The 57500-nt window shown below is 42.5% G+C and overlaps 2 protein-coding genes across 2 annotated transcripts in view; both read right to left on the bottom strand.

The window, feature by feature from the left end:
• The window catches only part of gabbr1a (gamma-aminobutyric acid (GABA) B receptor, 1a), a 33652-nt gene extending 22172 nt beyond the window's left edge, over nt 1-11480 (bottom strand). The window contains exons 1-6 of the mRNA XM_080471323.1: nt 11399-11480; nt 11260-11324; nt 8942-9080; nt 8316-8501; nt 5222-5239; nt 1-47 (exon numbers count right to left, since the gene is read on the bottom strand). The exon at nt 1-47 is cut by the window's left edge and continues 114 nt beyond it. Coding sequence (XP_080327449.1) covers nt 1-47; nt 5222-5239; nt 8316-8501; nt 8942-9080; nt 11260-11324; nt 11399-11477 — 534 coding nt within the window. The 5' untranslated portion in view covers nt 11478-11480. The remainder of the gene's footprint in view (nt 48-5221; nt 5240-8315; nt 8502-8941; nt 9081-11259; nt 11325-11398) is intronic.
• Nucleotides 11481-18352: 6872 nt separating this feature from the next.
• LOC308115122 (SH3 domain-binding protein 5-like) lies at nt 18353-25776 on the bottom strand. The gene is given in 7 exon segments (XM_080472471.1): nt 18353-20058; nt 20365-20538; nt 20916-21080; nt 21476-21513; nt 21516-21603; nt 22092-22154; nt 25449-25776. Coding segments are annotated over 7 exon segments (1224 nt in total). The 5' UTR covers nt 25665-25776; the 3' UTR covers nt 18353-19578.
• Between the last annotated feature and the right edge of the window lie 31724 nt (nt 25777-57500).

Below are 57500 nucleotides of genomic sequence, written 5' to 3'. Positions count from 1 at the left end.
GCCGCCGCTCATCGGGAACAGCGCTCCGATGTACAGCTTCTTCTTGCCTGAGGTCGGCCGCGGCCAGGAGAGGAGCAGGAGGACCAGGAGGGTGAGAGACGGCGGGAGGAGCGCTGCACGGCGGCGGCAGCGGCTCCCGCACGGCGCCGGAACCGGCACCGGCTCCGGCATGGTGCGTCCGGCGGCTGCGCTCCCGCACGGCACCGGCTCCGGCTCCGGCTCCGGCTCCGGCATGGTGCGGAACCCCCGCGGAGCTGCGGAGGAGTCAACTCAACACGTGTCCGGCAGCAGTGAGTGTGGATCTAGTTCCTCCTGGACTCGGTACCGAGCGGCTGCGTGGAGCGGATCTCAGGGAGCCGCGCGCCGCGGATGCCGAGCCGCGCGCCTCCGGAGGCACATCAGTCAACTTTCAACCCGCAACTCATCCCCGAGCGGCTTCACGCAGATTCACGCGGCTTCACGCAGATTCGTGCAGATTTATGCAACCAGCGCAGATAAAAATAAAACCAAACTAAAAAAACAAAAACCGATTTGATGGTGAAAATCGCTCCGCGCGTCACGACTTTTACGCACGGAGAAGTCGGAGGCGCGAGTCGCGGCAGAAAATAGAAAAACAAAGAAAACGCAGACTGAAGGTTCGAGGCGGGAGCTGCTGCTACATCTCCCCGCGTTACCGCCACCGAGCTCCCGGTAAATACAACGACTCTACACCGGAGGAGCAGCGCGAGAGCTCTGCGTCTGATCCACTGCAGCACCAGCTGGAGGAGTGGGGAGGGGGGGTGGGGGGTGGGGGGGGTAGAGAGAGAGAGAGAGAGATATAGAGAGAGAGAGAGAGAGAGAGAGAGAGAGAGAGAGAGAGAGAGAGAGAGAGAGAGGGAGGGAGGAGAGAGGAAGGGAGGAGAGAGGGAGGGAGGAGAGAGGAAGGGGGGTAAACTCCCCCTCCCAAGATTTCTAACCAGTTGCTCTTTAAACTTTTCTCTCCCTCTGCTCACTGAAGCTTCTTCCGGTTTTAATCTGACAGGTTGTGTTGATTCAATAAGACACAATCACTTCTTCCTTCATCGACCAACATTTGACTCGATTTGATTCTTTGACTCCGATGTGAGTTGATTTGACTCAATTTGACTCAATTAGGCACAATTTGACTCGATTTGACTCAATCTGAGTTGATTGGACTCGATTTGATACTTTGACCCGATGTGAGTCGATTGGACTCGATTTGACTCCGATGTGACTGGATTGGACTTGAAAATCATTCTGTTACTCCGATGTGATTTGATGTGAGTCAATTGGACGCGATTTGACTTGATGCGAGTCGATTTGATTTGGATGTGAGTCGATTTGATTTGGATGTGAGTCGATTTGATTTGGATGTGAGTCGATTTGACTTGATGTGAGTCGATTGGGCTCGATTTGATTCGATATGATTCGATTTGAGTCGATTGGACTCGATTTGATTCGATGCGAGTCGATTTGATTTGATGTGAGTTGATTGGACTCGATGTGAGTCGATTGGACTCGATTTGATTTGATTGGACTCGATTTGACTCGATTTGACTCGGATGTGAGTCGTGGTTCAGGAATTTGAGAACGGTTCAACAGCTCCAGCAGGAATCACTGAATCGCCCTTTCACACATTAAACAACATCCCAAATGTTCATTCACACACATTAACACATTTCAAACGTCACATCATATTGTTGACAGTAAAATCTTTAAATATTCACCTTCAAGAACAATATTTTGACGATATAAAACGTGAAATTTTTTTAGGTGATTCTATGAATTCAACTTGTTTCTTTGGTTAATTTCCGTTAGTTTCAGACACTTCCACTGATCCACAGGAAGCACACTGGACCAAACCATTGTGCATTTCACACTTTTAACTAAGTACAATGTAGTCAGAGTACTAGTATTTCTACTCAAGTACATATGTTGAGTATTCTTTCCACCTCTGTTTATGGTTCACGTCACATTGTGTTCCGTCGTTTCGTGTTTGAGCTAAAGAACAATCACGTCAGATACGTACTGCGGGGAATGAACCGCCTCAGTGTTTCTCTTGTTTTATATAAAACTGGTCGAATACAGGATCCGACACGTCGGCTCACGTCACCAAACTGGAAAACCGTGACTGTGCAGGACTGAACGACGGGGTCAAAGGTCGAACTGGGTTAAAAAAACAACAACTATCTCATACAGAAGAGAAATGTGACGCAGCTCAGGAGCTCCAGAGGACGGGCATTAGCATTAGCCTTAGCCTTAGCATTAGCCTTAGCATTAGCATTAGCATTAGCGGGTTGAAGTGCCGACTCCAGATCAGTTTGTTTTGTCGTCCAGGTGGAAGGAGTCCACCTGGACTACTGCAGCTCTCGTTTCCTCAACAATCCACCATTATTCTGCCAATATTGTTATTCCAGATTATCTTCTTCCTCTAACATCAGATTATAGAGCATCTTCCTCTTCTAACATCAGATTATAGAGCATAGTCCTCCCCTAACGTCCAGATTATAGAGCATATTCTGTCTCTAACATCAGATTAAAGAGCATCTTCCTCCTCTAACGTCAGATTAGAGCATCTTCCTCTGACATCCAGATTATAGAGCATCTTCCCCTCTAACAGATTATAGAGCATCTTCCTCCTGGTTCGGCTGCAGGTGGTTTGTAATAAGTTGTTCAACAGGAAGGTTTAGCATTTCACTCCTTCAGGGAGAAAAGGTGAATCTGTCTTCCTCCTCCTCCTCCTCTTCCTCCTCCTCCTCGTTGTTGCAGCTCTAATTCTCTAATTGTGCCGTAATGTTGCTGGTGACTTGCTGCGTACGGGTTGTAGGAGCGGCCATTGTTCCTGCAGACTGAATTAAAAAGCTTCTGTAGTTCTGCTGAGGAACCGACGGTTATATAACCTGCTTCATTACCCAGATCTCATTATGGGATGTTAGCTTCTTGTAGCGGCGAGCCGCCTCACTGCTGCTAACAAGCTCTTACAGACGACCCCCCCCCCCCCCCCCCCCCCGCCCTTCCCCTGCCCCCCCACCCCGTGACCCCTCCAACGCAGTGCATCAATTATTCAGCTCTGATCTTTATCTGCTGTTTTCCTCCGTTAGCTTAGCGGCGCGGCGCCGGGGCCACACAGAGTCGAGTTAACAACCCCCGCGGTGGCAAATGCCACACTGCTGGTGGTGGTGATGGTGGTGGGGGGGGTATTACAAAAAGCTGAGTGGCTGTAATGCCTCGGCCGTGTTTGTGGCGTCCCTCAGGGTAACGTCCTAGTTTCCTCCGCCGTGTTAGCGTCTCATCAGTTCACTAGTGGCTACGCGGCGCCTCCTGGACCGTCATGAACTTCTACGACAGCAAGTTTGACTTCGCTGTCCACCGAGGTCGAGGTGACGACGACTCTGGCGCTCTGGAAGAACATCAACACCTTCTAGGACGTCGTCTACGAACGCCGATGCTGATTGTTGAAGCTAAATACACAGGTGGATTGTGGGTAATTCAATTAGTCTCTCTCTCTCTCTCTCTCTTTTAACGCCTTCGGCAGCTCGAGACAAACACCACGAGCCAGGATATTCTTCATCATCATCATCATCATCAAACAGTAGACGAAGCACCAGCATCATATAATCTGTGCAGCAGCAGCGAGGAGCTCTGCAGGCAGGAGAGACGAGCTGCAGAGCGACAGACTCAGAGCAGCGGTGAGATCAACAGGAGAAGGAGAGAAACCCTGCGTATGTTTATCTCGCCGGCGGCACAAGGCGGCGAGCGGCGGCTCACAGATTGATGTTCTCGCCCGGAGAGAATGAACTGAGGCCCAGATGGAAAAGTCCAAAAACCACCCAGATTCTGGGAAACTTGTTCAAAACCTCTCTGGTGCCTCGTTCAGCTCTTCGGCCTCTTTCTGATGGTGAAACGCCGCCGCCGCCGCCACCGCCACCGCCACCGCCGCACCGCCACCGCCACCGCCACCGCCACCGCCACCGCCACCGAGGGGTCAGCGAAGGGTCAGACCACCAGCAGCAAATACACCTTCAAGTATCCATGGATACGTGCAAAACTCCTGACTGATCATATCAGTTCCAAATATCTTCACTGAAAACGAGATTAAAACACAAACTAAAATAAAATAATAACATGGAATTAAAATAAAGAGCTGTTTCTAATGTTTTGGTCGATTGAGGTTTTAACTGTTGTGGGAGAAGCACCTATTGCACGCACACACACACGAACAGAGGCGCAGCGTGGAGCACGAGCTGGGTATTAACCTTTGTCCTGCTGAGGAGGAGGAAGAGGAGGAAGAAGAAGAGGAGGGTGGTGGTGCTCATGGAACAGCAACTGAAGAAGCAGAAGCAGGTGGGCTCTCACACACACACAACCCCCCCCCCCCCCCCCCCACACACACACACACGCACGCACCTCTGCTTCCCCCTGCTGGCCACATCTCTGCACTGCATCTCATTGGACGAGGTCTGCAGATCTAAAACCTTTGAGAAATCTTCATTTCAATCTGAGAGGAGCTTCAGCCGAACACTTTGAGTGATGTTGAAGCGAGGAAAAAAACCCCGCAAAGAATTACTGAATAAATTATTCAAGTTGCTGTAAGAAATGAGGATGAATTCCAACACTGCCCCCTAGTGGCAGAACCTTGATTTTCTCTTAAATAAATCCAAAAAATGAGAAAAGTCGCTGCTGTCATGAAGAAATATTCTGTCTTTATCATTTTGAATTCTCATATTTTGATAACCTAAATGTTTCCGGGACCACAAACAGAAAAAAGTTCCACATTAATTTTGACATCACCGTTCTCACTTCAGGTTTCAAATATCTACTTTTAGAAATGTGCCAGAAAATAAAGTCAGGAAATGATTATAAAAAGTTTATTTCTGATCTTTTTTATTTCTATCTGTTTATTTTAATAACAGAGGTGGAGTAATACTTTACTTGAGTATAAAATAATAATGAAGACTAGTTTTAAAACACTATAGCATAGCTTGTTGCCATGGTTACAGCAGCCTCAATACCTAAATACATCTTGAAATTGATTTAAATAAGAAATGTGATTACTTGAGTGAGAATCAGAGAGTACTCAGATTTATGTGAAAGTACTGGAGAAAAGTTACTCTGAGGGTGTGTGTGTGTGTGTGTGTGTGTGTGTGTGTGTGTGTGTGTGTGTGTGTGTGTGTGTGTGTGTGTGTGTGTGTGTGTGTGTGTGTGTGTGTGTTTTTCTTACCTGTGTAGTTCCTGTCGTCTGGTCAGAGGCACAAAAGAAAAAGAAAAGAAGTCAAACAGTGATGCAGTTCTGAGAGAGTCCAGCAGGGGGCAGCACAACAGTTCTGATGAGTTCTGGAACAGTTTGGTGACGTGGTGAGGGTCAGAAACTGATCTCAGCTGATCCTCGTGAAACTCAACATTTGCTTTATTTATTTTTATTTTAACATTTTTATTAATACATTTTTCTTTTTTCCCGCCTCCAATAATATCTCCTCCTTCCTCTCTGTCCATACCACCGTTGCCATGGCAACGTCAGCGGTCTCCATGACGACTCTCGGGCTGTTTCACTGATTTAGTTTCATCTCTTTTGTTCTCCATGAAACTCTGAATGCTCGAGGACAGTGAACGCACCATCTGCTGCTCCCAACCTTCGGAAACTTTTCAGACACAAACGAGCCGGACAGTCTGCAGTCGTCATAGTAACGCTGATCTCTTCAGGTTTTCTATTTCCTCTTTATTCTACTTTATTATCTTCATGGATTCAAATGGAACATTCAGTCACGGAAATGAGTTGTTAGAAGCAGTATTGTTATTGTTACTAGTTTTATTACTAGTGGTAGTATGAATACAATTAGTAGTATTATTACTAGTATCATTACTATTAGCAGTAGTATTACCATTAGCATCATTAGCATTATCATCAGTGGCGGCTGGTGATGAATAGCTGAGGTGGGGCTCTTCATGATAATAACTTTATTCACATACAGGACATTTTTTTTAGGTTGAGAGAGCCCCCTAGTGGTGAAACTATATAGTTATTTTAAACAGCTAGTGAATACACAGCCCCCTAGTGGTGAAACTGTATAGTTCTTTTAAACAGCTAGTGAATATAGAGCCCCCTAGTGGTGAAACTGTAACGTTCTTTTAAACAGCTAGTGAATATAGAGCCCCCTAGTGGTGAAACTTTATAGTTCTTTTAAACAGCTAGTGAATAGAGAGCCCCCTAGTGGTGAAATAGTATAGTTCTTTTAAACAGCTAGTGAATAGAGAGCCCCCTAGTGGTGTAATAGTATAGTTCTTTTAAACAGCTAGTGAATAGAGAGCCCCCTAGTGGTGAAATAGTATAGTTCTTTTAAACAGCTAGTGAATAGAGAGCCCCCTAGTGGTGAAATAGTATAGTTCTTTTAAACAGCTCGTGAATAGAGAGCCCCCTAGTGGTGAAACTGTATAGTTCTTTTAAACAGCTAGTGAATATAGAGCCCCCTAGTGGTGTAACAGTATAGTTCTTTTAAACAGCTAGTGAATAGAGAGCCTTATTAAGACTCTTTTATTAACATATTTGAAAACAAAAACAAGCAGAAGCTTCATTAGTCCCTTCTAGAAAATGAATGTGTTTTGTTGCTGGTTTACTTGAAATGATAGTTAGTGTGAGTTTAGAGAAAACAAAAGGTTTATCAGGTATATTGTCAAACAACATCAATTCATCTTTCAAAGGATTTTAGAATGTTTTGAAAGAAACTTTAAAAAGACTTAATAAACCTTTTTTATTTAACATTTATAAACATTAACAAACCTTGACACATTTGCAAAATTCTGAACACATTTCTGTTTGTGTGAATTTAAAAAAAACTATACTGGAGAACGTTGAACCTGACCTGCAGCTTTTCAGTCAGAATTTCTTCTATCAAACGAGTAAATTAGAAGAGATGTGACGGAGTTAATAATCAGAGAATCACCGCTTGTTGACTTCATCTCAACGTCTCGTAGAAACACACGAGAACAAACCAGAACTGAATTTAAGCCAATCACAGAGCAGCTCTGAGATTTAAATGTTTGATTTCATTTCAGTCGCTCATAATGATCATTACTATTTATTAATGTATTTAATTACAATTCTTTCTGCTTTTTGCTTCCAGTGGGCGGCGCCATGGCGCCCTCTACTGGCCAGCCACCACTTCTGACCCTCATTATTATTAGTAGTATTATAATAAGTTATAACTATGAATCCGCTCTGAACGCAAGAATCACTGTTCGAAGTTATTTGATCTAAATTAATGTGATTACATCAATGAATAGAATCATTTTAGTGGGTTGTGATTAATGTAGTTAGTACAGCTATCGTTGATCCATTGATTGGTTAACTGATCAATCATTAATTGATTCATTGATCGATTATTGATTGATCATTTTCCTTCAGTCCAGATTTGCATTTGTAACAAATTCTTTAATTTGATTTGAATCAATTAGTACTGAAAATGAATCCTAATGATTATTATTAACATTCTAATTTGTATTAGAATTGTAACCCTACAATTCTTATTTTTTCTTTTCAGTATTGCATCTTATTCTTTCATCTTATTGATCTATTTAGTGTTGGACAGATCCGGTGTTTAATATATTTAGTGTTGAACAGTAATGGTCCAGTGTTTAATGTATTTTAATGTATTTTAATGTGTTTAGTGAACAGAATCAATCCAGTTTGATGGAGACTAAACACGTCTCTGCTCGTCTCATTCTGGACTCTTCACATTTTTTTCTGCCAACAGCTGACCGCTCTGGATCTCTCCTCTGATTGGCTGGATCATTAGTTGCCTAGCAACCGGCTGCCACAGTTGGGACAGCAGGTGTTTGCGATTATGGTCTGTAAACCTCCTGTTCCATGTTTCTGCTGCACATCTCATCACATCAATAATCTCCACTACTGGTCAATTGTTATTTCACTGATAAATCATCAGTGTGGAGCAGAACTACGATCCAGTACCAGAGGCAGTGAAACAGCCCCTGTAGCTAAAGGCAGAACAATGTCTTCCAGTACCAGAGGCAGCGTGGAACAGAACTACACTCTAGTACAGAGGCAGAGTGGAGCAGAACTCCGATCCAGTACCATAGGCAGTGTGGAGAAAACCTGCGTTCCAGTACCAGAGACAGTGTAGAGAGGAACTATGATCCAGTACCATAGGCAGCGTGGAGGAAAACATTGTTCCAGTACCAGAGGCAGTGTGGAGAGGAACTATGACCCAGTACCATAGGCAATGTGGAGGAAAACTGTGTTCAGTACCAGAGGCAGTGTAGAGAGGAACTATGATCCAGTACCAGAGGCAGCAGATACTCACACAGGCAGGTGGGTTTGGGGGCATCCCACTTGCCCAGCTTGGTGCAGTGGCTGATGTTCCTGCCCTCCAGGATGAAGCCGGCGTGGCAGCTGTAATGGAGGACGCTTCCTTCCACCGGCGGTCCGGGAGGCTTCGCCGTCACCCGCCCGTTCTCCAGGGACGTCCAGACCCGCGGACACAGCAGCACTGCAAGCACAGACACCACCGCATGTAGTTCAGAGCACAGACATCACCGCATGTAGCTCAGAGCACAGACACAAAAAAATCAATAAACAGATAAAATGAATTAGTATTTGATAAATAAAATATTTGACAGTTTCACAGTGAAGTAACAATCCTGAATAAGAAGCTGAATCGTTCTGGTCAACAGAACAACTCAGGATTTATTGTCCCACCCACTATAGCCTCTGTTAGCGTTAGCATTACCACAGGTGCTGTCTGTAGCTGCTGTTAGCATTAGCATTAGCACAGCTGCTGTCCGTCTGCCTCACCCATTATAGCCTCTTTAGCATCTACATCTAGACACTCCTGAAGTGTTGGGAATTGTGAATTAATAAAAGTTTCTGAAGGACAGAAGGAGGAGGAGGAGGAGTGATGATGAAAAAAGAAAAAGAGGACTGTCTTACAGCATCTGCTGTGTTGCATCATGTCCGTCCAGGTTCCGTTTGGTAAACATTTTCTGACCTTCGGCCCGACGATCACACGGTTCCCTCTGCAGATGTACTCGATCTCATAATCCACCGGCAGGATCTGAACACTCCGGATCTACGAGGAGGAGGAGGAGGAGGAGGAGGAGGAGGAGGAGGATGAAGAGGAGGAGGAGGAGAACAAGGATGAGGCCGATGATACATATATATTTATAGGCCGTTTCTCAATTCCAAGTATGTAAGTACATACTGGCATACTTCCGAGTACGTACTATCAAGGATGTTTGGACTTTTGGAATTTCTTGCCAAATGCATTATGGGTAATTTGGCTACTCAAGTCCACACAAGTTCAGTCTTGATAGATCCTTGATAATGTACTCCGCGTACTTCATGCATACTCTGCGAGACCTGCCATACTTTGAATTGGATCAGTACTTGGTCTCCAACTGATGACGTTTCATGAGTATGCCAGAACGCAAGTAGAGACGAGTAGAGACGAGTAGAGACGAGTAGAGACGAGTACGCATGTCGAGAAGCAGCCGGTCTTTGTCATGAAGATCTAAACTGAGTTTAGGTGCTTCCTGGTTCCTCCAGACGTTTCTGCAGCTTCACAAGAATCCAGATCTTATATGGACTCACATGGTCTGTAGAAGGTCTCACTGTAGACCTCCGAGATGGGATGATCTCCAGGCACAAACCTGTAGAAGGTCCAGAGAACTTCCTGCTGCTCTGAAGGTCCCAGTTAGCTCAGTGGAAGAAGTTCAGAACCAGCAGGACTCTTCTGGACCCAGACGTATAAACTGAGCCACCGGGAGAGAAGGACCTCGGTCAGGGACCTGAAGAACCTGAGGGTTCCTCTGTCGGAGCTACAGAACTCCTCTATGGAGAGACGTGACCCTTCCAGAAGGAATCCACCAAAGCCTGGTTGGTCCAGTGAAAGACTCCGGGCAGCTCGTCTAGAGATTCACAAAAACCACCTGGTGGAGGCAGCATCATGCAGCACCAGGACAATACATCCCTATGGTGAAGCATGGTGGAGGCAGCATCATGCTTCACCAGGACAATACATCCCTATGTTACAGCATGGTGGAAGCAGCATCATGCAGCACCAGGACAATACATCCCTATGTTGAAGCATGGTGGACGCAGCATCATGCAGCACCAGGACAATACATCCCTATGGTGAAGCATGGTGGAGGCAGCATCATGCATCACCAGGACAATACATCCCTATGGTGAAACATGGTGGAGGCAGCATCATGCTTCACCAGGACAATACATCCCTATGGTGAAGCATGGTGGAGGCAGCATCATGCAGCACCAGGACAATACATCCCTATGTTGAAGCATGGTGGAGGCAGCATCATGCAGCACCAGGACAATACATCCCTATGGTGAAGCATGGTGGAGGCAGCATCATGCAGCACCAGGACAATACATCCCTATGTTGAAACATGGTGGAGGCAGCATCATGCAGCACCAGGACAATACATCCCTATGTTGAAGCATGGTGGAGGCAGCATCATGCAGCACCAGGACAATACATCCCTATGGTGAAGCATGGTGGAGGCAGCATCATGCAGCACCAGGACAATACATCCCTATGTTGAAGCATGGTGGAGGCAGCATCATGCAGCACCAGGACAATACATCCGTATGGTGAAGCATGGTGGAGGCAGCATCATGCTTCACCAGGACAATACATCCGTATGGTGAAGCATGGTGGAGGCAGCATCATGCTTCACCAGGACAATACATCCATATGGTGAAGCATGGTATCCATGGACTCTAAACTGTCCAGAGAGGAGGGACGAGGCCTGGAGGGTAACTCTTGGTACCTCCTGGGTCAAAGGTCATGGGTGTTAAACCTTCAATAAGGGTCAGCATCTCCTGTGGCTCAGGCACCACCCCTTTTCCTCCAGCAACCAATCAGTGCAGAGCACAGCTGGGTGCCAGTGATTAGCTGAGAGCAGGCTAATTGACAGGTCAAAATCATGTAGCCATATAGCATTAGCATGACTGAGCCAGGCACAGCGGCTCAAACAGGGAGCATTAGCATTAGCATTAGCATTATCAATTAGCATTGCTTGATCATTGTGATGAAGCTTTAGAGTCACTAAAGTGAAACTAATTTCATTATATCTGCATGAAAGCAGTAGGTTGTCTATCAATCAAAATGTTAGCGGTTCAATTCCCATCTGTTTATGTGTGAAACACTGAACCTCCGCTCCCCCCCCCCCCCCCCCCCCCCCCTCCGCCCCCCCGCCCTCAGGTGATGTGCCCTCCGGAGGTCGAACCTGCTCCTGGGTAAGGCCTCGGTAGCGGATCCCTCCGTCCCTCGGAGGCCGGATGATGGCGCATCCTGACGAGAAGAGCAGCAGGATTAGATTACAGAGATTTTCTGAGTCACGGTTGAGCACCTCAGACAGAAATTACCTCCCGTCGATGAATTATGGATCGGAACGACGAGGGAGGGCAGAGCGTGAAGGACGACGAGGAACAGGAGTCGCTCCATCACTGGCCTGGAAGAGAAGAGCCACAAAGATCAGAGCGAGACGGAGATCAGTCTAATCCACGTTTCTTCACCTTCAGATCAAAACAGCCACAGATTACACATCTGAACATTCACAGCTCCAATGCAGCGTCGCTTGCGCAGATCTACTGGTCATGTGACAAGACTCAGTACTCTGATGTCCTGCATGTATACAAATGAATTAATCCCGTTTCTTTTGGTGTCTTGCATTGGAGCTCGGCGTTAACGCGGCGTTAACACCACATCCATGGTGTCAGCACGGCGTCAGCACGGCGTCAGCACGGCGTCTACACAACGTCAACACAGCGTCAGCATGACGCCAACATGGCGTCAACAGGGCATCAACATGGTGTCAACATGTCAGCATGGCGTCAACACAGCATTAACATGGCATCAACATGGTGCTAACACAACATCCATGGCATCAACACGACGTCAGCATGGCGTTAACACGATCAGCACGGTGTCAGCATAGCTTCTACACAACGTCAACACATCAGCATGGCGTCAACACGGCATTAACATGGCGTCAAAACGGCGTCAACACAGCATCAACGCGACGTCACCATGACGTCATCAACACAGCATCAACACGGCGTTAAACACGTGAACACCAGATGAACGATGTCAGACGTGACACGCTAAGATGCTAAGACTGGTTTGCACCATGTTAGCATGTGGAGTTGGTCTGCAGTAATCTGGAGTAGATTACCAGATTACCAATGAGCAGAATCACATCTTTCCCAATAAAAGTCAAAGCAACAGAAGAAAACAGATGTAAAAGGGGCTATGCTAATTAGCATACCCAAAGTCAAAAGAACAACAAATCCCATGAGCCTTAGAGCCTGCAGCGCTGGGACACACACACACACACACACACACACACACACACACACACACACACACACACACACACACACACACACACACACACACACACACACACTATATATATATAGCAGCTCATTTGCAGCTCTGAATAATAAATGTCAATTTATGAGGCCGTCACATAAACATAAACACTCATACACTCATGCCTAATAATGCAGGGAGCATGTGTGTGTGTGTGTGTGCGTGTGTGTGTGTGTGTGTGTGTGTGTGTGTGTGTATGTGTGTGTGTGTGTGTGTAGACAGATGGTAGCGAGGCTCGTAAAGACAGACAAACTCTGCTGGATACTTCATTAGCATCATCCAGTGTATTTTTAGAGTTCACTGATAACAAGCATGCAGGAGGTAGCTGCTCTGTGTGTGTGTGTGTGTGTGTGTGTGTGTGTGTGTGTGTGTGTGTGTGTGTGTGTGTGTGTGTGTGTGTGTGTGTGTGTGTGTGTCCTGAGTGCGGAGCCCAGCAGGACTCATTAATACCAGCGATCGCACACTGAGCGAGCTAGCGGCTAACTTTAAAACCAAACTGGAACGTCTTCAAACACGAAGCTTTTCTTTCCGCTTCCGTCCAACGATGGAAAAAAAACGACAAAGACTGCTCATGAAGCAATAAGACGATGGTTGAAGCACCGAGCAGCTACTCTGAGACAGACTCACTGTCTCAAGGAATAAACGACTCCTTGCGCCAGGCTAACGGTTTTCATTGACCTCCAGTCTTTGTGCTACGCTAGGCTAACACGCTATCAAAGGTACGATGTTTCCAGATCGTGAGAAAACATCCATCCCATCTTCTGTTCGCCAGGTCAGTCATTTTGAAGACATGTTCTATTACGAGAATTCAAAATGACTGTTAGCTGGGTAGCAGCAGCAGGTGGTTTAGCCTTGTAATACCACGTTCGACCACAAGATGGTGCAGTTTGTCACCGGAAATCCTGCTTTGTTCTCAGAAACCAGCAGGACAAAAGGGGCATTACATCAATCCTACATACTGCTCGTTTAAGTCTCAGGCCCCGCCCACACGACAGCACCGTTTCATGTAACCATGGTTTTTTTGTCCGATTATTCGACGTTTTAGGAGTTTGAAAAAAACATTTTTAAATTTTTTTTTTAAACGAGTTCCAGAATTTCCGGATTTCCAGAGTTCCGTAATTAGAAAACTCCGCCTCGGCTTTGACGTGTGGACAGACAAGACGCACATTAGCTGAAAACGATGATGTCAAGGCCCCGCCTCTCGACCTATAACCCCGCCTCCCTCTCCGTGATGTCACTGAACACCAACATGGCGGACTACCTGCTCCAGGTGGCGCTGCAAGAGCTGCTGATGCTCGTCACTTTAATAAGGACACATGATGGATTTGTCCAATAGTAGGATTTTTTTTTCATGTTCTGTCTTCTTTATCTTTGGTGCATTTCTTTGGCTGCGTTACAGCTCCACCTATAGGCCTGGCATGTGTACTACATCGTTTTGAGTAATTTTTCTGGCGCCGTGTGGACGGGAAGTAGTAGTCTCCACTGAGTTCCAGCCTTTGTGCTAAATCCTGACCCGTCTCCGTATTAAAGGTACAAATATTTCAAATATTTGCTTGAAGTACGAACAAATGACCAAAGATGAAGTAAAACCAGTTAGATGATGAATGTTATTGTGCTCCAGTGTACCAACGTCTACCACCAGGTGGTGCAGTGAGTCATGCCGTGACTTTTCAAAACCGTCCTGTTTTAACAAACTTCATGTTATCAACATAAAATGTTTAAAGAAGACATCCCTTTTAGCCTGAATTAAAACCCGACTATTGATAGTACATTGTGTATTTACATATCATCACATTAATGTGTTTGTTCACATTATAACTTTTGAAGGAATTCCAAAAGAAATCTATGTATATTTTTTAAGTTAGCTTGCCGTTAAATTAACACATAAAGTTCATTAAAGTGACGTTCTGATTGTTGTTTGGTTTATTTCACGTTACCTCAGAAGTGAAAACTAACTCTGAGGTAATGCCACTGTTTCTTCCTCTCTTGTTCGATTCTGTTAATCTGACTCACTACACCCACTGCTGGTGGAAAGTGGTATTACAAAGCTCGTCACATTTCAGTTAATTTTTCATTCTTTAAGAAAATCTTACTTTTGATACAGAGGGCTAGCCTAGCGTAGCACTAAGACTTTAGTCTTTAGTCTTAGTGCTACGCTAGGCTAGCCCTCTGTATCAAAAGTAAACTGGTCAATGTAAACTGTTAGCTTGAACTGAAGAAAAAAAAAATTATGTCATGACAAGTTTGCCCAATAGGTGGCAGCAGTGAGCCCTGCTCATAATTCTGAACACGTGAGAACATGTTTCCTAACATGGCTCTATACACGTTAGTAAAGTGGTTTTACTGGGCTGGGTGACTTCAGGCTAGCAGGCCAGCAAGCTAGTCAGCCAGCGGGCTAACAGGCTAGTTGGCCAACGGGCTAACAGTCTAGTCGGCCAGCAGGCTAACAGGCTAGTCGGCCAATGGGCTAACAGGCTAGTCGGCAAACGGGCTAACAGGCTAGTTGGCCAGCGGGCTAACAGGCTAGATGGCCAGCGGGCTAACAGGCTAGTCGGCCAGCAGGCTAACAGGCTAGTTGGCCAGCGGGCTAACAGGCTAGTCGGCCAGCAGGCTAACAGGCTAGTCGACCAACGGGCTAACAGGCTAGTTGGCCAGTGGGCTAACAGGATAGTTGGCCAGCGGGCTAGCATGCTAATCTGTAAAACATTCCACAAACAGTTCTGGATAGAAAATGTGACTTATTGTAACTGCGATATCAAGATCTAGATTTAGCCTAGCTTAGCATGAAGACCAGGAGTCAATAATGACGGCGACTATGAGCCAGGAACATCTCACAGACGTCAAGATATTTTCTAAATGTGCAGTAACGATACGGGTGTAATGACACGTGTGTCCATTAGGTGGCAGAAGTATCGCAAAGCGTTGTCACTTGTCACCGATTCAGAACTACAAACGACAGCTGGAGACACTCATTGCGCCCCCTATTGGCTCAAACCACTGCACCCCCTGCTGGAACAAACCACTGCACCTCCTGCTGGAACAAACCACTGCACCCCCTGATGGAACAAACCACTGCACCCCCTGCTGGAACAAAGTGAAGTTGCAGGCCCGAGCTGCCGAGCTGGTTCGCTGGTAGCGTTCTAGTTCTCTGAAACATAAAGAACTGTAACTTTAAGAATAAATAAATCTCTCATGTTAAACTATTTATGGAGAATCTGAAGGTTTGGTCGACAAGAAAAACTGACAGGGGCAGAACAGACAGTGGGGCAGAACAGATGGGGGTAGAACAGACGGTAGGGCAGAACAGGCAGTAGGGCAGAACAGATGGGGGTAGAACAGACAGTGGGGCAGAACAGACAGAGGGCAGAACAGATGGGGGCAGAACAGACAGAGGGCAGAACAGACAGTAGGGCAGAACAGACAGTAGGGCACAACAGACAGTGGGGCAGAACAGATGGGGGCAGAACAGACAGAGGGAAGAACAGATGGAGGCAGAACAGACAGTAGGGCACAACAGATGGGGGCAGAACAGACAGTGGGGGCAGAACAGATGGGGGCAGAACAGACAGAGGGCAGAACAGATGGGGGCAGAACAGACAGTAGGGCACAACAGATGGGGCAGAACAGACAGAGGGCAGAACAGATGGGCACAGAACAGACAGTGGGGCAGAACAGACAGAGGGCAGAACAGATGGAGGCAGAACAGACAGTGGGGCAGAACAGATGGGGGCAGAACAGACAGTGGGGCAGAACAGATGGGGGCAGAACAGACAGAGGGCAGAACAGATGGGGGCAGAACAGACAGTGGGGCAGAACAGATGGGGGCAGAACAGATGGGGGCAGAACAGACAGTGGGACAGAATGGACAATGGGGCAGAAGAGACGGTGGGGCAGAATGGACAGAGGGCTGAACAGATGGGGGCAGAATAAGAGGATCTGGGGCATCAGCACCATGGACAGAGAATCACAGATCCACCTGGAAAGGCTCGTGCACGAGCACACTCAAGTGTCCTCTTCCGTGTGTGTGTGTGTGTGTGTGTGTGTGTGTGTGTGTGTGTGTGTGTGTGTGTGTGTGTGTCAGATGCTGCATTTCGCGCACGGCTGAGCGTGAACCCGCAGAGGTGCGCGGGTCACGCAGGCGCCACCAGCCGCCCGTCCGCCGCGTCCCGGGGAGAGAGAGCGGGGAGAGAGACCCCCTCGGCCCGGGGAGCGGCGGCTCGGTGACGGCCTCCAAACAGGCCGTCACCGAGCCGCCGCTCAGGCGGAGGAACGGAGCCGGAGGCTGCGTGCGCGCAGAGCAGCCGCTCAGTCCTCACGGAGAGGAAGACCAGAGAAAAACAGGATGAACTGAACCGTCCGGAGCCGCACGAGCAGGTACTCACTGTGTGTGTGTGTGTGTGTGTGTGTGAGTGTGTCCGCGGCTCGGTTCAGGTCCAAATCCGCATCCTCCGCCGCTGGACGCAAAGATGGCTGAGCGGCTCCGGCAGGACTCGGGACCAGGACTCGAGATGGAAGACCAGGACTCGAGATGGAGGACCAGGACTCGGGATGGTGGACCAGGACTCAGCTCCGGCAGAACGCGGCTCCGGCAGGTCCCGTTTCAGACCGATCTGCTCCGCATCACCGCGGCGGAGGAGCAAAACACACATCCAGAGGAGCAGCGGATCCTGGAGCCTCCTCCCTCCCTCCCTCCCTCCTTCCCTTAACCTCCCCCCGCCCCCCTCCGCTACAATCTTCAGCTCATTCACGACGTCATGATGGAGACGCACCGTGCGTAACAGGCCCTCTCTCACGCATCCTCCTCCTGCTTCTCCTCTTCACCCCCCCCCCCCCCCCCTTCCTCCTCCTCCTCCTCCTCCTCCTCCTCCTCCTCAGCTGCAGCGTGAATGCTCAGATGAAAAGATTTCAGGTCCTGGGTTTTTATTTTTTTTAATTCCCACTCGCGGGTCATCTCGCGACATGACGACAGAACGCGGCAGCAGGCGACAGGACGGAGGATTAACCCGAGATTATAACCCGAGATTAAAACCCGAATCTCTAAAGCTCTGCTAAATCCAGAAGGCACAGATCTACAACACTGCTCTTCCTCCTCCAGGAAAAAATATTAAAAATCACGAGAAACAAATATCAATCAAATCAAATATCGTTTACAAAAATCTGTTTAAACTACAAAAGAGAAAAAAAAGAAAAATGCTAAAAAAAAAAAAAATCTGAATAAAATAAATAAAAAGGTTAAATAAATGAGTGAAAATATGAAAATTTCTGGTAAAAAAATCAGATCTACAAGAATTTGTATTATGAAACCAAAATTAAAATCCTGGAATAATTTAAAGAGATCAAAAAGGAAAAAGGTTTTAAGTCTGTTTAGTGTAAACTTCAGACTCAAATAATGAAAAAACAAAAACTGAAAGAAAATAAAAGTTTCATTGTCACAGAAAAAAAACAATTAAATAATTTCTAAGAAATTAAAAACGAGTTGAAGCAGCAAGAAGGATTTTATTAAATTATCAGAATCACACACACACACACACACACACACACACACACACACACACACACACACACACACACACACACACACACACACACACACACACACACACACACACACACACACACACACACACACATCCAGCTTTTTAAAACATTTTAAAATCAAAATACTGTATTGTGAAAATTTTAATTAAATCTTAAATTGTGTAACATCAAGATGTCAGATTTTAATTTTAATTTAACACTTCAGTTCTCAGAATAAAAAGTCAGTTATATTAAAAAAATAAATAAAATTTTTCAAATAATTTGAATAAAACAACACAATCTGAATCAAACCGCAGGAAACTAAATAAAAAAAATAACAAATAATCACAACGTGTTAAAGAAGTTTAAATTAAATAAAAACATGTCGAGAACAAAGTGAAAAGAGTAAACGGAGATAAAGTCAAGATTTCAACATTTATTTGACTATTATGTGAGAATTTCACAGAAAATTCCACATTTGGAGCCTAAAATCAGAAAAAAGTAAATCAATGAGAATATTTTGATATAAAGTCAAAAATCTGATCAAATCTGAAGCAAAAAGTCCAAATGAAACTTAAATAAAATAAGAAGCAGGTTCATATAATATTAATGAAGTTTAAATATGATAATTCAAGTTTTTAAAAAAAAGTTTTAAAATAGAGACTTTTGACAGAATTCCTTAAAAAAAAAAAACCAAAAAAAAAAAAAAATCAGTCAGTTCAAAACTACTTGAGGACAAAAAGCTAAACATCTTCACAAAATCAGGCGGAATTTTTTCTTCTAAATAGTGAACAAAAAATTTTAAAGTTAACAATAATACAACTTCAGACAAAAACAAATATGTGACAAAGACTTTGAATTTATGAAGAAAACAGAACAATTTAAACTCAAAGTTAAATATGTTGCAGGAAAAAAGTTGATTTGAAACATTTTGGCAAAACCATGAAAAAAATTATTAAAAAAACTAAACTAAAACGTTGTGAACTTGTGAAATGATTTGAATGTGATGAAGAATTGCGGAAAGCAAAAGTGAAGAATTAAACTTTTCCAGCTGGAATCTGACAGTGGGGGTGGGGGTGGGGGTGGGTGAAGGCACAGGACAGGCGTGAAGTGGGTGGGATGGGAGGAGCCGCTCCACCGGCCCACTGTTCGAGTCTCTCCAGAGGGAACATTCAAGAATCCCAGGCGCCCTGAAAGCAGCAAGGTTCCGTCATCTTTTCCCCACATAGGCCAGGAAAAGGAGGGGGCGGGGCTTAGCAAGCAAAGCTGTCCAATCACTTACTTGCTGCTCCTTCATGCTGGGGGAGCAGTGAGTACCCACAATGCATCAGTGCATTCAGGAAGAGCCAATCAGAGATGAGGCGGCGGAGCTTCTGTAGTGTTCAGTTTACATTATTTACATTAGAGCGTGAGCGTGTGTGTGTGTGTGTGTGTGTGTGTGTGTGTGTGTGTGTGTGTGTGTGTGTGTGTGTGTGTTAGATAACGAAGGGGAGGGTCAGATACTTTAAATGTGGGGGGGGGGGGGTCAGTCAGATAGTGTAGTTTGTGACACCCAGTGACACAGGTGTGACAGTCCTGGGGGGTCAGATGGTTTGGGGAGGGGGGGGGGGGGGGGTTGTGTGTCAGACAGTCCTGGGGGGTCCCCCCCCTCCCCTCACAGGCTGAAGCTGCGGTGGTGGGTCTTACAGAACTGCTGCTGGCGTTCTCTGGCGGCAGACTCGGGCAGCTTGTCTCTCTTGAAGGCGCCGCCCCCCCGCTCGCCCTCGTCCCCCGTCACGCTGCCCACATCACTCAGGTCGCCCAGGTGCTCCACCGAGTCGTACTTCTCCAGGTCGGAGGCGATGGTCTGCAGGCTGAACACGGACAGAGAGTCCGACCCCGCCCGCTCCCGCTCCTTGTACCGCTCTACTAGCTCCGCCCCTCCGCAGGCCCCGCCTCCCCCGTCCCGGACCTCCACGTCCGCCTCGGCTCCCACCGGCGGGCTACGTCCCCCGCAGCCCCCCTGGGCCGGGCCCACCCCCCTCTGGGCGTGGATCTGCTCGCTGATCTGCTCCAAGTTCCTCAGAGCCACCGAGTAACGAGTCTTCACCCGAGAGACCTGCTGCTCCAGGAGGAGCACCTGGGACTTATGGTCCTACACACACACACACACACACACACACACACACACACACACACACACACACACACACACACACACACACACACACACACACACACACACACACACACACACACACACACACACACACACACACACACACACACACACACACACACATTTAATGTGCATTATAAGTGTGTTAGTTCTTGTTTTTTCAGCATTGAGCGGTTTGGTGTGATGACAGACAGGGGGCGCTGCGTCCCACCTCCAGGATGTGGTTTGAACATTGGTGTGGTGCAGTGTGATGACAGACAGACAGGGGGCGCTGCGTCTCACCTCCAGGATGTGGTTGAACTGAGCCTTCAGCTCGAAGTACGGCTTGGACTTTACGATGAGCCTCTTCAGGGACTTCTGCAGCGTCTGGACTCGAGCCTCCGCCTCCTGGCAGGCGTGAGTCACTCGCATGTGTTCTCTCTCACTGCGGAGTCGCTCCTCCTCCGCCTCGTTCACCTGACACACACACACACACACACACACACACACACACACACACACACACACACACACACACACACACACACACACACACACACACACACACACACACACACACACACACACACACACACACACACACACACACACACACACACACACACACACACACACACACACACACACACACACAGTTACCATGATGACTCACTGAGGATTTAACGTTCACGTAAACAAGAGCTCTCGCAACCATTAGCTTAGCACCGAGCGACGACTGGGGTGAAAAACATCCCGAGGCGTCACCGAGCTGCAGTACCACTTCCCCCCTGCAGGAAACTTCTTGTGTTTCATTTGACTGTGTGAGAGTTGCATGTCTCGGGAGCAGGAAGCACCTTGGAGGTGGCGTGGTTGAGCATCTCCTGCCAGGTGGGGTCCAGCGTGTTCTTGCCGTCGGCCATCAGGCCCTGCTCCGCCACGTACACCATCTCCCGGGCGGCGGTGTGCATGGAGACGGCCCGCTCGTAGCTCAGCGCCGCTTTCTGCGTCTCCTGCTGAGCCTGCGGCGAGCAACAAAGCCTCTTGAGACAGGAAGCGTCGCAACGCCTTCCATCACGGAGTGAGCTCGGAGCAATGCACGCCGGCTCAGACTCGCGCTACACACACGCACACACGTTGGTGGACAATCAGCATTAGCAGATTTTACACGCACATTGCGAACTGCTGACAAAAAAAAATTTAATTATGGATTTAAAATGTTCTATAAATGACAATTAGTTTGTTTCATCTCACTGCTGTGTCTTCTCACCTGAAACACTCTGCCGCAGTGCTGATGAGCATTACACTGTATCCACAGCTGGGATTAGCATTTGGTGTGTGTTGATGCGATGGTGTTGTTGTGTGTGTAGCATTGTGTGTGTGTATGTGTGTGCATGTGTGTGTGTGTGTGTGTCACCTCCTTGGCGAGCCGCCGGGCCTCGTAGTACGGCCGGCCTTCTCAATGCAGCTGCCGAGCTGCGAGCTCTGAGCGTTGAGCTTGCGGGCCGATTCGGTGAGGATCTTCCTGTATCCTGAACGAGCGTCCTGGAGGATCACATCACATCAGACTCACCGACCGAAGAGACTCCCGGGATGTTTTCACATTCATCATGAGTTTGAATAAAAGTACTTTGATGTCAACTGAACAGATGAGGAGATACTTGAACCCCCCCCCCCCCCCCCCCCCCAACTGGGAATTTCCTATTTCCTACTTTCCCAAGAGCACAGTTCCAATTTACAAAGTGTTCAGGCGTATTTTCCAATAGGAAGCCCCGCCCCCCGCCCGATGTGTGCGCAGCTTGGTGGCTCTCTGTTAGCATTCGGATCATCCAAAGCTGTTGCCTGACAGTTACTATATCATTAAGCTGCTGTTGACTGGAGGACAATCATGAATTCTGAGCTAATTCAATCCTCCTGACAGCAACGTGAACCATTAGCATTAGCCTGTTTCCACCGGAGCTGTGACGTCTAAGCCCCGCCCCCCTCCGCCGCCAGCTGCCTGTGACTTCCTGAAGCGTCGGAGTGGTACTCACATCCAGCTGCAGCTCCAGGCGGTTGATCTCTGCGCTGGCTTCGTTCAGGTGCTCCAGCTCCTCCTGAAGCAACACAGGTGTGTGTTATCACCGTGGCGACGCCCGCAGACACACGAGTTTAGGTGCAGTGACGTGAAGGCAGACCGAGGCCACGTTTCCACATATCAGCTTTTATGTTTTTATAGAAACGGATATTTCCCTCTCAACGTTTACTAAACGATCTTCGTTGACACGGACCCTCGAACAGACCTGGTTCAGAGCTGCTATGAACAGCCAGACCTGTAGGGGGCAGTGTAGCGAGAAGCATGAAGCCATGATAGTCCTGGAAAATACATAGTGGCGCCAGTCACTTCCTGTTCTTTTAGGGAAACGGTTTGGAGCGATGAAGAGGCGCAGCGCCGCCTGAATGTGGCGTCAGAATATAAAAGTGATGAATCAGCAGAACGAGCATCGTCTTCGTCGCGGTTCAAAGTGGAAACACCGTCGCTCACAGATGACGCCAATGACGCTTTCGCAGCACGTTGTGATGTAAATCTCCGCCTCCCGTCTTCAGATGCAAACCCGAGACACGGTGTTTAGCTAAATCTTCACAGTGGGCGGAGTTATCGGGAAACAGGAAACACAGGAGACCCGTAGCTGGTTTATGTGTAAATGTAAAACAGAGAAATATCAAGGTAGTTTTTTTTTTTTTTTTTAATTACCGGGTACGTGGAAACGTGGCCTGAGAGCCCCTGCCATATAGAAATCTGACCCTAATGAAATCTGTTCTAATGTAGATATTTTATATAAATATTAGTTTTCCATGCTATAGAATATTGACACAAGCTTATTTTACCTATATATATATATATATATATATATTAATGCCACGTTTAGTTATTCAAAGGTACATTTCTTTCTCATTACTTTGAGTGTCAGGAGAATTTATTTATATGCAACATATCTAGTCACCATGACCTATATTGAATGAGATATACGTTTTTTTTAAAGACTTAGTGGGAGTGGGTCACTTTTCTATCCGACACCCCCGTTAACGTGGGAGGGATTCTTGTGGGTGTGGGTTTGACGTCCTCTTGCCTATTTGCATATGTACATTTTAGAAATCATGCCATAAATAAATGACGTCTAGTGAGCAGTGAATCACACCGTGGATCATGAGCACACACACAAAGTTTTAAATTCACACACACTTCATGGAGCCTTCTGGTTCAGATTGAGAGAAATAATACGGCTCGAGAAAATAAATAAAAGATTTTAGAAGAGCACAAATTGAAGTGAGACTAATTCAAATATTGGCAATAAATGCACATGAATCCCATAAAACTCCTGTTTGGTGAACTTATTTCTGAGCACTGCGTGTTACTGGTGAAGGTGATTTATGACTTCGTTTTTGTTTATATATATTTTCATTCACACTTGTTTCCTGGTGCAATGTTACGGAGTTCTGTGATGATGAACGTAGCGTTAAGCCCTTTTATTGAATTATAATCACTTCATCACCTCCGTGCTGTCGTAATGTTTTAATCTAATGTTTACACACAGCCAGATATTTACAAAAACAAATTATTTCCGCCTCCAAGTTTCCAAAAACAACATTGTCCATTTACATAAAAACCCGTCGTAGAAGCTGCTATGAGCTACATGTCGAACCTGTAGTGTCACGAGAAGCATGAAGCCACGCGAGCCAATCAGAATCCTGGGACAACAACCAAACCTCACAAACTACTTCCTGTTCCTTCAGCGATAACGCCGCAAGGGTCGTTTGTTTGGCTCGACGGACAAGTGGAGCTCCTCCGGAGTGGCGTTAGAATACAGCATCCATTGTGACCACAAACTGTCACACACACACACACACGATGCTGGTGACGTGTCTGCCGCGGTGTGACGTGAGTGTCTACACGCAAACGCAAAGACGGACTTTTTCCAAATCCCCACTTCGGCTGGAGATTTCAAATAAAACCATTTCCATCAGCGGCGGCTGCTGGTGAATGTCTGAGGTGGGGCTCTTCATTATTATTCAATCTCAGCCAATGTTAACTTCATTTAAATACAGTGCGTTTATAAACCACATTACAACAACCTTGCCTTATGTAGATCTAGAGAGCCCCCTAGTGGTGAAAGTTATAGTACTTATAAACAGCTCGTGAACAGGAGAGCACTTTATAAGACTCTTTTACTAACATACCTGTAATCAAATACAAGCAGAAGCTTCATTCGTCCCTTTTAGAAAATGAATTATTTCGGGGCTGATTTACTGGAAATGACTGAGTTTAGGAAAAACAAAAGGAATGTCAGACATGTTTTCAAACACATCAATCCATCTTTCAAAGCATTTTAGAATTTTTTGAAAGAAACCTCAAAAAAAACAAAACAAAATAAAAAGCTTTTTTTTTTTAAGCTTTTCAGTCAATAATAATTATGAACATGTTTAAACATTTATAAACATTAACAAACCTGGACACGTTTGCAAAACTCTAAACATATTTTCATTTGTGTGCATTTAAAAATAACTAAGATGGAGAAAGTTGAACCTGCCCTGCAGCTTTTCAGCCAGATTTCTTCCTTCAAACGAGTAAATTAGAAGAGACGTGACAGAGTTAATAATCAGACTCACCGCTTGTTGACTTCATCTCAACATCTTGTAGCAACACGTGAGAACCAATCAGAACGGACTTTAAGCCAACCGCTGAACTTGGGGCGAAACAGCGCCCCAATTCTCAGACATCAAATGACGCTGATTGGTTTAGATTCATGTCAGTCACTCTGGTATTAATTAGTAATTGGTGAGATGGCTACTAAGTCCCGCCTCCTCGGGGCGGCTTACTGCAGCGCCCCCTGCTGCTCTCTCACTCACACACACAAATATATTTTGACAGAATTACAGTATATTAATATATTTTATCCAAAAAATAAAAAATAAAATCCTTCTTGATCCCAGGGAGGGTGGCGCCCTCTATTGGCCAGCCGCCACCAGTTTTCAGAAACTTGTAGCTTCGTTTACATGTAAACAAAAGGCCAAAACACATACATTTTTGATGATTAGGGGCAGTGTTGTCTGAATTTTAATCTCTAAGGTTTTTGGAGTCGATTTCTGAGATGTTTGCGGAGATAGACGTGACCTTTTTTATTAGGATGGTTTTTTACCTTTTTCACAATTATAGATGTATCTGTGGTGATGTATGCATGTTTTGAGGTGTTAAAACGAAAAGAAAATCAAGTTTCGTTTGGATTGAGGTGAGTTTCAGTGTGCAGGGTGGATGAGGGGCCTCCTCACCCTCCGGCCCTGCGGTACCGCGATGCGGCCCTGCACGGACAGAATGCCCGTTAACACACAATCCATCCGCCTGGTTCTGGTACCTGAATCCGGGGGTCCAACTCCTCCTCGTACGGGCTGTGGAGTGTCTCTCCGGAGGGCTTGGCTTTGTCCTTTTCCTCGCAGGTCTCAGGCGTCACCCCGGAGGTTTCGGTAGGTTTCACCTGCTCCTCGTCTCCACCGGGGATCACCTCCCTCCACTCCCCGACATCTGACTCCCCGGACCCGGCGGGGCTCTCGCGCAGGTCTCCTGGCTCCATTCCAGGCCTGCGCTGCTGCCGCTAGCTGTGGCGTCAGTTCGGGTTGTAAGAAGAGAAGAAGCGGGCTTTATGTAACCCAAAACTCCGGTTCTGTTATTAACAGGCGAGAAGTGTGAAGCAGCAGATAGTTAGAAAATAAATCCACCGGTGAGGCGCGTCGCCGACTTCACTCTGTGCCATGTTAGATGAACCGAAACCGGACACCACTGCCCCCACAGCGGGCCGCCGGTAGCCTGGCGTGCTAACAGGCTAACGCCCGGAGCCGGAGGTGAGCGGGTGCAGGTGACAACGTACAGCGGGGGTAAAGTGCACAGTAACCGGAGGAAGGTGTTCGTGTCCTCCCCCGGCTCCTCGGGGCTCCTCATTCCTGCAGCGGGCTAAGCTAACGGCTCCGCTCCCATCGTTACAATGAGGTAAACAACAGCGGCCAAAGGCGAAGCGGCATGTGAGCCGCGACGGCCACCGTACATTCAGTCAGCCAGCCTGGCTACGCCCCCCGTAACCGTTACTGGTGCTGATTCAGGCCCTGTTTACACGACAACGTTTCACTTGACAACACCTAATCCGCTAGAAAAAAGGAGAGCGTTTACACTGCAGCAGCAGACACAGAGACAACGATGTAGTTAGTATGCCGGCCCACTGGAGCTGCTTGATTTTGTAATGAAACTACACAGACGTGTGTGCAGAGAGCAATACACTATAAACATGAAGAAAATAGAGGGCACCCGACATTCGCATGGACTGATGACACATCGGATGCTATCAGCGGTGAGTCTCTACTATTAAACTACTGATATGGACGATAAAACTAGAATATGGACCGCGGGTCGTACCACTACGCGGCCGCCATGTTCATTTACAACTGGATGAGCAGGAGGGAGGGGGAGTAACAGGCTCTGTAGCCTCCAGCTGTCTGCAGGAGGGATTTGCGCCGTGAAAGAATCTTTCCACCTTGGGAGCCGGATTAAAAACTTTGTGGATACGGTGCATCTGCAAACTGGTGTCGTGTAAACGGACCCCCCAAAGTGAAGAAAGTTTTGCGGATACACTCTAATTCGTTGTCGTGTAAACGGGGCCTCAGAGAGGCGCTGCTTTTAGTATCTTCGCCTCACCTGGCCGTGTTGAGGAAACTCAGTTCGAAGCAGACGCGGAGGAGAAAGAGTTTTCTTTCTCTCGTTTTTCTTTTTTTTGATGAACTGGACTGCATTTTTCTTGTTGGGACTATTTGATTTAGAAACGACAAATACAGTATTTTATTTTTGAAATCAATGTTCTGTGTTTGCTTTGTGTCTGGATTATTCACATTAGCAGGGGGTACATTTAAAGTGTATTACCATGTGTGTTGGGGTGAAGGAGCAAAATGTGATGGATTGTGTAAAGCTTAACTAAAAGACTTAAATCACTTAAAAACAAAAACAAAAATAACATCCTAAATGTCAGGAGAGAGACCTGGCTGGCACCTGTGAATGGCTGTAACTATTTATACTGTACATTTTCCCCCCATTGGATGCTACCAGCCATTTCAGCACACAAGTTTATGAGTTTCTCTCAACCTCTTTCTGATGTTTGATTTGCTTTTAGTGAAATGGTGTCTGTTTGCTTGTATTTAAATACACAAATGATGGATTTAACCAAGGTCACTTTAGTCTATCTATCTATCTATCTATCTATCTATCTATCTATCTATCTATCTATCTATCTATCTATCTATCTATCTATCTATCTATCTATCTATCTATCTATCTATCTATCTATCTATCTATCTATCTATCTATCTATCTAAGTTGCCCACAAATTAAAATGAAGTCCATCATTCAAAACATCTACAGACAGATGTATCTGTGTCCAAGTCGCTAAGCAACTCTTTAAAAGAGTCCAGTGAAACCAGGTTTTTGAGTTTTCGGGTTTTATGTAGTTCGTTCAGTCCTGACTTTAGGAACAGACCATAGAAGAAGATCCTGAGAGCGAAGATTAGAAGAGTCCGTATTTCTGGGACTGATTTCTAGGTCTGAAGGTAGAATGGGAGCAGACCTAAAATACACTTATAAATAAAAGCACTCGGGTGATTGAGTTTCCAAACGTATAAAAAACACCATCCAGCATGGGGCTACAGCAGACAATGAGGTGTCATTGACATTTAAAATAGGTGTTGAACCTCAGAGCTCCATGATAGACTGTACCCATGCAGGGACTGTCAACTACCAGAGGAGGTGTGGACATACAGAACATCTCTATAATCCAGCACAGACTTGAATGTGGAAGAAACCGATTTCTTTCTGGATTTAAAAAAAAAAAAAAAAAGGCAAGATTTTATCTGGAAGAAAACGTTTTAGTTTAAAAAAAATTTGACAAGCTGCTGAATCAGAGGGGCAGAAGACAGGGAGTTGTCAAGTAAAATTCCTAAATATTTACAGGTTGTGACCAGTTCGATTTGAGATCCCTGAGCAGTGATCATTGAGGGGAGTTTTGAAAGTTTGGCCCGTAGAGTTGGAGAACATCATGGCTTTAATTTTGTCAGGATTTAAAACCAGTTTTAAATCGTAAAACTTTACTTGGACGATATTAAAAAGCAAGTTGTACTTGAATAAGAGCAATGACAGGCGTGGAGGCAGAAGTATACATGACAGTATCGTCAACGTAAAAGGGAAATTTTGCATTTGATATATTGTGATTAATGTTATTGATGTAAAGAACAAGGAGTGGCCCCAGGACTGACCCTTGTGGTACACCTCTGCTTGTACTGACAACCTTTTATTGCATTTTCAAGACAAGTTTCATCATGTCCATCTAGTAATTTAGGCGTGTAGTTTGCTTCACCTCTATTTGGTGGTTTACTGTTCCTTAATGACATTGGATTGCTTTCGCTGCCTTTGGCATCCAGCTTTTTGGAGTTTTGGTCTAGGCTACGTTGTGTGAATAAAAGTTAAGCCCATTTTAGTTTGAATGTACAAAAGTAATTTAATCATCACAATTGAACACTATCATAAAAGAAAGAAATGAAAATATTTTCATGGACTACACGTGAAGAATTGTTAAAAAGAAATGTGAAAAAGCAGCGTGAAAAATACATAATTAACAAAACTTATTTTTATAATTATTTTTTATTGCATTTCCAATTATGTAGCATGGACATTAAAATGGTTACACGAAAAGGCAATTCCATCCGTTTTCAAATATTTGAATATTTCTCATGAACTACATGAGAAAAAAATACATTCACACCAATTAACTAAATAGAAACACTAAAATAATTTCCCATCATTAAAATAATAGACAACAAGTCACATTAATAGATGACAGGGTACAATAAATTACGATAAACAATATTTAGTCAAATGCATTTATACAGTTATAGTCAAAGTGGTGTATATCGCCCATTTACACATTACTTGTAGTTGTTTAACAGTACATGTGTAGTTTTACAGAATATGAATCTGATACGGAGCCCTGTGGCGCTAAATAAAACCAAAACTTTATATTTTATGCACTGTGGTTGAAGGAGCATGTTACCCAGGTGTACTGTTAAATGAAGGGGTAGCACCTCTGTGGGTTGAAACTCAACTTCAGTTTAAAGTCGGTGATGTTCTGAATTCTCAACAGTTCACTGAGCTGAAAAGGAATAAATAGAATTAGTTTGGGCGCTTCAGTCTTTAAACCACCGCGACAGTTCCGTGCCGCGTTACACAGACCGCTACAAGCTGACTAATATTTGGCAGAGGTGGCAGGAATTTGTACTGGATTACAGTACTTTGGTAGATAAATCTTTAGATATTTGTTCCTCACTTGGGTATTTATTATTCTGACATTTGAAATTTTACTCCCACATCCACTCATCTTCAATCCAATCCAATCCAATACATTCATCCATCCAAACCCTTTTTTAGCCACCCATCCAACTATACTTTTTTAACCATCCATCCATCCTTCCTTTTCTATCATCCATCCATCCAACTACTTTTCTATCCATCCATCCATTCATCCACTCATTCATCCTTTCATCCAACTATACTTTTCCACCCACCCATCCATCCATCCATCCATCACCACCACTGTAGTGTAGATATGCTCAGGATTGTGTTTGGGTGGACATGGCAGGTCATTTAAAGCACAGCAGGAACACTGAAGTGGTACAAATGTGTGGATAAAAGAGTATTCTGTTCCGGGGCCCACAATTCGGAGGTCAATGGGGATACGAGGGAAGCCCCCCCCCCCCCCCCCCCCCCAGAGAAGGTTTCTCTCTTTACCTCTTGCACAATCTGGTGGTTGACAGCCGACTCTGAAAGGTCAGCATCACTCTGCATCTTCATCTTCAATCTATAGGACTTCACGATGGGTTTTATATGTGACGAAGGCAAGATGTCTAAACACAAAACATTAAACCAGAAACATTCTTTTGAGTGAAGCCCATGGGTGACTCTAAACCAGAGTGGCCGAGGGGCCAAAGCCGGTCCACAAGACCCCGACGAAACCACCAAGCAAACGGTAAGAAGCTATAAGGAAACACTTTTTTTTTTTTTTTTACCAAAATTTAAAAGCCATGCTGTCAGAGGGAGTTTGTGAAAAAATGCCTATTGTCGACTGTATTGTGCGCCAGAGGGTGTAAATATAATTGGGTTTGTGTTGAAATTGTAGTGATTTTCTGTGGAAATCTTTTTTTTGTTACATTATTCTCATCACGGTTATTTTCTAAATTAAAATGTGTTTGAAACCTCTGCTCTGAACTACCTTGTGTGTGTGTGTGTGTGTGTGTGTGTGTGTGTGTGTGTGTGTGTACATATTTATATATAATCTTTTACCTTCGTGGCATAAAAATGGAAACTCGGAGCTGCAGCTTTCATCAATCCACTTGTGGTTTGACTGTTCAGCGATGCAGTGCTGGTCCCCGCCATTGTTTGGCTCATGCACTTTAAAGTTTGTGACGGGGCTGCTGCTGCGATCGGACCACTCCCACGGGAGTCGGTATAAGCCCATCCAAGCGTTGGTTTTCGCTATTGACAGCACCATTGTGTTCTCCTCATCGTTCTCGATCATGGCCAGATCGGTATGGTGTGTTCTGCAGTGTTTCTGAGCTGCCGCCCATGAACGCCGTCTTTCCACATAACTGTATATTTTCTCACCCGGGGGAGTTGCCGCTACACATAAAGAAAAATAGAAACAAAAGTTAATGTTGATGCATTCACTGCAACACAATGTGTAAACCAAGCACAACCGCTTGACGGGTGGAATGACATGAATGTCCTTTTTACCGTCGTAACAAACGAAGGGGTTTTTACTGTTACAATTTCTATCCGACCAACTTTTGTTCAGCTCTGTAATCACGCAGTACTCCTGTGCTTGATGGTTATTCGGTTCTTCAACGCTCCAGTTCTGGTATCCATTTGGACTTGGCATGCTGGTGGTCGACCACCTCCAGGAGTTTTTTTCCCCTTCCATCACCCGCAGCCAAACGTTTGGGTCATCGTGCATCCCGATCCACACGTACTCGTCGTTCAGCTGTGACCGGCTTAACTTGTTTATGTCGCCCGCGCTTTCAAAGGTGGCCAGGTCGGTGTATTTCTCCCTGCAGTAACGCCGAGCTTCCATCCAGCTCTTTGCCGGGGTGATGTAGTGGTACTCACGCCTCGGCAGTGTAGAGCAGGAAGTCAGGCCAAATCCTGACGAGTGAAATGAGCAAGGTTTATATGGAGACTATTTCATTGACATTACCTGAAATCTGTGAAATAAAATTTAGAAAATCCTATTTTGCCCAGAATGCCTTCTCTGTAAAAGGTTGCACAACCTGGAATACTACGTCTCCAGTTATCCCAGAAAGCTCCACCTTTGTCGGTTTTAAAAAAAAAACAGTCCAAGACATTGCTGAACAACAGCACTTTTAATATTTGCATTTTATGGTTAGTTCTATGGAAGAAATATTTCATCATCTTTGTCTTTGTTTTACCAGAATGTTTTTATACGTTTGTAACCTTGTCTGGTTTAATGTGGGACGACGGGATGGAAATGAGCCTTGTGCTAAACCCGACATATTGACAGTGACCTGGTGAAGAGATGGCTTGTATATTAATATGCACCGTCCAAATAAACTCGTCAGAGTTCAGATCTCAAACACCAAATGGGCAATAATCATCACTCACCATGAGACGTTATAATAAAAACATTCGCCGGATGTTGTGGTTTAGAGCGAAGGCACATAGCGCTCCATGTTCCATTACTATGAGTACGTTACACAGTCACCAGGAAAAAGGCGCTCGTAATAACAGGAAGTTGTAAGATCAAAGGTCAATGAGTCCGCTGTGCCGATTGGCTGAATCAGATTACACTGCTTTTTAGTTACAAACAAAACAAAACATAAATACACGTTTTATTGGTGTATTTATTAATTAACCAGGCAAGAAATTAAAATCTTCACACATAAAAAAAGATCTTAATAAACCCCATTAAAAAAAAAAATCACATTTCTTGCAAAGAAATGTCATTATTTATAAAAGTTCATCTTCACACTTACCAAAAAAGGCCAGAACTGGAAACACCCTGCAGTACATTTCAGGATTCACTGCAACACAGGGGGGAAAAAAAACAAAAAATAAAAGCATTGATCCTGTCAGTGTGATTATGAGATGATGGTTTGAATTCATGACCGTTGAATTTGCCTTTATCGGCCTCTGGCCGGTGTGCCGTTGGTTGTGTCGTCCTGGGGTTGCCTACCTCTCCTCAGCTTCAAAGTAGTCCAACAATCATGACATAACATTACTTTGTGTAGAAAACATGTTTTGATCTATTTTTTCCCCCCAGTGAGATAGAATGTTCAGTTTAATGAACTGGGCCGTGTATAGCAGATACTGTCTCGGACCCCGAAACTGTATTTCACATAGAGTGTGTTGGGACGGTTTGTTCACTTTTAAATTCTTCTTCTTCGTGTTACATTACAAATGTGTCACACTGAACTCGTGGGTACTTTACGAGAACTCGCAACTTTTTCCATCCACACATTTTCTTCCCACCTCGGCTCCTAACCAACAGATATCAAGATGATTGAGTAATATTTAAAGATAAGTAGTGTCAGCATATTCAGTTTCCATACAAATTACTTACATTTTCACTTATACTTTTGAAACTAAATTGTGATGCATAGTCTATATTTCTCATTTCATTTTGTTGTATTCTTTTTTATGATTAATTGGTCTGTGATGACTTATGTTGGGCTCTATATACACATTTGTGATCAATAATTTTGTGCAATAGATTTGTATAGGTCGAACTTGTATTTATCTAATTATACTAAATGTATCCCATACTTTTGTAGAATTTTGTGTTTTTAATTATTCATTATTTATGATGTCACTATTCCATACTTATCATTTATTTAGCTATGTATTCATTCATCTATGAGGACCACAGCAGAAATAAGTCTTATTTATGACTTTTTTGATGACATATATAAACATATACAGTATTTGTATGTTTTATTTTGTACGCAGATATAGAAAATCCAAACAAATTCATTCATTCATTAATCATAGACCCGGTAATAGTAAATAAACTGATAAATAAGATAATGAAGACAAAACAAGTATAACTAAATACTGTAAATAAATAAATAAATAAACTTGCCTATTTATGTACAGCACTTTGTTGTTTTAAAGTGTTATATAAATCAAAGTGACTTGACTTGACTTTTGGTAATTGTACAGGTTGTAGTATTGGTGAAGTTTAAAGTGGTAAAAAAAATTAATAAAAAAGGGTCCTTCGTGAGGGGTGTTGGGAGTCACTGCTTTATGGTACTGAAGTGTGGATCCTTCGAGGGATTACAGTTACTACGGCAGTTCACGCCCGCGACAAGTCCATTATGTTGAATTCAATTCAAGCTCCATCAGTACAACAATGAAATGTGTTGAATAGGGAGGTTAGAGAATGCTGATGACAGAAATACATCAGTAACAAGTTTCTTTGAATAATAATAATAATAATAATAATAATAATAATAATAATCAGCTTTTAACAATTAGGGATCCCAGAACATCCTTCATATATTTAGTGTGTAATCAAAGCCACTTGAAGCTTCAAGTCACAACAGGTTTAAAGTAATGGACACGTTAACCGTTTTTAATGGGATACTACGTTCATACTTTAGATTTATACGACGTATCAACAGACAATCTTCACTGATACTGCAGTCTGTTTGTGATGGTTCCACCATCGTTCTAAAAGAAGCTCCTCGATTGTGTTTAATTATATTTTTATTATCGCCAAGTCTACGTCTGTTCATCATACGATCATGTCTAACTAATGTAGTTTTAGTTTAAAATGAAACTACTCACGTGTTTGTCTGCCAGTTGATTTTTTTTTTCTCTTGATGCTTCAACAGAAATGTTTTTATTTTTAAGTTCTTCACCTTTCTTAAGTTACAGTAGACTTTGACGACTCCCAGTGTAATGGTTTCTGCTCTTCTGCCAAATAGAAGCTATTCCCGTATTTAAATATACAAATGATGAACTTAACAAAGATCACACTAAACAAATGACGGTATCTAGTATGGCAATAGTAATGGAAAGTTTCCATATATGACATCCTTGCGTAAATTGACTTCACACGCATCTATTTCTGGGCGGTTGTTAGGAAAATTGCTTATCAAATAATCACATATTACTTATGAAAGATGAGGTGTTTTCCTTTTGCACTGTGTAGTAAAGTCAGTCTCTCCATGATCTAAGTTCACCTGGATATTCACAGATGAAGCAGAATCAAAGGAATTGTTTATTGTTTATTGTTTATTGTTTATTAGGATCCCCATTAGCTCCCACAAACTGGTTGCTAGTCTTCCTGGGGTCCAATGATAAAAATAAAACAAACATTTCACCAGACATTTAAAAAGTGCATAAAAAACATTGCAGTAATAATAATCATATGAATACGAATAAAACTACTCTTTACACAGCACGCAGTGGTACAAAGCAGTTAATGATTACATTTTATATAGAAGTACTTTATCTTCCTTTTATAAAATAATTTATTTTTAGTGTCTCTGATATTAAAAGGAAGTGAGTTCCAGGCCTTTGCTCCTCTGGAAGCATTACTTCTTTTCACGCAGTGAGTTTTGTGCCGAGGGACGTCCAAATCCCCTGATGTCACTTGGCGAGTCCGATAATTGTGACAGAAACCCTCGAATTTGAGCTTATTGTAAAAGAGTATGGGCTCTCCGTCCGTCAGAAGACTCACTTGTAGTTTGGTGTCCACCATAAGCCAAGACAGTTTTTTATGCATCCCTGGAACATCAGTATGAAACGGACAGTGGAGCTGCGTCTGTGTAGCGTTGGACCACAGTACTGGACAGCAATGAAGGTGAGACAGTACAATACTTTGAATAACAGTTTTAAGAACAGGGGTTGGACAGTGAGCAGAACATTTCTTAGCCATAGCAGTACCTCTGTCCATCATGCCAACAGTGTGACTGATCTGATCTGATCGGACCAGGACATTGACTGGTCCAGTCTCATACCAAGCAGCTCGACTCTAGAGACCTGCTCTACTGCTCCCTCTAGTGAAAGATGAAGAGCATTGGTACCTGGCTGAACACACCTGTTGTTGAATACAATGCTTTTTGTTTTGGATGTGTTTAGCACTAGTTTATTAATTTTCATCCACTTCACTGCCGGGTCCATCTCCTCCTGTAGAATGCTGCTCGATTCACATATTGTTGTTGAAGAAGAAAACAGAGTAATGTCATCAGCATACGTTACAATACTGGCCTTCATCACTGAGAGTTGGAAATCATTTGTGAATATAGAAAATAAAAGTGGACCCATACAGCTTCCTCGAGGCAGATCACATGATGTTGTTTTAGTATTTGACAAACTGCCATTAAAAAACACTTGTTGAACAGGATTAGTAAGATAAGTGCTCGTCCATTTGAGTGCTGTTTTTGAGAGAACCCATAATATTTTAGTTTTTCAATTAAAATGCAGAGGTCAATAACATCAAAAGCTGCCGTGAGATCCAAAAGAACAGCTCCCACTGATTGATTTTCATCTAAAGATGTCAAACATTCATGCTGAGCACTTGTAAGGAGTTTGTTTTCATCAAAATACTTCATAATTTGGTTAAAAATGATTTTTTCTAATAATTTACTGAGTATAGGGAGTAAATTAATTGGTCTGCAATTAGAACCAGTAAATGTCAGCTTTCCAGCTTTAGGTAGAGATCCAAAGATCCAAAGATCTGGAAATGTTCCACTGATGATTGAACGATTAAAGATAAAGATGTAAGCATGTTAGCTGCAACTTTACGATGTTTAATTTGTTACTAAAACTGACCAAGTGGACTCAGACGAACTGACACACGTAAACCACAGACACTCCACTTCCTGGTTCTGCCTGGGCCCGGAGACACTCTCGTTCACAAAGCGAAGCAACACAAGCATCGGCACAGAGGAACGGCGCGCACCAGCTCACCTATTACACTCTGATTGTCAAGACTGACCCTGCAGTCTGCTGCACAGCATTCCAGATTTCCCCCCCTGATCGCCTTTGGGTGATTCGTTCACTCGTCTTAACTGCTTTGATTCTACGTTGTTTCATTTTATTATTATTTTAATCTTTTTGCTGTTTTGGCTGCTTCTGTCTTGACTATTTGAGCATTCTGCCTTTAATTCCTTTTAGGAATTCCGACCCTCCCGACATTAGAAAGGTACTACATTGTACTTGGCCTTTGAAGCATTTTAAATATCTTCTGACATTTCTTTGACTTTCTTGCCCATTCAAGTGTTTTATTATATACAGCTGTTTGAGTAATTTAGATTTTTCTTGTTTGCTTTTTTTTTTCAATATTTGTTTGGGGACGATCGTAGTGCTAAACACAGTAATGATAAGCTCAACAATGTACTGGATATTTAAACTGAAACTAAATAAGAAGAGATATATAACTGAATAAAAGCATTGGATGTAATAAATACAGCAACAGGCTGAATTTTATGTGTGGATGTGAATGTTTTTGTCCTTTTTGAGTTTTGTTTATTTCTTTTGTGTTACAAAATCCTGTTCCACAGTCACCTCCGACTCCAGCGGTGTGGAGTCACTGCAACCTGAAGTACAAACACACAACAGACACAGAACAGACACACAACAGACACACAACAAACACACAACAGACACACAACAAACACACAACAGACACACAACAAACACACAACAGACACAGAACAGACACACAAAAAACACACAACAAACACACAACAGACACACAACAGACACACAGCAGACATACAACAAACACACAACAGACACAGAACAGACACACAACAGACACACAACAAACACACAACAAACACACAACAAACACACAACAGACACAGAACAGACACACAAAAAACACACAACAAACACACAACAGACACACAACAGACACACAGCAGACATACAACAAACACACAACAGACACACAACAAACACACAACAGACACACAACAAACACACAACAAACACACAACAGACACACAACAAACACACAACAGACACACAACAGAAGTGACTGGATCCAGACTGTCTAGCATGTTTGGTGATACTCTGTTCCTTCTGCCTTTTTTGAGACGATATGCAGGAAAGGAGATGTGGCTGTGAACGGAGAGAGAGCTTCTCCCGGGGGGAGGAAGACGAGGAGGAGGGGGAGGAGGGGGAGGAGGGGGAAGATGAAGAGGAGGAGCTGAAAGGCACTATATAAGTGAAGTAAATTTACCATTTTTAACTCTTAACTTGATTTACTAAAGTTGTTGACTCCACAGTGTTTCCATATTGTGTCCTGTCTGTTCGAGGGAGAGATGCTCTAATTGAATATTATAATAAAACTCAGTGGGAAAGAATTGGTTGCTGACAGATTGTGGGAACATAATGAGTTTTTATTTAATTTATAAAGAAATAATGACCCTGTTACTGATACGGCATTAAGAGACAGGACTCACTCCTTAAAGCCACAAACAGTGGACAGCATAGTACCTTAATGATAAATAGAAATAGTCTCTTAACAGATTGATTTGACACATAAATTGTGTGTTTGACTCTAAAAAGTCTGTTACTGGCTTAACGATGAAATTTGCAAATTGTTATTTGAAAAATACGATTTACCAAAGGTGTCTGAACATTTCCTAAATCTCACTGATCCCTGGATGATTTGGTATACTGATTGGCAAATTGTCCTTATTGTTTTATCTTATCAAAGTTTTTGTGCATGCTTGTGATTTTTTATTTTTATTTTAATTGCTTTGACTTTTTCAACCAACTGTGAAGTCTCAAAGCTATAATTATGAAAACAAGAAGATTCACATACTTTAGAATTCCCTATATGTGGCGGACGTATTTCTCAAGGAAGAATGAAACCAGATTAAAGGCCAATTTCCAGAACCAGAGAAACCATTTCAGATTTTATTGAAGCAAACAAATATAAAGGAAAGAAATCAGAAATTCAGTGATAAACTACTAAATGATTCTGTTACAGTCGTCACTCTCAATCAGCAGGTTTAGTTAAAAGATCAAACCCAACATTCAAAATAAAAGTGATAAATGATGGCAGAATGAATCTATGAGTTATGATTATAAGTTACCCTGAAACTCAACATCCGACTGGAACAAGAGAGACATTTTTGTCCCTTTTCACCGGGTCAAAGTCAAGCGGAGCCGCAAAAACACATTAAAGCATTAAAACGAGGCTTTAAGGCTGCAGGGTTTTGATATATGAACACAAACTGTGTCTCGTGTTGCATTTATAAAGTTTCAATTACAATTTAGGAAGATAAACATTTCATTACACTTTCAGCTGATTTTAATGGTTTCAACCTTCTTTTGCAGCTTTTCTTTTTATTCTTTTCTTTTTTTTTTTAGATAATTTTGAAGTTTTTGCCGATTCAGCCATTTTGCCCGACCTTCTATTTTGAAACTTTTTTTTTTCTTTTCTTTGGAAAACCTAGTCATTTAGGGGCTTCTAAGCGGTTTTACCAATTTTACCCCCCATTTCTTGTAGTTTTTAGTTATTTTGTCAGAGAAAACTTTTTTTTTTTTACTTATTTCTATTAAAAGATAAATGGCAATAAATACAATAGCGATGAAGAACATCATTAGAGATAAAACATAATCTGCAGAGGACATATTTGATAATAAATAAGATTGTGGTATTTTGGGGAGATCCTAATGACATCAAGGCCAGAAACCTAATAACTTGACAAAGTACACCGAAGTACATTGAAGTACACAGGAACTGGAGGACTGCACACACATTTATCTCCTTTTCTCAGTTACCTGCTGAAATCAACTAAAGCTCTAAGGCCCACTTTTTTTGTAATGTAATCCAAGTTATATAATCTTATTATTCTACCTTTGTTTGATGATCTTTTATTTTTTGATAACTTCAGAATTTCCATATATTCATAACTATGTACTTGTGTTTATATAATATTCAAAGAAAGGTTTCTATGCCCTCAACTCTGACAGCTTGATGGTTTTCATAGAAATGCTTTACACAATAACAATGGGTTTTTTTAACCATGCATTTTAAAATTTATTTGTACTTTTACTGAGCATAACAATCTTTAGAACGTGAGTTTTTCTTTGCTTTTGAAAACTTACTGAAAAGAAAAAGAAACTGTGATAGTCAGTAATGCAGAATGCCGGGACCCCACATCTGAGGCAGCAAAATAAATCAAACATTTTGAGCTGCATTAAGGGAGTGAACAGGTTGTGTTCAGAGGAATTCCTCACAAGCAAGCAGAGATGTCTCATGGTGAGTTGCCATCTTCTCCATCTTTTCTGGGTTGAATCGTCCACTTCAGGCGAGACAGGATGTTACTGTGATTCCGCAGGAGTTCACTGAGCTAAGAGGGAATAAAGAAAAGATCAGAAAAATTCCATCTGGACGAGTTCCCAAATATGGAACTAACTCCTTCCTGGACGAGAGTGGACGAGCCCTCAAAATGGGACTGAGTTCCCGGAACACACGACGAAACTGAATGAGGCCATAACACATTGAAGGACGCCACGCAGTTTCAGGTTTTGAAAGAAAACAATCCTTTGTTTCAACAGTTTTTTTGGAGAGGAAAAAAATGATTGGAGAATGAACAGCAGCTCTCTCACAGGCCACGTTTACGCGTACCTTGGTTTTTATAAAAACAGATATCTCCGTCTCTACGTTTATAAAAAAAATCTTCATTGACACAGACCCACATATCCACCTGGTTCAGAGCTGCTATGAGCAGCCACACCTGTAGGGGGCAGTGTAGCGAGAAGCATGACGTCATGATAGCCAATCAGAATCTTGGAAAAAAATAAGACGTCACTAATTGTGACGTAAATCTCCACCTACTCCCTTTAACAGAGACATAGGTGCATCCAGATAGTCCCTCCTAGCTCCTTTCCTTAACCCTGTGACGTCATGCACGGGGTTAAGGAAAAGGAGATAGGAAAGGAGATAGGAAAGGAGATAGGAGGGAATATTCGGATGCACCTCGGGTGTGGAGGAGGAAGACAGGAAAAACAGAACACACCCCTTATGTATGTGATCACAAGTAATGCAAAAACATTTCAATACCAAGACATCCTGTTTCAAAATAAAGTCTCATAAATTCTCAAATAAATTCTCCCAAAACGTTTTAAATTGACTTGTTTTCTTTTTTTTCTCCCTAATTGAGAGAATAGTTTAGTTTCTGGATCAAAATTCTAATACAAACGAAATCATGATCAGTGTCATTCGTAATGGATTAAACTTTAACTTGGCGTATTTCAACACGTCTAGAAAAAAAAAAAAATCCCCGTGCATTAATCAGGTAAAGAATGAATCATCTAGGATTACATTTCAGAACCGTTCTCCATCACCATTCTCCGCATTGGGCGGATGTGACTTATGTAAAGTACGTTGAGTAACACTGAAGTGTTGCTTTCTTCACCTGATGTACCAGCTGGGTGTTTATAGCCAGCTCCGAAAGGTTCGCGTCACTCTTCATCTTCATCCTCACCATAGTGGACGTCACGTTAGGTCTTATGTCTGGCAAACACAAAACAACTCAGCAAATATAACTGAATGAATCGTGTGTGTGTGTGTGTGTGTGTGTGTGTGTGTGTGTGTGTGTGTGTGTGTGTGTGTGTGTGTGTGTGTGTGTGTGTGTGTGTGTGTGTGTGTGTGTGTGTGTGTGTGTGTGTGTGTGTGTGTGTGTGTGTCCTTTTACCTTTGTGGCAGAGAAATGGAAACTGTGAATCACAGTTATCGTCAACCCATTGGTGGTCAGGCTGTTCAGCGACGCAGTACTGGTTATTGTTGTCGTTATCTGGCTGAGAGCTTTTAAAGTTCGTGAAGTTGCTGCTGCCTCGATTGGACCACGCCCACGGTACTCGGTACAGGCCGGTCCACTGCGCAGCACCAGCTTCTGCCTTTGCTGAAAAAACCATGGACTGCTCCTGTTCATTTTCAATCTTCACCAGATCCGTGTAGTGTTTTCTACAGTATTCCTGGGCTTGCCCCCATGTCAGTTTGGTCTTGTTCAGAATGTATCTGCTCGGATCTGGAGGATTCGCAGCTGGAGATTAAAAAAATTCCAGTTATGTCATGTTGACCAGATCGATACAGATTAATGTACAAGCCAAGGAGAAAAAAATCAAAAAGACCATTTGTACAACCAGTTATGCCGGTAACGTGTTCATTCTCTCATATGACCACGTTTTTCAGTAACGAGTAATCTAACGCGTTACTATTTCCAAACCAGTAATCAGATTATACTTATCCAAGTCACTGTGCGTTACTGTTGTAGCATTCGTATTGTAGCGTTATTATTGTAGCATTACTATTGCAGCATTAGTATTGTAGCATTAGTATTGTAGCTTCACTATTGTAGCTTCACTATTGTAGCGTTACTATTGTAGCTTCACTATTGTAGCTTCACTATTGTAGCGTTACTATTGTAGCTTCACTATTGTAGCTTCACTATTGTAGCTTCACTATTGCAGCATTACTATTTGTCGCGTTACTATTGTCACGTAACTATTGTAGCGTTACTATTGTAGCTTCACTATTGCAGCATTACTATTTGTCGCGTTACAATTGTAGCATTACATTGTAGCATTACAATTGTAGCGTTACTATTGTAGCGTTACTATTGTAGCGTTACTATTGTAGCGTTACTATTGTAGCGTTACTATTGCAGTATCCTGCAGGACGAGTTTCTTGTCTGCAAAGCTGCTTTATTATTAAACAGAACCGGGTGCTGCTTTCTCCAAACTCTCTCTCTCACACACACATAGACACACAGACACACAGACACACAGACACACAGACACACACACACACACACACACACACACACACACACACACACACACACACACACACACACACACACACACACACACACACACACACACACATGCCCCCTTCTCCACTCTCAGCCAATCACAGGTCAGCTCGCCAGGTGTGTTCAGGCGACACAGAAGAATCTGAACCAACAAACATCGTCACAAAACCTTAACATTGCGTCAACAAAACTGGTTGAGACGGTGGGGGGTGTTGTCAACAACTGCTGAAAGTAAATAAAAGGTTACTGGTAAACTAACTCAGTTACTTTTGACAAGTAATCAGTAATCTGATTACTATTCCAAGGTAAACTGTGGCAACACTGTGTACAGCCACAGTTACTTTGTCCTTGACAGACATAATGAAGATCAACTCATTTTCTTCTTACCGTCAAAGCAAATAAAGCCTCTGGGAAAATGACATGGCCGAGCGACCCAGAATCCATCCTTCATCATAATCCCACAGAGCTGCTCAGCACGTACGTTGTTTGGTTCACTATCCTGCCAGTTCTGGTATCCAGTTGTACTCGGTTTTCCAGTCATTGACCACCGCCAGGAGTTTCTTTCCTGACTCATTTCTTCCTTCCAGGACTTTGGGTCGTCGTGCAGCCCGATCCACACGTATGTGTTGTTCAGATGTGGCCGGTTCAGTTTGTCTAAGTCGTCCACGCTATCAAAGGTGGCCAGGTCAGTGTATTTCTCCCTGCAGTAACGCTGAGCTTCCATCCAGCTCTTCGGCAGGTCGATGTAGTGGTACTCACGACTCAGGACGAGGCAGGCAGAGATTCCTATAAATGGAATTGAAGCCAAATCCTGATGGTTTTAAGACCGCCAGAGAAAGTTTTATCTGTATTCCAATAAAAGCTCTCAGAGCAGAAATAAAAGACACGTGGCCGAAAACAGATCTTTTTGCATTATTTCACACAGGGACTAAAACAAATTATTAGTTATTAACACAAACAAGAAAAATGTTTGCAAACAGTAATTGAACTGTGGCTCTATGTCCATACGACTGACGACAGACGGCGACAGCTCTTCATATGGAGAAATAAGATTTGGGTCCATATGCACCAAAACACCTTCGTAGTGTTACAAATATGGAGAATCTTGAACATTTGTTAACAGGAAAGGAGTAAAAAGGTTGTTTTGTACTCTTACCAAAATAGACGAAGAATAGAAACACCCTGCAGTCCATACCTGAGTTCACTGTAACACAGAAAAGACCAGAAAACACAAGAGATATATATAAAACTGCTTCATGTATATAAAAGATTAAAACATCATATTCTAACTGCAGTTTCGTGAAAGCTGTAAAACTTCAGGAATATTAATAAAATGGTAATATCCACTGAGTGTATATTGTGGCTGTGGAGGTAGCTTTGTTGCATTTTTCAGAATTGATTATTGCCTATTTCAGATTTTATGGCTGCGTTATTTTCCCAAAGAAAATTTATTTTTATTTAAAAAAAATTTTATTCACATGAATCAGGTAAACTTCCTCCCAGCTCACCTGTTGACTCACGGAGGGAAAATCCATTCCTACACTCTGTGACTTGTGTTGGGAACACGGGGCACCAACATGTTGGATCAGGAACTTTGTTAATTATTAATCATGATCAATAGCCAAAGACAGTTATTAACCATTTTATTAAAAATGGGATCCGATTTGCATAAGATAACTTTGGCTGTAACTTTCAACAGAAAATGACAGCCTCTTTGTTTATATATATATATGTATATGTATATATATATCGTATTCGTCAAACCAGCCACCTTTTGCTTTGATGACAGCTTTGCATACTCTTTGCATTCCGTCAGTGAGATTTATAGGCTGAATGACAGGATGCAAAGCTCATTGAGCTCATTCACCTTTACGAGGTATTCACTTAGAATAGTTTTAAATTAATATTTGAGACCATCACTTCTGTTGCAGAGTGAATTTGATGACTGTCCTTCTCTACATAATGGCAAGAATCACTGAGCAAAGAGAAACAACGGTCCATTATTACTGACAGTCAGCAAAATTGGAAAATTTCAAGAACTTTGAAGGTATCCTCCAGTCCCGTCGCAAAGACTATCAAGCGCTATGATGGAACTGGCTCATGAGCAAGGGAAGACCAAGAGTTAGCTCTGCTGCAGTGGACGAGTTCATCATTACCAAGCTTCAGAACACACACGTTAACAGCAAAACGTAAATTCAAAACTCATCTCAACGCCAGCTGTTCTGAATAGACCGTATGAATCAGGCATTCGTACTCAAACTGCCACTTCTGAGGATGAACGAGAAGAAAAAGAACATTGCTTTGGGCCAAGAAACATAAATTGGCTGCAAAGTGAAGGCGAAGCACCTGACAAGAGCTCAGCACCTCTGGGAACTCCTTCAAGGAAAGGTTAAGTTAATATCAAGAAGGTCACCACTCTACAGAATACGCTTTAGCCTGTGGTGGCTAGGCTAGTTTATATTGTGGCTACCCATGAGCCACAAGCTGTCTTCAGACCAGATCTCAACGGGAGTCTTCCTCACTACTTCTTCCTCACTACTCCATGTCTGGCCGCAGGATATGCTAGGGTTGTTTTATACTACCCAGAATGCATTGCGCTCTACGTCATGTCCGAGGCTTTGAAAGGGACCAGAGATCTCTTGTTGCCTCCGGTTCAGAGTTCGTGGTCGTGTTCACGTTGCCCAAAGGAAACAGTTTTTCTCCGAAGAGAACTGTGGTCCGGACCAAACCGGGGAATGTGAACACGGCCTGAAAGAACTATTAAATACACTTTGTCTCTAGTCACTGTTGAACACAATTAATACTTGGGAGAATCAACCAATTCCCCCCGATCAGGTTCAAACATTTTCCAGTTGTGGTAGAATCAGGGAATTAAAATTCTTGATCATTTCTTAAAAGGAGCTAAAATCATTATCATTTCAACGACTCCAATTTGAATTTGAGACACCGTCTAAACAAGTCCATGAAATATTTTACTAATTTGGGATTACTGTAAAATCCAGCCAGCAATCTCGACTTTAGCAGATAATCTATAATGACAAACAAAAAGAAGTTATTTAAATAAGAGTTCTTTGATGTGATATGTGTATACCATTCAGGTCTAAATTCAGGTAATGCTTTGATTAATTAAGTACCAGTTTCCTCTTTTTGAAACCATTTTAAATCTTTTTTTTTTCACGCTATTAATTCAAAGTAAATGGAAATGTAAGTACTCACATGTATTTCAGTCTGTTGATGATTAATTGTTTTTCTTTTGATGCTCCCAACTATTTCAATTAGATTTTCCAAAAATGTTTTAAGATATCATTTTGTCAAGTTTAGACTCCGGTGTATAATTAAGTGTGTTTTCTGTGTAATGCTGCTTGCTCTCCAGTCCCGCAGTTTAAGTATGCTCATATTTAAATATACAAATTATGTATTTAAAAAAAGGTCAAGTACTCCTTAAACAAATGATGTTGTACTATATGGTAATAGTGGTGTAAAGTTCCTGAAACATGATGTTAAACGGAAGAGTGATTTTCTTAAGTGGATTGATTTCAGCAGTTTCAAAGGCATTGTGGCATATTATATACTTTTTTTTTTTTTTTAATAATGCCGCATGTATCGTCCATCCATCCAGCCTCAATACCATTTATCCAACTCACAGCTATGGGGCACTGGAGCCAATCCCAGCTTCAGATTTCAATTCACAATTGCCAGTTAAACTAGGATCTCCTGGAATAAACCCGCACATGTACAGAAAGAAAATGCAAACTCTACAGATTAACACCCCAAAGCCCAAAAACCTAATATTCCACCAAGTTAAGGACCAGTTTACACTAAGTTTCATGTGAAACAAGTGAAACATACTTTTCGCATTTTCGTGTTTGAACGGCAGCGTTTTGAAAACAATGTCCGTTTATATTGGAGCAGCATTAATGCTGAAAACAATGTAGTTAGCATGCCAGGCCACTGGTTGGCGCTGTTGTGAAACCTCACGGATCACTACAAGAAGGAGCGGAATTGGGAGAAAGAAGGGCACTGGGGTGGAGCTTGGGTCTCAACCTCATGTCTCCAGCAATACCTGGCATTGAAGTCCTTCCTGGGCCCCCAAGCTGCCCCAGATGCCGGCCAGCCCTCTTGCCCCCCCGCCAGCCCGCCAATGTCAGCGTTTGAGAAAACCCAGCGTGCACCGACGTGTGTTTCACAGACCCTGGGTGCTTCCTAACAGTCCCTCCTATCTCCTAACAGTCCCTCCTATCTCCTTCCCTATCCACTTGATGAGGCTCTGCAGGAAGCTTGATAATGAGCCAATAATTGCTGTCAGCTGTGTTGATGTGAGGACACATTGAAACCGTCCAGGACTGCGGCCCTCGAGGACCAGGAATGCCCACCCCGGTCTACTGCTTTTCTTATATGGAAAAATAAATAAATAAATAATTCTTTTGTCTCAAACTATTGGTCGTACAGTGGCTCAAGACTGAAACACAGCAGATTGAATCCTGGCCTGTAAGTGGAGATACTGATGTGAAGGGTGTGTCCAATTCAAATTGTGTCAACTAATGCATTTCCTCTGAGGCAGCTCCCATAAAGCTGCGTCTTCAGTCCTCAAACACCCTCCTTGGTTGGGAAGTGGGATGAAGCCAAAACAAACCCAGAACTGAACAGCCACCCTTCTGTTTTTAAAAATGAACACACTAACAAACTAATTATTTAACATTTAATTCAGGAATTCTGGAGATATAATGTCCATCAACACTATATTATTGCCTCAACTTGTAAAGCTCTATTCAAAACACAGTGAAGACATAAACCAGATTTTGTCAGAATTTTTAACACAAAGAAAGCTCCACTCCGATTACGATAAGATTCAACTCTTCAAAAGCGCAAAAAGTGAAATAAAATAAAATCAATCAATAGGGTATATTCCAATATTTTACGGAATAGTAAAGTATTATAAAGAGACTTCTCAGAAATAAATTCAACCAAGGCCTAGAAAAAGAAAGAAAGCTGATTTGACGTTATGGTTCGATGTAAAGTTGGGTTGAGCTGACAGAGCGCCGTTGACTTTCACCCTGTGGGTGAGCTGTAAGGAAATCTGTAATATTGTGAGAGATTTTTGTGCTGAATCCACATCTTTCCAGTGGTCGTTGTAAGAACTCCCAGTTCACCCTGTCAGATGCTTTTTCAGCAGCGAAGCTGATCGGAGCTGCCGGCGACTTTGTTTTAGAAATCTCATGTCTGTTGTGTAAAATTAATTTAACGTTATCTTGTGTTTGTTTGTGACTAACAAACCCCGTTTGATCTTCATCAATGGGGTCTGAAGTTATCGTTTGTACCTATTCAGGATTATTGAGGTTTATATCTTATATTATACATTTAGATTTGACTTCTGGAAAAATGTCTTTTAGCTGTTTGGGAAGTACTGTCATTATTACTTCTTTCCAGGAGGGAGGGGGGGGGGGGGGGGTAGTTCCTTTTACTGAAATCCAATTGAAGGGTTTTATTGTGGGTAGGTGTAATGTTTTGAAGAAATACTTTAGTTTGATTTGGTATCAGTGACTTTGTAATTATATTCCTGCCATAATCTCTGAAGATATGTTTTGCTGGTTTTAGAAGCGGCCAGCCTTGAGGAAACCTGTGCAATACTCATGTTGCCTCATCAGCATCTTGCCTCGCCACACCTGTGAGATGGAGGGATTATCTCGCCTCAGGAGAAACGCTCACCAATACAGATTCAGACAAACTCAAAAACAACGTTCAAGACAAATAGTCATGAACTGTACGTAGATCAAGGCTTTGATCTTTGAGTTCAGCTCATGAAAAATGGGAGCAAAAACACTGTTTATATTTTTTGTTCGCTGTAGAAGACAGTAATACAATCTAAAGGTGGACCCAAATATGTATTTGTACAAGTACACTCATGTACTTGTTGCAACTGTTGTCATAATGACATTTGTAACCAGATTACTGTGACCTTCTTGAATGAACGAAGGCAGATGCATAACACCATGGATAGTTTGCTAGTCTATCACACACTCACACACACACACACACACACACACACACACACACACACACACACACACACACACACACACACACACACACACACACACACACACACACACACACACACACACACACACACACACACACACACACACACACACACACACACACACACACAGAGTTTCAACAGGATATTTCACATATATCAAAGGATTTGAATATATTTAATGACTCTTGATGTCAGTCAGCAGGCACACCATTTTACCAATTGTACCTCTTAAATTACTTAAATAGCCTAGAAAATACACAAACTGTCATCAGCTCTGATGGTTCTCTTCGCTGCTTTACACTGAGGATGTCCGTCCAAGTCCGGGCAGTAGGTAGTTACATGCTATTGGTCCGTTTGAGTTCAGGGGAGGAGCTTAGCCAAAGGTCAGTGTTTGGAGATAAGAAGAGTAAATGGAGAATGTGAAAAGAGAGACACAAGACACCCAACACTGCCCAGATAAACTGTGGCGTCGACAACTTCGTCAAACAAATGAGGCTCATCCAATCTTTGTATATTCAAATATTAGTGACACAGAATCTATACCTAACAGCTGCGATTTCCACACAACCCGAGTTGAGACTCTGGCGGAGATCTGATTTTCGCGTTGGGAATCTTCTAGCAACTACAAAACTATATATCAGTACTCAGTTGAGAGTGGATTCATAGTGAGTATCTATTTATAATAAGAATAATTTTTACAGACTAATTGTTTGTTGTTTATCCATTTAACGTGCACCTTTTGTCCTCCTGGGTTGAAAACCATAAAGAATTTAATCTTTTCCTCCTCTACACTTGTTTTCCGGCTCATCAGGAGATATTTTACAATTAGTTTTGTTGTGTATTTTAGTGTATTGTTAGAAAAGAACGGTATTCGCGCCTCATAAAGGATGAAGTGTGATTTCCACAGGACGGTCTGTCCTTCGCTGTCTGAGATGCAGACTTGCTCAGTTCTTGTTCATTTCAGCCGAGAAAATGCTGATCTGATCTGGTGAAGAAAAACAAATGGAAAACTCCTGAACAAGGTTGTACTGTGATTTTGTCCCTCTTGACGCGAGGTAACTTATTAGTCTCCTTCACCTTCTATTTCCTATCAGGCTGATTCCTATGCATTTGTCTCCTTGAGGTTTTTTCTTTACAGGTCTGGTGAATCTGAACAAATATATTGTTTTGATGGGAATATACTGAAATTTAGATGCATTTTTTTTAATCCATCTTCTATACCGCTTAATCCTGTGCAGCGAACCACGGACGACGGCAGGACACACACACGCACACACAGTTTCCACAATAACATCAGTCCCCATAGGTCAGTGCCGTCACTGGGGTCCCGACAAGGTAAGGTAAACAAAATCACATAACACACATACGGTTTTTCATGCCTTTGGGAAACACTGCATTTATTTGGATTAACTCACGCTCTCTTGCTTAACTGAGGGCAACATATTTGAACAAGGACAATCTAGCTTTACGGCGAGCGCACTAACCACTGCACCACCTCGGAGATTATCAGAAGGAGACAAGTTGGTGTAATGTCAGGTTTAGTCCAAACATTGACACGTGTTGTTTTACATGGTTAATGTAACCCAGGAAGACCACAGATGCTTAAAGTTTTCAGAGAACACTCAAAAATAAAAACCTGATTCTGTCATTGATTATATTGACTGGCAATGAGAATACCATACATGTCATTTTCAGGAAATTACATGAATGAACCCCAGAGTTTGTTATATTAACTTCTAGAATTATGTCAAAAGTTCCTGAAGGCAACAGGTTAGTTAGAGATTTCATTGTCAGCGAATACTTAGAATCTGTCATGAAATCAAACAACAGCTCAGGGGAACAAACAAAGAAGCAATTTAAAAAGGAAAAACTCTTCTAGGACCCTGTAAGTGTGTGATTATGTAAGTGGAAGAAGACCTATAATCTGAATTAGTGTTGTAGTACAGAAAATGTCAGGGAACAATGGAATTCAAAGAAAGGTGCTTAATGACGGGCTCTGTTTTTATATTGTACAATTTTATAAAGTCAAATAAAGTACCTTACAGTAGCAGGACTTCCGTGAAGAAAGTAGTTACGCGAGTCTGAAAAATATCAAGCACCAAAACCACATAACTGCATTTTCTATGTGTCTTTCAGTAAATCCACACATGGATTCCAGAGTGTTTGTGATGTTTATCCATCTTGGTAAGTGTAAATCATAGTTTTCCTCATCATCAAATGGAATTTATTGGCATTTTCTATTCATGTGACTAAAGTAAAGTGCTTGTGACAGATAGATTGTAAACAACCAGTAGTTCATACACAGTATGTTTGTTATTTTATGAGAGTTTTTTTGTGTGAACACATCATGCTCTGAATCATTACGCCCCCCCACTACCACCCCCCACCACCCCACCCCCCCAACCCTCAGGATTCAGCTTCACCGCCTGCCATGTCTGTGATTATCACTACGTCAATTTGAAAATGACTTGGGCAGATGCTCAGCATTACTGCAGAGAGAAACACATTGACCTGGCAACCTTTGAAAGCATGCAAGACATACAAAGGTTGGAGAGACCAAACTTGGAGATGCCGCGTGTGTGGATCGGACTGCACGACCATAAGAACGACCATTTGGGTAATGAATCAAACTCCTGGAGATGGTCGGTGACTGAAACGGCAGTCGCCAATGGTTTCCAAAGCTGGGGGGTCAATGAACCAAACTACAAGTATAGAAGCGAGACATGTGGAGCGATGCTGAATAGCTACTGGAATGATGTACCCTGTGGTCTGAAAAGCGCTTCTATTTGTTTCGAAGGTGACTATGATTTTTTCCAGGCATGCAGATAACACTTTTTATTTTTTAATTCCAAAATGTACATATATACTGAGAGAGACAGGACTGATATTGTGTCAGTACCTCCACACTTCCCTTGTGTTTATATGAACTAATTTTGACATTTACTGTATCTTTCAGTTTGAACTTATTTTCGTTATTTCAAAGTTCTTCTCTTTCTTTATGTTTATTTCTAAGTTGTTCTTTGGGTATTTGACTTTAGCGGTGAATGCTTACTTTTTGTGTACTCCAGATGAAGTTGTGTTTGTCTTTGTGATGTATAAGCAGCTAAAAATTTGAATTTCCTTTGAGATCAAATAGGTACTTTTGTGTGTATGAGGTCAACAGCAAACATGATTTCAGGTTATTGTCACTATTCTTTTTTTCCTGTTGTAGCTTCAAATACTACTGGCGAGAAGGTGTATATTTTCGTTCCTCAATCCACAAATTGGCAGATGGCACGGGATTACTGCAGGACACATCACATTGACCTGGCAATGATTGAAACCATGGAAGAAAACATGAAGATAGTAAGTCTAGCAAGAGGAATTTCTTTAATAGGCTTGTACCGAGTCCCGTGGACGTGGTCCGACGGAAGCAACAGCACCTTCCAGAACTGGCAGGGTGGACTATCTAGTGAATTGCGAGGGCTGTGTGTAGCAGAGAATCCAGATCATCGCTGGGCAGACGAGGACTGTAACCTAGAGATGCCATTTCTCTGCTGTGCAGGTAGACTAAACTCTGCACTGTCATGACCGTGTTAATGAAAAAGAACTCTTTTTAATTTGTAATATATGTTCTTGTGATTGTCTTTTCCAGATGTGAGGCATGTTGTGAGGGTGGTGCTTCAGATTGGAGCAGACCTTTCAGATCCATCCATCAACAAGAAGACTCTGGAACAAGTGAGTGTGTCGTCGGCTTCTTCATATCTGCTGGCTTTGACCACGAAACGTCTCCGTTTGCATTTCATGTTTTTATACTGACGATATATCGTTGAAGCATCTGAATCATTTTCACCCAGTCTAAAAAATTTTTTCAGTCCAAATGCATATTTATATATTTTTGACCATTAAATTTAGCATGAAATGAAGATTTAATTGGTGATTTTATTTTTCCAGCTGGGCGCACTGCTGACAAACCAAGGTGTCGCTGACTTCAAACTGAGATGGATGAATGTTCCCAAGAAGGACAAAGGAAATGAGATCAAAGCTGTCAAACCAGTGCAGCTTTGAATAGAATCACATCAGAACCAAGTGGATTTCATTGATTTGATTACATTTCTGCCATATTATGAGTGGGTAGAGCGTACGAATACTAGGTTTTGTTGATTTCCCTATAATATATTTAGCTTTGATGTTTTCAGTGAGCTTTGTCAAGTGAACTGATTGAAATACTATTTCCTGGGGGTTTAAATGAGGTTGATTTGATTATTTCTATTTTGCATATTGAGATGCTTTCATTTGTATGTTCTTCTGTTATCAGTCTTTACATATTTCTATTTGAGCTCTATTTACATGTTATTTTAAGTTAAAAAAAACAACATTTCTAACAGAAGCATTAAGTAGTAATGGCAAAATATATTGTTTGTGGAGTACACTGACATGTAGAATTCTGAAGTTTTCAATAATCTTTAGCTATTTGTCTTTGTAAGTAAATCTTTTCAAACTCATGAAATTGTAAATTAAACTCCTTATTGTCCATCATTTTTATATTTCCCACATTTTTAAATCGCCTGCATTTTAATGCGACATAATACTTCTGGGTTGTTTTTTTATGCATTCCAAATTTTTCCTGTACACATATACTGTATAGTATATGTACAGTCCTAGATGAAATCCAGGGTACATATCGATAGATGCAGCAACTCCAAATTTTCCCAGTTAAAACTGCATTAAAAGTTCACCTATGATGAACAGCTGAGTTTTATGCGGCCGCAGGTTTATCCTTTAATTTTTTGATTTTTTTAAGTTGTTCAATAGTGTCTTGTCTTTTAGCTGTTTGGGAAGTACTTTCACTATTACTTCTTTCCAGGAGAGGGGGGTAGTTCATTTTACTAAAATCCAATAGAAGGGTTTGATTGTGGGTCGGTGTAACGTTTGAAGGTTTCATTTTGATTCGGTATCAACGACTTTGTATACAGATTCTTGTAATAATCTCTACAGATAGTTTCTGCATGTTTTAGAGCAGCTTCTTATGCCACCGATACAGGTACCTGAGTATTTGAAAAAACAAACAAACAGATATTTGTCCACGTTTGGGCCTTACATCTACACATAAACGCAGCAACAAGTCACCACTAATGATCAATTCTGAAAACTTTTTTTTTCTCCGTGAAAAAGAAATTTTAACTTTGATTTTTGACTTTTTTCTGAAGCATGATACTTTTTTTTAAACTCCAATTTTTTATTTTTTTCCTTCAATGGTCCTAATACTTCCTTAACGCACAGTGACATCAAAATATTACAACATTAATAGGCGGATGACAAAAAGGTCTGATTTTGTCCGTTTCATTTCTATTGTCTGACGTACTGTAACTCCCAGTAAAAGGAGGGCCACCATTAGAGAATTATTTTTTATGGTGCTTATCAAACAATACAAATACGAGAGTGCATTTTTCAGTTTATATTGAGTTTGATATTTTCATGATTAATTGGTAAAAACACAATAAACATTCTAGAACAAAGACATTCTGACATACTATAAAATGAGCTTCTGCCCAGAGACTGAAGAAATGTTGTGTGCATGTGTACAAGTTATTAACCTGAACTTTTCATGCTGCCAAACTGAAGCATATCAACGGACTGTTTGAAGGAGGGGACACATTTGGCTTGCAGTGTAGGATGTAAAGATTAAACTCTTTTTGGGGGAGCAGTTCTTTTGACGGACAGTAACGGGAAACCCCTTGTGAATGTTTTAGTTTAACAGTCATATTTGTCCCCACAGCTTCTGGACGAGGCTCCAGAAGTGAAGGAATTCTCTCTCACTTTCTTGCTCTACTTTTTAGCAAACATATGCACGATTTTCCCTTCATGACTTCATGCGGGGAAATAACTACTTCATCTGGTAGTGGATACCCACTCTGACCCACCTCCAGGTAGATAAACCTGTGACCCCTCTGGGGCAGGGACAGTCTTTTCGCCCTGGTGCCTTTGCAGGCCAGCACCTCCTTGCTCATGTCTCCTTCAGCCCGCTCTGCTGCTTCTCCACCCGGCGTCTCACCGGCTCCTCCCTTTCACGGGGAGGGAGGTGATCAGCCTCTGACGAGGCTCAGGTGTACCTCATCACCGCTCTCCCACACCTCCAACTCGGTCTTGAATCTGAGAGGGAATCCAACATGAAACAACACGGACGTGAATATCAGTTTGTGGGGTGACGACGTCAAACACAGCACAAATATTAAGCATTTTAAAAAGTCAGACACAAAATGTAATTATCGCAAGCTATAAAACGTAGTAAGATGACTGCACATTAAGGGTGATAATTCGGTGGTTTTAGGGTTAGGATTTGACCAATTAGGATAGATTAGGAGTAGGGCTGGATAAGCAACTTGCTTCTCCCTACTCCTTTTCAGACAGCAAATATACATTTATTTCTTACTATTATTGATATTTTATATATATATATATATATATATATATATATATATATATATATATATATATAGGCACCATAGGCATTGATATTATATATATATATATATATAGGCACCAATTTAAATATTATTGAATGCAAAAACGATATAATATAACGATATAATAAAAAAATTAAAGAATAAGTCCAAAAAAATCTATATTCTCCAATTTTCAGCACTTTGCAACCTTGAGCTTGCTTGTTTGTTTTTACAGATTCACCCTCACAATACTGCCGTGGCACTAATGCTGCTTCAACCAGCATTAAAGTAGACTTTACTTGGCTGAGCTCTCAGTGTTGTTTTGTCCGAGTCTCTTACTTAAGGAGAGCGGTCGCCAGTAAACAAATCCAAAACTGCAGGTACTTTCATCTAAACTCTAAAGCTGATGCTTTCCTTGTAATTCTATACACTTTCCCACACTTGTGGGGTGAAGCTTTGAAAGCCCTTGGTCTAATCCGTCACTGGTACGCTCACCTCGGCAGAGGGCTGAATGTAAAATGGAGGCAAATACAGCGGCAGAGGGTCAACTTTAATTCTTGTGCTTTGAATAGGATATAAACAAATGTCTTGAGGCGCAGCTAAGTCCATTCAAATCAGGAGAGAAACCAAAGAGTTTTGAAAATGTTTAAAAGTAAATAAATAAATACTTTCTATGTTGCTGCAGCCACACTCAAAAATAAAAATAAATAAATTAAAAGAATTAGTAGCTTGACTTGTTGAAATGCATTGGCAAACCCCCAGCTTCCAGATAAGCATGAAGGCTTTACGAAATCAAAAAGATTTTTAAACTAATTAATGTATATATTTTTCTTCAAGCTTTTGTGAGGTTCTCCATCAAACCCGTCAGTGTTTATGATGAAACAGGAAGTGAGGTGGATGCAGAGGTTGTTTGTTTGGTATTTAGCAGAAGTAGCACAGCCGCCTGGTGCTGCTGTATTTATCATTCTGTTTAACAAATGGTGAACTTGTTTTCTTGGTTCCCATTCCTTTTAGCGTACAGTTAACTCATATTGTACCTGGAAAATAGTTGGTGTTTTTTATTCTTTTCACATTTCTTATCATTTCTGCCTGGATATTCACAGATGCGGCAGAATCGGAGGAATTTGGGGAGGATTCAGAAATATACATCTTGATGTTTTGACGGTTTTCTGGTGCACAAATACTTAATTGTTCACACTTACTTTAAAACGGACGGCACATTAATCATCCTTTGGCTGAGGTTGTAGTGAGACTGATCTCCTTGCCGCATCATCTTATCAAATGCTATTTTTGAACCTTTTCATTTTCTCTCAGTCTGATTTCTCTGAACTTTGTCTCCTTGGTTTCACGAGGAATTTTACTATCATTTATCTATTTGTTTAATTAAATTTGTTATCTATTGAATTGAATATTTATTTATTTAAATGTTTATTTAATAATGACATTTTTATATATTTATTTTATTGATGACATTTGTATTTATTTAAAAAAAATTTATCTAATTAATTCAATATTATACATTTTTATTTATTTATTTATTCTAGCAAGCCTCATTTGTGCATTTCACATTCTAGTTGGAGATGCATTAACTACCAGTTGTTGAGGATTGCTCAACCGTAATGAACAATGTCTTGTCATTGGCTACGCCCTTTTCCAGGTGGTTGAATTGGCTTTGACCAAGAAACCAGGTTGGACGCCACCTTGTGACGGAAAACAGCCGGACGAAACGGCTGACGACAGATGAGTAACGTCCTCGCAGCAGATATGACTGGGACCTCAGGGCAATACGGATATCTTCACTTCAAGCACATTTTTCTTCCATGTTCGTGGGGGAAACGAGTCGTACGGAATAATTCTCTGAGCACTGAAAGCGTCGAATGAATCGTATCGTCAGGGGAAATGTATGCTTCAAGGCATAGTCGAGATTTTCCCTTATCTGATGGATCCGTGTTCCAAAAATGGATATGTAAGCCTTCTGCTGCACTATTAAAGAAAGTAACATGTAATCCAACACCTTTCAAGTTGGAAAATAACTCCTGAGACCTGATGCATGATCCATACTATTAAAATAAAATGCTGTTTGAACTGTTTTCATTATTTTCAACTAAGTTAGGCTGGATAAGCACGTTTTGAAGCCCCTGGTTAAAGGGCCTTCCGGTGTGGAGTTTGCATGTTCTCCCCATGTGTGCGTGGGTTTCTTCCAGGTACTCCGGTTTCCCCAAACAATCCAAAAATAAAAGATGCAGTGGGGGGTCCCTGAGCAAGACCCTCGGCCCCCACCAGCTCCCCCTGAGCGCTGCTCTGTGTGGCTGCCTGCCAAAGGGTGAATTCAGTCAAGAAGTCTTCCCAAGGGGATTAATAATGTAGGATTCTTCTTCTTTAATCCGTCACTGGCAGGCTCACCTCAGCAGAGAGCTGAATGTCAAACGCAGGCAAATACGGCGGCAGTGGCATAGAGGCCACTTTAATCCTTGTGCTTTGAATAGGATATAAACAAATGGCTTGAGGTGCAACTAATTCCATTCAAATCAGGTGAGAAACAAGGGTTTTGAACAAAAAAGCTTTCCTTGTTTAGCCTTTGGCCAGATCAGCAATGATCCCCCCCCCCAAAACAAATCAGCTTTTACCTACGTAGTAACAGGTGGATGTGTTCAGTGAAGAGAAGCCCACCAAAGGGTAGACTCCAGCCGACATCAAAAAATTAAACGAAGATCAATGAAGACCCCGTTTACATGAACGCTTTTCAATCGTTTGTCGTGACCCCCGACCTCAGCCGACCACATGGGGGCAATGCTGCCATCTTTCCCCCACCCCTCCCCTTTCTGTTTCCCTCAGGTGGGCGTGTCCAGGTTTTGTTTGCAGAAGCAGTAAGTAAAAAAAGAACAATACGTTGTAAACATCAGCAAAGGGAGTCGATGTACATTCTAGTGGACAGACCATCAAGAAGGACTGTTATTACGGTGATTGTCAAAATAAAAGTACCAAGTCCCAGAAGAAAGTGGACTGGGAGTCATGTAGTCAACAATACTGGCATCATTTCCAAATTCTATATTCAC

The sequence above is a fragment of the Lipophrys pholis genome (genome assembly GCF_963383615.2).
Source record: "Lipophrys pholis genome assembly, chromosome: 9".
NCBI classification, from domain to species: Eukaryota; Metazoa; Chordata; class Actinopteri; order Blenniiformes; family Blenniidae; genus Lipophrys; species Lipophrys pholis.
The sequence above is the reverse complement of the archived record's forward strand: the minus strand, read 5'-3'. Positions and strand labels throughout refer to the sequence as shown.